The sequence below is a fragment of the Balaenoptera physalus genome (assembly GCF_965194825.1).
Source record: "Balaenoptera physalus genome assembly, chromosome: 16".
NCBI classification, from domain to species: Eukaryota; Metazoa; Chordata; class Mammalia; order Artiodactyla; family Balaenopteridae; genus Balaenoptera; species Balaenoptera physalus.
The window spans coordinates 1,278,425-1,346,230 of NC_138898.1; the positions used below are offsets into that span (position 1 = coordinate 1,278,425).

Sequence of the window (67,806 nt, forward strand, 5' to 3'; positions counted from 1 at the left end):
CTCTTGAGGGATGACGAGGCGGGGCGGGGCCAAGCATCCCTTCTCCCCTCCCCCCTGCAGGTGGGTGTGTCACGGGAATAAGTTCTGGCCAGCAGGTGTGCGGAGAGGGGGCGCCCCTCCTGTCAGGCCTGGGTCCTCCTCTGGCTTCCACTGCCTGGCCCAGTGCTCACGGTGGCGGGAACCCAAGACAGAAGCTACGGGAGAGATGCCAGCGCCACTGACTGGTGCTGGACTCCCGCCTCCCTGGGAACCCAGCCTCCCTCACACCATTTCTGGAGTGAAGTGGAGCCTGCAGCTCCCGAGGACGTGGTCTGAGGCCCCGGACCAGCCCCGGCTGTTCCTGCAGGCGTTCTGGAACAATGAGCCCTTTGTGCCCTCCAGCTGGTTAGACTTGGGTCTTGGCCACTTGCCCCCAAAGTGACCTGAGAGGGTCATCTGTGAACTCACCAGATGCCTCCATCATTTAGTCACCTATGGGATGAGGAGGCCTGGAGGTCTGGGGTGGGGGGGACAGGGCCCGGTCTCCTCTCAGGGGGATCTGATCCAGCAGCAGAGGCTGGGCAGGGGCAGCTGTGGTGAGGGCTCCTTGCAGGGACCACACACCATGGCCCCCGGCGGCTAGCTGTTCTGCCTCGGCTCTTGGGTCAGGAGTGCAGTGGGCTGGCCAAGGTGTCACCTGCTGGGCCCTTGATGGGGGCTCTGGGGAGAATCTCTTTGGCTCACCCTGGTCCTTGTGGCTGTCAGACGGAGGTCCCGTCCTGCTGGCTTTCAGCGGGGCTGCCCGGCCCCTGAGGCTTCCAGGCTAAGCCAGCGCAGCACTTTGCAAACCTCTTGTGCTTCCATCCCTCTGCGTCCGGGCAAGTTCTCAGCTCTCAGGGACCCAGGACGAGACAGGCCCACCCGTAATCCAGGATGAGCTCTCTTCCATAACCACATCTGCAAAGGCCCCTTTGCCAGGTCTCATTACAAACTCACGGTGCGGGGACCAGGGTCAGAACTTTAGAATTTCGGCTGAGACCTTCAAAGTTCTGTCCCTGGAGGTGCCCCAAGCCCAGAGCACCAGCCGGAAATGTCTCGGGTTCTCACTCCCCGGGGCAGATTTCATCCCATGACCCACTGGTGCCGTGGCCCTTCAGACAGGATACGCTCTGAGCTGTAAAAGACACTCCGGGCTCCCTGTGGGGTCGGGGTGCCCCGCTTACACGGGGTCTGCTTCTGGAACTGGAGCTTAGACAGCAGCCCTTCAGAGACTGCCAGGCAGCCTTGCTCAGGGCGGGCGAGGCGCACCCTGGACGTTGGGGTGACAGTAGGATGGTGAGGGTGATGCTGTTTTGTTGAAATGAATCAAACCTCTGAAGAGGTGGAAGACTTGAAGGGCCCCTGGGCTGAGATAGACTGAAATGCAGACACTTCCCAGATACACCCACCAGCGGAGGGGTGTGGTGGGCAGAGCTGGCCAGCACCCGGCCCAGGGGGCCCAGAGGGGCTTCCTCCGGACCTGCTGATCGTGGGTGGCTGAGGAGTCCCTCTTTGGGCCCCGTCAGGGTCCAGGGCTGCCGTAACCAAGAACCGCAGCCTAGGGGGCTGCAATCTCTCAGTGGGTGAACGCAGGGTGTGCACGGAACCCCCTTCTCCAGGGGCAGCAGTGATACACCGTCACTCTGCTCGCGGCCGTCCCTGTGGGCACTCGGAGCACGACCCAGCCAGCGAGGGCGAGGGCGGACCTCCTCTGGGGCCCAGTCCTGGGAGAGCCCTTTCCTGGGGCAGGGCTGAAGGCTCTGCAGACACACAGTCTGTCCCCCACGTGTGTAATTCTGGGGGAGCGCAATGCCCGCGCACGGAGGGCTGCTTGTTCTCCCCTCGGAAATCTCTTTCAGCGGGGCAGTACCACGCTGCAATCTGGTTTTTAAAAATATCATCATTGGGGGAAAAAAGAGCATTAACATGTTTGAGGGAAATGTGTTCTAGTGTAAATGAGCAATTAAAATATAATCAGATTATGCATGCAGAACCAACGCAACCTGCTGAAATCACACCCTCTGTCGGGTCCATAAATACATGCGTGCTCGCCTGTGCACATACGCTGCCTCGTGGCCGTCATCGGAGCTGGGATCTGCTGCCTGCATTTTTCTTTCCATGCACCGTCTCCTTGAATCTGCTCCCTCCCTCCCCTCCCCCTACACACACACACACACACACACACAGCCGTAGATCGTACATTAAACACACACCCGTATATCATGGTTTTGATGGCTAAGAGAGATGACATGTTATTCTATTTTTCCTTTAAAAAGGACCGAGGCTGCTGGAAGCCGCCGAGTGAATAATCTTGCAGTCGGCAACCATCCCAGACCTTGAATCTCAGAGTCTGGTTTCTATAATCTTTTTTTCAAATGCCATTTTGGTTGAAGAGGCTCGTCCTCTGGACGGGAAATCTGTTGCTCCTTTGTTAGTCTCCCAACAGGCCAAACAGCACTGCTTTGCTGGTGACAGCTGGCGCTGACTCAGGAGGGGACATCTGTTGGTTTTGCTTGTCCAGACCCACAGTGCCCCCCGCCCCAGGCCGGCCCCCCTGCTGGGCCCCAGGGGTCTCTGTTCCTGAGAGCCCACCCTGCATGGCCTTATGTGCGGGCTGGTCCTCTCCTCCCCACGCCTGGGAATCAGAGTCGCCATCCCCACTGCCCCAGGGACACTAGGTGGACGCCCAGAACCCTTCCCGCTTGTTGGGAAGGGCAGGCCCCTGTCACTGGTTGCTAGGCTGGTTCCAGCAGAGCTGGGGATGGAAAGAGGCCCAGAGCCCTGATGACATTGCTCTAACTCTTGATCCTGCCGTACCTGAAGCTTGCCCTGCCCACCCCCGCTTTTTCTCAAGCTGGTTTGACTTGCGTTTCCATCTCCTGCACTCGAGCGTCATGACTGTGGGTGCTTGAGCAAAAATGGACACGCCGAGCCCTCCACGGGCCCTTCAGACATCACTCGCTGGTTCCAGATCCACTTGACTGCCGAATCCTTCATGTGTGAGGAGGGAGAAAGGGCAGCAAAGCATTGAGAGAAAGCCCAAGCTCTCATTTTTCTGTAATCAGTTGGAGAATGATGACGGTGCCACGCATGAATAGATTCCCGTCTTCTCTGTAAATTTCAAGGCTGGGTAATGAAGACATTAGTTCCTGGGATGCTTCGGTCTGATGGGAGCTGAGTGAAGATAATTTGCTCCTTCCCGTGACAGCTAATGATTAGCTTTGTGACAGCATGTCGCTGTCTCAGACTGATTGGCCTACACAGTCAGCTACTTACAAAAAACAAGTTTTTGAGAAAACATAGTTCTAGGGCCCTAGCGATGCTTCTTTCAAAATATTCCAGAAGCTCCACCTGGCATCTTCCTAGTCTGAACATTCCTAAGCAGCTGGAGTCCGCTTCCTTCCCGCCTTGTCGGCAGTGGGTTCCCAGCTTTATCATCCAGGTTTAGGGGGGCCGCGAGGGGGCCGTCGGCTTCTCTGCAGATCTCCTTTGCCTTTTTAAAAAAATTTTTATTTATTTATTTATTTATATTTGGCTGCGTCGGGTCTTCGTTGCTGCATGCGGGCTTTCTCTAGTTGCGGCAGGCGGAGGCTACTCTTCATTGCGGTGGCTTCTTTCGTTGTGGAGCACGGGCTCTAGGCGCGCGGGCTTCAGTAGTTGTGGCGTGTAAGCTCAGTAGTTGTGGCACACGGGCTTAGTTGCTCTGCGGCATATGGGATCTTCCCGGACCAGGGCTTGAACCCGTGTCCCCTGCATTGGCAGGCAGATTCTTAACCACTGCCCCATCAGGGAAGTCCTTCCTTTGCCTTTAAAATAAGAGCCATCAGGGAAATTACCCTGATGCCAACATTTCACTCCATCCTTCACCCTCCGATGGATGGATGAGGGGGTCTTTGACTATGTCAAATCATGTTAAAATAATAATAATTTAGTGGAGACGCCAGGTTGACAGTGGATGAAACCGGATTGTCTGTGAGCCCGGATGGTGGAAGCGGGGGATGACCACACCATTCTCTCTCCATTTCTGTACGTTTGGCAGTTTCACAACAAAGTTAACAAAACCAAGTCTGGATTAAATAAAAATGTGTGTATTGAGTTGCAAGTCTCTGCTTGCAAAGTCTCTGAGCTGGAAATCTGTAGGCTGAGAATAAATCTCAGAGTTAGTCCACTGAGGTATCTTGCCGCCCTTCCCGTTCCTCTCGCTGGGAAACGAGTGGAAGCGTTTATATTACAGACGCGGAGCCAAGTGCGCTAAGGCACACTGTCCCGTGTGGCTGTCTGGCCTTTAGCCGTCTCTATAACCTCTGGAGCATCGTGAGGCTGAGCCACGCCCGGCCCAAATTAGGACGTGAAATGAAGACATTTTTCTTCAGAGGTCCCGAGGTCCTGTTTGGGGGACGTTTCTTGCAGGTGGCACCCTCTCCATCTGCCTTTTCTCTGGGGCTCTGTGTGCCCTGCCTCCCTCTCGCCTCCTCCTGCATCATCCAAATCTGCCCTTGGGGAAGTAGCTGATGCTAATTCAGACTAAAGGGCAAATGACTGCTAAGGCTTCATGTACCCTCTTTTCCTTTATATCATATCACAGTAGATTTTTTTTTTTTTTAAGAGAAAACGACAAAGATCTGACTGCGGTGTGACGGCAGCTGAGGGGGCATGTGCGGGGTCTGAGCTGCGGGGCTCAGGAGTGGGGCTTGGCTTTCAGGCTGCGCTCTGTCCCCTCCCTGAGGCTGGCGGATCAGGCGCCACGCCCCCACCTCCGCCCGCAGAGACGGCAGTTTTCTTCATTCTGCAGCTTCACGACGTTCAGTCACAACCTGGTTGTTAGACGAGCCCACGGTGGTCCTCGGTAACCAGAGGGCGGTGTCTGCTGCAGAGGGAGAAGGCTCGTTAAGCCAGTGCTTGGAGATGACGCGTCCTGGTGAAGAGCTGTTTGGATGTCACCTGTCACCTGAGCCTGGGAGGCTCCTCACGGGGCCAGATTCCTACTGAGACACTGAGGGCCTTTCCCAAGAAACAGCTAGGCGGGGAAGGCCGCTCCGGGGAACATGACCCCTGGGGGCAGCCCACCCCCACGCAGCTCTGGTCTGAATTCAGTAGCTCTCGCTCTGGGCAGGTTCTGTCATCAGAGATCAAAGGTGGCCGGAAAGAGAAGGCCCAGCTGCTGCATTGACTGGTCCCACCACCGCGGCGTGGAGGAGGGAGGGGGAAGAGGGGGAGGGGGCGGGGGGCGGGGCTTTCCTGGAGGAAGCTTGAGCTCTGTTACTTCCGTAGAACGCGGCAGGCTTATCCGCAAGTTCATTGTAAAGCCTTCAGCGTAAGCGATCGCACCTGGGGTTTCCCGGGACGAGAACCCCAGTTTCCTCCACGGAAGGAATTGTCTGCATCTTACTCCTCTGTCTCTGGGCATCAGAAACCAGTGCATTTCCTTCCCAAGGAGAAGGCAAGCAGGCAGTTCACCCTCCAGAGAAAAGCCGGGCGTCGGCGTGTGGATGGGACCTTCCCTGTGGCCTTGGTGAAGCCCCCGCTGGAGGCGAGCGATGCGTAAGGCCCACGATGGGTCTGGCAGCTTCCCGAGTTCACTCCTCCTCAAGACAAAGCAAGACTTCCTGCCCTGCCACGCAGACAGAGAGCAGAAAGGGCTGCGTACAAAGTGGCCCCCGTGGACCATCCCTGGGGAACCAGGCTGGGGAAGCCCCCACCCACCTGCACGGCACCCCTGTTCCCACCCCTCCCCCAGCCCCCACGCCCCCTTCCGCTCCCTCCTCATCCCCCAGCAGCTCCTCCCTCCTCCAACCATCCCATCCTTGCTAAGACTGGAGGGTGGTCACCCGAAACCTGACCTCGTGTCCCGTGCTCTGACCACCTGCTAGCCCTGTCCTGGCCGGACGTCGTGTCCCGTGCTCTGACCACCTGCTAGCCCTGTCCTGGCCGGACGTCGTGTCCCGTGCTCTGACCACCTGCTAGCCCTGTCCTGGCCGGACGTCGTGTCCCGTGCTCTGACCACCTGCTAGCCCTGTCCTGGCCGGACGTCGTGTCCCGTGCTCTGACCACCTGCTAGCCCTGTCCTGGCCGGACGTCGTGTCCCGTGCTCTGACCACCTGCTAGCCCTGTCCTGGCCGGTGCTGCAGGGCTGCAGGTGGCTTATGCATGCTGCGCTCAGAGCTTTCCTGGTGAAGGTGGGAGATAAATACTCGAGGAAATTGCCGTTCTTGTGGTGCCTGCCGTGAGGACGCGGTCATGAGGTGCAAACCAGACCCACGATGGGGCCTTTGGGGCGAGAAACGGAGGCGGTGGGACTAATGAGGCTCCTAAGCAGGGACTCCAGGCATGGTGATGGCCTGGGTAGCCGTGACGAATGGTGGAGGGCTCTGCACTGCTCTCCGGGAGGTGAGTGACTCCCGGGGGTGCCGACAATACGGCCTCCGGGCTTGCCTGCATGCTCGGGGGTTGTGTGGGCGGGGCTCGGGGGTGGACAGAGCAAACACCGGTGGCCTGAACTTGATGACGGCCCCGACCTGCCTGCGGTGCTCTTTAAATGCTGGGGGCAAAGACCCTCCCCAGCGATTCTAAACCAGCGCGTGTGCGGGCAGTGCTTTCTGCCTTTAAAAGCAGGTTCTCACACGGTTCTGGTGGAGGTGGGCTCCCAAAGCCCGAGAAAGGCCGGCACAGTGGACAGGTGTCCTGGGGATACCTGAGTTCCTGGAACAGGCAGCGAGTCCTGGCGGGTGTGTGTGTGATGATTTATGTCCTGTGTCAACCTGACTGGCCACGGGGCGCCCACGTCGTGTGACTGGGGCTCACACCGTCAGCTCCCCTGGTCCCCAGACCTTCGACTCAGACTGAACTCGACCACCGGCTCTGGCCTCCAGCCTGCAGATGGCGGACGTGGGACTTCGCGGCCTGTGGCCGAGAGCCAGCTCCTCGGAACGCCTTCGTATTCGTGCGTTTATACGCACCCTCTGGGCTCCGTTTCTCGGGGGAACCGGGGCTGGTCGGCTCTTCCTGCCTCAGTGTCCCTGCCTGAGCAGCAAGGACGATGATTATTGTGATTATTTAAAAAACACTTTTACTGCATTTACTATAATCTGGGAACTCGAGTCCTCGTGGGCCCCGGTGAAATTGATACCGTGGTCTCATCCCCGTTTCGGAAGTGGGGAAACCGAGGCACGGAAAGGTCAAGTCAAACTCCCAGGACCAACAGAACTGAACCCACAGGTCCGCCCAGGACCGTTAAACTCATGCTGAGCGGCCAGCCCCGCCTCGCGGGGGTGGAGGGCGGGGTGAGGTGTGCACACGTCACATGCAGCTACTCAGTTAAGTAGGAAATTGTTGACTTCATCATCACCACTCTCCGCCGGCCCCGTCCTGGCCCAGAGTCAAGCCACCCACTGGGAGCCTCCATGGGAACCAGGGGGACATTGGAGGCCTCGCCTGTTCCCTGCATGGCCAGGGTGGAGGCCGGGCTCCTCCAGCGGCACCTCCCTCGAGCCTATGGCCCAACCCAACGTGACTTGGAATAAATGACCGAGTTCTGAATTAAACACCGCAGAATGTAATTACCGTGGCAGCCGGCTGAGAATAAAATGGATTATACGTATAACAGTCATCAAACAGTTATTGCCTGTGCCCGGCTAATGTGCTGCCGACTAAAATAAATCTAAGTGCAAACTATCATTCAGAGCAATTGCTCTCCAGCTCATCTTTGTGCCCCCAGGAGCTGGCATGGGGAGGAAGTGCCTCAAAGTGCCCCCCGGCACGACTGGTCCTTCCGGGACCACCGGCCCCCAGCCTCAGTCCACAAGGGACACAAAGGGTCCTGGACCGACCAGGATGATGGCAGTCGAGCACACTGTGTCCAGGAACGTCCTCGGGGCTCTGCACAGAATTGATCCATCCTCACCTCGCCTTATGAGGTGGGTCCCCGTATGGGCCCCACTTACAGCTGAGAACACTGAGGCAGGGGTTCGCCATGACTCTCCCAAGGTCAAACCACTTGTACGTGCCAGAGCCCGGGTGCAAACCCAACTCCAGGACCAGGTTTGGAACTCACTTCATGGGACAGCACTTTAGAAGTGAGCGAGTGTCTGTGTGTACATGGTCACGCTTGCACACGCCCACGTGTGTGCCCGCACACTGGCATTCGATGGGGTGAGGCCCCAGATTTCAGCAGATGCCCCAGAGCCCTGCAAACCCACGTAGCATCCCACCAGCCCCCTGAGGGGGGATCCTCCCCAAATTGGAGGTGGGGAATTATGGGAAGGATGGGCTGGGACCTGGGTCTCAGAAGACCCCACCCCACCCCCAGGGGAGGTGTCCTGTGAAAGGTCTCCTTGCCTGGGGGCTCCGGCAACATGGCCACAACCTGTGAGAACATGGCCCCCCAGGCGCCCCCAGGCCTAACCTGGCTGCTCAGCTGGAGGAATCTCTGGGGGAGGGGGAGGGGGAGGGGCTGCTCCAGCCCCTGGATCCGGGTGTTTCTGGTTCTCCTGGGGCTCGACCCCAGGATGAGACCGCACCCCAACCTGCAATTTGCTCACTTGTATCTGGGCTAATTTCTGGGTCAGTTCACACCTGTACCTTGTAGGTTCAACTGTTGTAGCGATGACTCCCCCACGGTTCCCTGTGGAAGGACACTGGGTGATTTCCACCTTTTCAATGAGTCTGGCTTCTTCCTCTGGTGGCATTTCAGGAACTGGCATCTGATATCTGTGCCGTATCCCTCCTGGGGAGCTGCCACATCTACCTCCTGCACGGGCAGGGCTCAGGCCAGCTGGCCGGCCGGTGGGGTGTGCGGTGCCGCCGCCCCATTGGGAGAGCCACCAATGCCGGCCTGTCCCCCTGCAGCTGCTTCTCCAGAGTCCTGGCCATCGGGCAGCGATAGCCACTGCCTCCTGGGTCCCACTCATTGTCCTACGGACACTGCTGAGCACCGGCTGTATGCAGGCACTGCTGCAGGGGAGCAAAGGAGATCCCAGCCTTTAGGGCACTCACATCCTGGCAACAGATGGCACAGCTACTGATGACACCATGGTTGGAAGGTGTCGGGCAGCTTGGAAACTGTTATGGTCGGGGAGCAGGGGTGCCAGAGCGGGGTGTGGGCTGCCATTTCCCCGAGGCCATCAGGTTGGGCCTCATGGCGAAGGAGATGTTTGAGCCAAGACTGAGGGGGAGCCGTGGGGATGTCTGGGAAGGTGGAGCTGCCCGTGCAAAGGTGCTGGGGCAGCAATGGGCCTGGCGCGTGTGTGGAGCTGCAAGGAGCCGGTCTGATGAGGACCAGGAGTCGGGTGTGGCCGGAGGGTGGGGCCTGGACCTCAGCGCCCCCGTCTCGGAGGGAGTGTGTGACCTGTTTGTCGTAAAAGGATCCTCTGGCTACTGGTTTTCGCTCCAGATGGAGGCGCTGGAGACGTGGATCCTCCTTCCCCCCTGAAAATCCGCCTGTCCCTCCTCGGTGTTCACTTCCTCCTCCCGGCCCTGGCCCACAGGAGGAGGTGGGCTTGGAAAGCCTCCCAGCTGGGCTTCTGTCTTGGGCAGTGGTCTCCCCTTCAGAGAGGTCCCGAATCTTTGTTCCCAGAGGCTCTGCGGCTCCGAGGGCCTGGCTCCCTCTCTGCCTGTGCCCCTTCCCCCAGCCCCAGGCTGCATCTCCCCCCCTGCCCATCCCCCAGGCTGCATCTCCCTCCCCTGCCCATCCCCCAGGCTGCATCTCCCTCCCCTGCCCATCCCCCAGGCTGCATCTTCCCATCCCCCCCATCCCCCAGGCTGCATCTCCCCCCCCGCCCATCCCCCAGGCTGCATCTCCCCCCCCGCCCATCCCCCAGGCTGCATCTCCCTCCCCCGCCCATCCCCCAGGCTGCATCTCCCCCCTCATCCCTGCTCCCCAACCCACCAGCCTGACATGTGATGCTTAAGAGCCCAGAGCTCCCTGGGCGTGTTTGATGTTCTGATGCTTTAATATCTGATTCCGGTTCTTGGGGTTTCTCTGCCTTTCATTTCAAATTCTGCTTGTTTGTGTCACTTAAACATTGATGTGCGCTGTCAACAAGGAGGGGCTGTTTTGTATGCTCTTTGAAACATCCCAACCTGCCCACTAAGCTGTTCACCTCAAATGGGTGAATTACACGCATGTCATTTATATTTCACTAAAGCTGTTTTTTCTTAAATGTCATTTTTAATAAGTTCCCACCCAACTCGGTGTACACACCACAGACACACCCCTTCCAGGGCAAAGACAGGAGTAAAGGGATCCAGAAGCCTTGGCTCTGCCAGGTGTCCGGGGTCCCGCCCCCCGAGGGGGTGCACCCCAGGCCTGGCTGGTGGGGCTCTCGGGCCTGGTGCAGGGCAGGTGAGTGGGGCAGATGCTCAGTTAATGCTCGGGCGTCATCTGTAAGGCCGCGAGCCTGCTTCCTTGCAAATAGAGGGTCAGGATTTGAGGAAGGATTTGTGTCCAGCTCACGTCTCAGAAACATCTCCCAGGGGAGTGGAAGGGAGAGACCCCCATTTTGTTTCGGCCTGCATTTGCGGGGCAGGGGACGCTGGCTGGGGAAGGGACTGGGGTCCACGTGGGCAGGTGGGCCGGTGGGCCTGGATTCCTGTGCCCAGGACGCGTCTGTGCTGCCCCCGGTGCCTGTGGCCACAACTGCGGATCCTCTAGGCTCCCTGGTACCCATCTGGGCGGCGCGGGGCTGGGGGCCGGCTCGGAGCTCACAGCCAGAGCTGGTGCTGGGGGACCCCCACCCAGATCCAATTAAGCAGCCCATTCCGTCCACACTCCTGGACTCCGGGGACTTCACAGACCCTCCCAGAGTGGGAGGCAGAGGTGCCTGACGCGCCCTGTGCGATGAGGCCCCAGAAGGGGGGAGCCACCTTCTGATAGCAGCCACGAGCCAGATCCCTTCTCTTCTGCTTCTTCCAAGAACCGCAATCGCTATCCTCCGGCCCTCAGGAGATGAAGCAGACAGGGTCATGGCCCAGCCTGGTCACGGCTCTGTCACATTTGGACATTTAGGGAAAGAGTAACCCTGTGCCGGGTCTCACCTGCGTGCATACACGTGTTCACACACATGCATGCTGACCGCAGCGCCGGCCACCCTGACCGAATCCCAGCGCTCCATGACGGTGGCGGGAAGTGGGACACTGGCTGGGGACCCAGCCCCCCACCCCCACCAACCTGGGCGCTGGGCCCTGAAAGGAGGAGACTCTTGGGTCACAACTGCGGAGGGGTCATTTCGAGGGGTGGGGGGTCGCCCACCGGGGGAACCCAGCCAAGCGACTGCTCACCCCGGGCAGCCCACAGAGAAACAAACTCACAAAAGCCCACTCGGAGGACTTGCAAAACTGCCGAACTTTGCAGATTTGTAGAAATAAAACACACGGGGCAGGAACATATGCTTTAAATATTAAAATATGTTTACATACCCACAGTTTTAACTGAGGGCACCAACAATAAACGTTCCACGCCAGTCCCGACGCCCTCCGGGTAGAATTCACAAGTGCTTAGCACACCATCAGGTAAAAAACAAATTCCATAAATAAGTGTTTCCTTATGCAAGTTGCTGCCGTCCTGCTGCAGGGCTGTGCGGCCCCAAGGAAAGGAGGTGACAGCAGGTTTAGAACACACGCAGGAGAGGGGTCCACACGGATGTGCCCCGGGGACGGCAGCCCACCGGCCTCCTCTGCATCAGGAGAAACACAGGAAGTCAGGGCCAGGCCGCGCGCAGGATGGGGTGGACCCGCGCAGAAGCACCGCCAGCGCCAGCTCGCCCGCGGGGGCGGGTGCTTTGTCCCTTCTGTGGAGCAGCTCCAACAGCGCCAGCATCACCGGCCTTAACGTCTCCAGAGAGAAGAGAGTAAACCACCGGGCAACCACCGCTCCAAACATCCGCCGTTCAAAGGAGAGATGAAGGGATGCCGGAAGTGTCTCCCCGAAGTCCACAGGTGGTTTCGCACTTCTCATAACCACTGACGGAGTTACGTAGGAATCGCGCAGGTTGCTTTAGAAGCACCGCTGTTCGTGTTTCCGAGGTGTCCTGAGGCCCCAGGGGATGTTATTTGGCTAAGTCCGTGGGAGAGGGCCAGAGTGTGAGCGGACCAGAGGGAGGCAGCCCTGCATCTGGCCGGGAAATGGGCCACTCCTTCCGAGCCAAGAGCCGCTCACCCCACTCCCTCTGGCAAGGTCTGGGGGGCTGGGGCAGGGGCGTCCAGTCGGACGTCTTGCATTCTTTCTCCTTGGCGCCTTTGAGGCTCAGCCCCCCAGACCCAGTGGCAGACTCTTGCAGGGTCCTCAGTGCCGGGTATCAATCGGGGAGGGGTCACCCCTTCCGGGGAGAAATTAGATCGCGTTCCTGGGACGTGCCGTGGCAGGCCCGTGCCCCTGGGCAGGCAGGTGGGCTGTCAGATGTCGCTCTGGATCTGGAGGGCTGAGGGGGCTTCCTGAAGGTCCGTGGGGTTGTCGGAGGCTGAGGACTGGCTGGGCAGAGAAGCCTCCAGGCCGTCCGAAGACCCCGACAGGGGCTTGTACAGGAAGCAGGCAGTGGTGAAGAAGACGAAGCCCAGGACCTGGGGAGAAGGGAGCCGCTGGACCTCTCCTGAGCCACCCGCCCAGAGGCCCTGGGCGCTCCCACTCTGAGCCCCCTGCCCAGCCCCGGGTTTCTCACGAGGTCCTGGGGAGCCAACCCTGCTCTGGCCAGAGGGTCCATCCGTTCTGCATAGCCAGTCCCTAGCCTGGACCCCAATATTGTTAGGGGGGAATGAAAAGTATGATTTGACTTAAAAACAGAGGCACTGGATGAAGTGGAGGTGCTTGTCGTGGGCTGAACAGGGTCCCCCCAAAAGATGTGTCCAAGTCCTGACCCCCGGAACCTGTGAATGGGACCTTGATTTGGAAATAGGGTCTTTGTAGATGTAATTAAGTTAGGGATCTTGAGATCACTCTGGGTTAGGGTGGACTGCAGATCCAGTGACGGATGTCCAAACAGCGAAAGGGGAGGAAGGTTCAGCACGGTGACACGCAGGGGGCAGCCCCGTGATGACAGAGGCAGAGACGGGGTGAAGAGTCTACAAGCCCAGGGGCCCCAAGGATGGAGGAGCCGCCAGGAGCAGGGAGGGGCACGGGACAGAGTCCCCCTCAGAGCCCCAGGGGGGACGGGCACTGCAGACACCTTGATTTTGGACGTCTGGCTTCCAGACGAGAAAAGGTGAATTTGTTTGAGCCACGTGGTGTGGGGTCTTTTGTCATGGCCGCCCCAGAACCTAAGTCAGAGGCGGTCACTCCACCGCAGCCGCCACCTTGACCCCCTGGGAATCACGCGCAGCCTGGAAGATGACAGTGTGGGCACGCGTGCTGGCCTCTGTACACGGGTGTATGCGTTCAGCGTGTGAACCCTGGGTTTCCTGGAGCACCGCCCAGGCCAATGGGCCTGAAGCCACAGGAACGAGAGGCTGTTTCCACTCTGTGGCCCCATGAGCGAGCGGGGTAGCACTTAAGGGGGTGCACCCGGCTGCCCCCACCCCCTCTAACATTAGCACTGGCTCTGGGAGCCAATCCTACCCCTGTGCCGAGGCCGCGGGGGGACTATCTGGGCAGACAGCCGTCCCGGGGTCCAGCCTGGTGCTCTGGCCGAGGGACCCTATAACACAGGGAAAAAGAAAAGCAAGGGCCGGCTCTCTGCACGGGGCGCGTCTATTTGAACTGACCCGTTTGTCCAGAGCCGCGCAAATCCCTTCTCACACTTGGCTATTTTTAAGCTCATATTCGGGGAGATAAACGCAAGGGTCGCTGAGAATCCTCTGTCTCTGAGGCCCCTCCCGAAAAGTCTCTGCCAGTGGGACATTCCCGAGTCCACCCTCCACCCAAAGAACAAATCCAAGACATTCTTATATACCAGCCCTAGGATTTCATTTTATTTGGGAAGTTGTGTGCCTTTTCCTCCAATGGGGGGAAACTCAAAATATAAATACTATGCTTCTCCCCACATAGCATACGCCAAGAGATACAGCAGGAAGTTTCCATTAACAGCTTGAAAGCAGAGGGTCAGGCTAAGAAGCAGGACGTAACTCAAGACCCACTAAGGATGGAGAAGGAGAAGTGCTGCTTGTGGACCCAGCCAGGCGACCTGGCCCAGAGCAAGCAGGCCTGCCCGGGCTCTTGCAGGGGGAGCAGTTTTGATTTCTCCAAAGCCTTAGCTGACCAGAGCCCAGGGGCAAACCACCAAGCCGGGATGGTGAGGGCCCTGGAAGGCAGGGGGCCTGGAGAGTGAGCCCCTGTGACCTGGGCCTGCTGTCCCACTGTTCCCACCACTGGCATCACATCATCACGGTCCCCAACAACAACAGCTCGAAATGGGGAAGGATCCCACTTCTGGAAACCGGGCTGTAGGATGATGCCCAGTGGGGGTTTAAGCTGTTGGAAGATCCCAGTGGCACGCCCGGACGCCCGAGCTAGTTGGAAAAGACTCTTGGTCCTTTGGAGTAGACTCTGGGACTCCCTCCCCCCGCCAGCGCACCTGGGGGCGAGGCCACCCTGCTCACCTTGTACGCCAGCCCTGCGATAAGCAGGTACTGGCTCATGGCCGAGTTCTGGTACACGAAGCAGGAGCCCTGCTGGCCGCACTGGTTCTGCCAGAGCAGGCATGCCTTGTCGATCACCCAGCCGAAGGCGATGGGGCCCGGGATGCCCCCTGTGGAGAGAGGCACACTCAGTACCCGGACACCCCCGGGGGGGCGTCCAGAGACCCAGACCAGGCGGGCTCTAAGGAACGTGACTTCGGCCACTGGTGTTCACGGCGGGTGCAAAGGGGACTTAATGTTCCTTTCTCTGGGGGCTTGCCTCCATGCCGGGAGAGTCCCCACGGTCTTCGACTCTGGTGGAGCTTGTGTGTTAATGAGGAAATGGGGGCCTCTGGGCAAAAACATGGCCATGGGTCCCTCTAGCGGACTGTTAGGGAATGGAGCCCTTCCCCGAGGTGGGCACAGCCTCGTGCTGGGAGGCACACCAGCCTGGCGCGTGCCCTTGTGCGGTGAACGCACACCACAGCTTTGCATGGCTTCCTCACACAGCACAGTACCTAGAGTTCTAACCACGATCCACTGGATCCCTAGTGCGAAGGATCGCTGCCGGTCACAGACACACCTGCAACGGAAAACCGGCCCATCAACGCCCGGGAAGCGTGGCCAAGTCACACCCCACGCCAGCGGCCGAGTCCTGGCCGAGCCCCGGGCCGCATCCCCAGGTGGCAAGCACCTCACAGAGGCAGTTAGCTCTCTCCTGCCACAGCTTTCCGGGGGCCCGGCACGTACCCCGCAGGGGTCTGCAGAGCTCCGCCTTGGCTGCAAAGGGAAAGGTTCTGGGCCAGAGTGAACCCAGGCCGGGGCTTACCGTAAAGTTGCCGTTAGTGCAGGAATGCTGCTGAGGAAGGTAAAGATAATTACAACGAATATGAAAACCAGAAGGAGGGGCTTTCTCTGACAAGTTGAAGTGCATTTCCCTGCGGTAGCATGGCCAAAACCAGAGGAAAAATTCTGAGGGACACAGCTACAGTCTCGGTACACCTGGGGGGCGCAACAAGAGCGCTGATTACAGGAGGAAGGGCCAGGGGCCCCCCAGCGTGCGGGCGCCACCGACCGCCTGGGCAGCAGCCCCCCACACTCACCTTCTGGCCACCGGGGCCAGGCGAGGCCGCCTCCGGGCACCCCGCGTGGCAGGGCGAGTAGTACATGAGGCCGTCGGGGCCACACACGGGGCTGTAGTGCTCCGGCTGGCAGCCGCAGGCGGCGTTGCAGGCAGCTGTCAGCCCCAGGTGGCCTTCGGGCAGGAGGCTGCAGGGGGGAGAGAGCGACGGTGGGGTGCAGGCCAGCATGGGGTCTGGTCCCTGAGGGCCCACGTCTGCAGGTCTCCAAACTCGCTGGGTTTGCTGCACCGAGGACCGGGGCTTCCTGCGTCGCCTTGGCTCCTAGAATCGCTGGATGTGCTCAGAGCGAAGCAAAGCAACCCTGCACAGCGCACTGCCTGCCTGGCTTGGTTTTGGGTCGGCAGTGCGTCCACAGGGCTCGAAATGCAAAAACTGCTTGAGTGCCAGGTACGAGGCGCCCCACGGCACCGGTCCCTGCTCTGCAGCGCAGGCGGGCGGACGTTCCACAGATCATTTGTCCGCACCCGCACAGACACACACTCTCCCCCTCTGCGCTCAAGCGGAGCACGCTGTACACGCTGTTCTGCTCCCTCCTTTTCCCGCTCGACACTACCTTGGAGGCGCCCAAGGACTAGACTCCTCCCTCCTCCACGGTACTAAGCCCTCCGCTCGGCACCAACTCTTGGCTAGTTTGGTTGTTTCCGACCCGGCTGTCCCGACAGTGGTACGATGGCATCCTTGCCCTCGGCGCTCACACTGTCATCTCTGCGGGTAATTCCCGGCCAGCAGTCGCTAGCCTGCGTCTACTTCAGTTATTCCCAAATCACCCCCAGCGGGCTGTTCCCCTCACGTCCCCAATGCAGTGACGCACGGGAGCCGAGGCTGGGCCACTTGCCAAGACAACACGCAGAGAGGAGATGGGGCCGGGACTGTCCCGTTTTACAGACAGAGGACTGAGGCTCAGGTGCCACGTGTGAGTGACTGGCCATTGGTCCCCGCTGAGGACACCATCCTTACTGTTATGACCATCTCCAATGACCTCACCCCAAGCGCCCGACCCCCTCCTCCTCCCCAGGGACCACTGGTGCCCCCAACAGGTGTGCAGAGGTCTCCCCTCGCCCAGGTGCCACCTGGCCCTTACCTCCCGTTGTAGCTGGCGGTCACGCCCGCCATGGGCACGTTGGGGCAGTGCATGAAGAAGACGAAGAAGGCCAGCATGCTGACCAGGGTGCAGAGCAGGCAGAACTTGATGATGTCTGAGCCTCGGAGCTTGCACTTGTTCACAAAGAAGCCGCCCAGGAACGTGCCTCCGCCACCTGCCGGCACCACCAGGTACCCTGTGGAGAGGGAGGGGCTCGGTGCCGTCCCGGAGCCACGGGGGTGGGGCCAGCAACCCCCTGGGCCTCGTCTCCGCTTTAGAGATGGGAGCCAGAGGCCCACAGCCATCGGCCCCAATCTGCGTGGCAGCACCAGGCTCTGCACCCTGACCAGTGCTCACAGGGGGCCTCGGAGCCTGGGGAGGCCGCCCGCCAGCTGCTCAGAGGCCCAGGGGTGCAGGGGCGGAGCAGGAGAGGTCCCTGGGCACTGCCCCTCCCACTGGGGAGACCCAAGGACAATCGCGCTCCCCTGGCCCACACGGCCTCTGCGGAGTCTGACCACAAGGGGGTGTTTGGAGAAGCTGGTGGCCGCCGTTTGGTAGGAAGTTGGGCTTCATCGGCACGTGGCTTCCAGGCCCGCCCTGGGATGGGGTGCCAATGGGAGGGGGGCTCTCCAAGGGTGGAGGAGACCTCAAAGACCCTGGGTGCGGTGAGCCCGTCTCCCCAGATGGAGACCGGCTCTGGGGGCAGAGGGGGGGACCCAGAGGACACGGCTGTCCCAGGAGGGGTGTCGGCCGCTGTGGGGCAGGGAAGCAGCTGGCGGGGGTGGGGCTCTGGCAGGTGGGGTCACAGCCAAGAGGCCGGCAAGGAGGGGAGTCTGGGGCACTAGTCACTGGGGACCCCCAGTCTGACACCGTCCTCCCTCGGGGGAGGCGCCCGGCCAGGATCGACCCACACACACCTCCTGCCCGGCAGGTTCTCGGTGAGGCTGTGGCTGTCCCCCCAAGCCCAGCGCTACCCGTGGACAGGGCCAGAAGGAGGGGTCTGAGGAGGACCTTCACTCTGGCCACAGACGCCTCCGGTCGGGCAGGCCCAGGGCTCCAGCCTCAGGGAGACCCCAGGACACCCATCGCCTGGCTCACGGGGACTGCCAGGCCCGAGGGAGCGCGGTGGGATCTGCCACCCAAACCCTCTCCGCCACAAGCCAGGGACGACGCAAAGGCCCAGGCTCTGGGTGGCAAGGGGGGCGGCAGGGAGAACGGGTCAGCAGGCTGTGTTCAGCGCTTCCCAAACTGCCCTCAGGAAGGACCATCCTGCCCATCGCGGCGGCAGCCTGTGTAAGTGTGATCAGAGCTGTTGTGTAAAAGCCCAGACACCTGCTCCAGGGTCCCTGCCTGGGGGGACCACATGCCCAGGACGTGCGCCCCGTGTGGGGAGCACTTGCTGCCTGGGGTTTTCTAGAAGAGACTCTCAAAGGCCCCTCAGTCTCTGAGAACCAGTGAAAAAACGGAGGACCCCCACCACCACAAGATTCAGGGAGCATTCTCACCAAACAAGGTGGCAGCTTCCGAGGCACTGAGGCTGAACTGGGACTCGAGGAACTTGGGGCCAAACGTGGACATGCCAGCGATGAGCGTGGCCTCTGTGGCCCCGGCCAGGCAGAGCAGGATGAACGTGGGGTTCTTCAGGAGGAGCCAGATGGAGCTGGATGGGGGAGGGGAATGGAGACCAGAGAGAAGAGACAGAGGGTCAGAGTGGGCCAGAGCCCTGGCCCTTCCCAACCGAGCACAAAGAGCCTGGTTCTGAGAGGGGGGTGGAGTGGGGTGTGGGAGGGCCGGGGCACCCCAATTTACTCCAGAGAAACCGAGAGTGGGTGTGGGGCTGGGCTGGGGCAGGGGAAGAGCTGGCGCCAGGATCCGGAGCCTGTGGCTTATTGTGAAAGCCGCTGTCACAGAGGTCGGCTGCAGTGGGGAAAGAGACCCTGAGTGACCGTGACACTGTTGAATCTGCCCCAGGGGCAGCCGGGGGGACCAGCAGAGGGGCCTGAGCCAGGAGCGGGAGGCTAGGGGGGAGGCGGCTGTCACCAAGTCCAGGACTGGGTGGCCCCCAGGAGAGGGGAACGGGGCCTGAGGGGTGGGATCACTTCTCACTTTTCGCCAGCTGGTGAAAAGGAGGGACAGAAATCCCTGAGGGTTTGGACCAAGAGGCCCCTCCAAGGAGACCCTGCGTGGGCTTGGCTGGCTCTCCGACTTCTCTTGGTGTGCACCTGGGGGGCAGTGGCCGGTGTAGTGATGCCAGGGGCCTGAGAAATGGCCCTTGGACCTGGCCTGAGAGTTCCCCCTCGAACCCAGTGCACACGGCTCTACACCCCGCCTGCCTTTCCCGGCCCTGGCCCCTCTCAGCCACCGGATGGCAGGTCCAGGACTCGTGAGTGATGTGGGCTGGGGACAGTTTCCCCTGGAGCCCTGGGTCCATCTCGGGCACCCAAGAGCAGGCAAAGCTTGGTGACAAACGACTGTGGTCCGACCCCTATCACAGCGGCTCCGACAACGGCTGCCTTTGCTCACATTCTCTGTGTCTGCAGCTAAGGCCTCCCACCCAGAGAACCAGCTCCCACCGACCCTACAGGTCATCTTCCACCAGGAGGGAGACGCCCACCCGGCCCAGCCGTCAATGCCGGCGCCTCCCTGCGTGTGTCAAAGCAGCACAGACACCTTGACGCTCCAGTGTTCTTCGCTTTGAGGACACAGGCCAACAGTAAATTGGATTCTGCCAAGTAGGAGCATGCAGGGTGGCCCCAGTTAGCCTTTGCGCCCTGGGAGGGAACTGATGCTAATGGAGTCGCCCCCCGCCCCCCACCCCCCACCCCTGCGGCTTCTCAGGGTAACCGCAGAGCGGCCTCCTTCCCCATCCTGCTTCAGACAGGGACCCAATTCCTTCGAAACTGACTTTCAAACTCAAGGACTGAAAAGGTTTCTTTCTGGTCAACAGCCCAAGTCCCACATCCATGAAGGAAACAAGATGCGGAGGAAATGCCATCCTGGTGGGGCTCTCCGGGACCAGAGTGTGTGTGTGTGTGTGTGTGTGTGTGTGTGTGTGTGTGTGTGTGTGCGCGCGCGCGCGCGTGTGCGTGTGCGTGCGCGTGCGTGTGTTGGGGGGGAGCCCAGGGTATGGCCGGTCCCTTCCCGGTCCTGCCCAGACGTGCCAGGCTTCGGAGATACTCGCCTGGGCTCAGGGGCAGGTGACTCTCCCCAGAAGTATGTGAACTTCCTTATTTCTTAATCTCAGCCTGCAGATTTCTTGGCTGAAACTCCCATGTTGAATTTGCTCAGAGAGCCAATCATGACCTTGACAGAGGGCCCATGTTCCGGTATTTATTTTACTATCAGCAACCGGTTTGGGGAACCAAGCCTGGGCATAAACCTCCTTATCTCGGGCTTTGTCCCCGGGTCCACCGGGGACCAAGCTGTTGACGCCCTCGGTGCCAGTGCGGCTCAGAGGGCGCAGGTGGCCCTGCCCCGGCTGGACGGAGCGAGCCCGCCCTTGCCTGGGTGATCCCGCCTCCCCGGCCAGCGTGGCCCTGGGCCCGCTCTGCCGGCCTTGGTGGCAGCCTCCTGGGTGGGCGGCTCTTCTGGGGGGTCTAAGCAGGCAACAGGTAGCCGGGGGGGGGGTTCCCTGACCCCACGTCACCCTCCCCGTGTTGAAGACAGATGGCGGGGGCTCATTCCCGCCACTAACAGCCTCCACCTGCCACGTGGACATTCGTGGGCTCAGGAAGCTGCGGGGCAGGCGGGCGCTCAGTGAGGCCGAGGACTCGGGCGGGTGACCATCCGAGGGCCGCCTCCCCCCTGCCCAGGAGAGCCCCCCGTGGAATGCCCTGATGAGGGGCGCTGGCCGGCCAGGAGCCCCAGCCCCACGCCGTCCCTCTGAGGCCCCGGCAGCCCAGGCTCTGTTTGTCCCAACAGTGTGTGAAGACAGCAAAGTAAGACCAGGTCAAGTACGAGACAAACAAGCGGTCGCTGCCCGAGAGGAGCGGCGGCCGCAGGGCAGAGGACGGGGGCTGCACGGTCCCCTCCTTGGAGCCCTGTGGGCACGTGCAGGTGACTCCCCATGAAATGGTCAGAGAGCGGGGCGGAGGGGTGACTCCTGGGGAACGATCTTGTGCGAGGCGGTCAGTTGCTTCCCTGGGAACCGTGGACAAGCTCGCTGTGGGGCAACTCGCCGAGCGTCAGGGATTCACTCCGTGACCATGAGGCGTCAGGCACAGCCCCCAGAGCCTGCCGTGTGGAGCGCAGACGGGTCCCTGCGTGCATGTCCCTGGGTCCCCGCAGGCCCGGGAATTGGGGGGTGGGCACCATGAGGCTGAGGCCCCGGCCCTTCCGTCGGAACCGGCCCTTGGTGCCTCCAAGACAGCAGGCTCTGTCCGCTGCTCCTTAATCTCTTAGCCCAAGTTTTGGAGCTGAGCCCCGAAGATTGTTGGGTCAGAAGGAGGTTTAGGGGCTGTGGGCTCCCCATGTGGCCCTGGAGGGGTCACAGGACTCTCCTAGCTTAGGGTCAAGACCCAGCATGTGTAGGACCCTAAAGGGTCTTCAGGACACACAGACACAGACGAGAGGCCCCCCAAGGTCCTTACAGAGGCAGGTCTCTGATGGTTTTCCCGAAGTCAGGGTTGCTGGTCACCCTGTGGCTGCTGTCCTTTAACTGGTGTGTTTCAGATGCTCTCATGACCACGTAGCGCTGGGAGCCTGGAAGGATGTGAACATCTGTGAGGGGCAGAGACCAAAGGCCCCTATGCCCCTGCTCCTGGGTGTGGGACCAGCCGGTGGATGAGGGCGCCCAGACAGACATCTCGTACGGATGCACCATGGTGACGGGTGGCAGGGATGGGGAGGTGGGAGAGAGCCCACGGGCCCAACCTGGGACCAGAGGGAGACGGAAGGTATTGAAAGGAGTGCCCATCCCCCGTTGAAACAAGCCTCTTCCGTGGTCCCCCAGCGGGCAGAGACCGCAGGGGTGGAGGCAGCACACAGGCCGGGCCGCCCTGCCGGATGGCAGCACCCGCCCAGAGGATGACGACCCCGGCCCCACCGCTCCTGGCGGCGAGGAGGAGCAGGGCATGGGGCGTCCTTCTGCGGGAAGCACCCACCTGGCAGCTGCCGCGGGTAGCCGAGGATGGGCACGGCGATGAGGAAGGCGGCAGCTCCAGTGCCCAGGAAGCCCACCCACCAGGCGCCGACCCACAGCGGGCTCTCGGTGGTCAGCTCCGTCCTGCGGGAAGAGGCACGTGGGGTCAGCGCTGTGCTCACAGCGTCTAGGGCACACACGCTGGGCGACCTCCTGCTTGCTGGTCAGTGAGAGGCGGAGACCAAAGGCTCTGCTTGAGGCCCCCGCCCTGATGCCTCACCACCCCCGGTCTGGGACCAGCGGTGGACGGAGGGCATCGGGACGGACAGGAGGTGGGCATGCACCAGGGGACCCTGCCCAGGTCCACCCCTTCCTCTGGGGCCTGCGAGCCGGCCTCCCGACGAGGCCACAGGGGCTGGGGGCCCAGGAGGGGCAGGGCAGAGGGTGGGTGGCTGGTGCCCTGGCCTCGTGAAGCTCAGGGGGCTTGCCTGCGACCCCCATCTGCACACAAGTGCACCTTTAAATTCAAAGGTACATGGGAAAGAACCCTGGGCTGGGCAGCCAGGTGGACAGGAGACAAGGGGCTGGCAGAGGCCAGCCGGCTGCCCCCGCGTTGTATTCTGGGGAATAAACTGGTGACTGAGCCAGTGCTGTGCTTTCCTGAGTTCTGTGAGCCATTCTAGCAAATTACTAGAAGGAGGGGTCCTGGGACCCTCCGCTTTGCAGCCAAGTTGGACAGAAGCGTGGGTAACCGGGAGCCACCACCGCGGCTGGCGTCTGAAGGGTGGGTGCTCTCGCTCACCTGTGGGGTCTGAGCTGACTCCGGGAAGTCAGTGTCAGATTGAGGTGAACTGGGGACACCCAGCTGGTGTCCGGAGAGCACTGGAGAATTGTTTGGTGTAGACCACCCCCCCCCAAAAAAAGAACCTCCCGGTGGCGGCAGGAAATCCCCTCTTGGTTCCGCAAAGGGCATGGGAGCAGTTGCGGCCTGGTCCCTTCCAGCCTCGGGAGGCCGTCCATCCATGCTGTCCCCTCCCTCAGGCCACACTCTCCAAGCTGCCCAGACTCCCAGGTCCACCAGAGCAAGGTCGGCCTGGACCTCCCCCACCTGGGCCACCATCCTCCTGCACCAAGAGTGGGCGTCTTCTCTGTGGGCCCAGGTCACTCACCGGTGGCCTATTTCGGTGTAAATATTCAGCAGGGCACCTCCGACCAGGTAGCCGGCTGCGGGGCCGAGGATGGCCGCGGTGTAGAAGATGGCTGGAAGGGAAGCAGAGGCGTCGGGGACCTGCTGCGCCCTCTGTGCCACCCCTCCGGCCCACCTAAGACAAGCCCCCTTGCATTTCTGCACCTCCACCCCTACTCCCAGGCATGAACTCCTTTAAACTGGGGGTTCCGTTGCACAGTCTCCACTGTGTCTGGTATTGGCTGGTGTCAACCTTTCAAGGTGTTTTTAAAATATTTCCCTCAAAGCCCCTATAGACACCATTTGGACTCTTTCCCCCTCGAAAAAGCAAAGATCCTAAGACTCATTTTGCAGGATGACGGCGGCACCCATGCAGCGCTGCAGGCTCACCCGGGTCCCAAATGCCCCCCGTCCCCGGAATGGCAACTGCTACGTGACTCGGATGAGCAGAGCCCAAGGTGGACGTAATGAAGCAGAGCAGCGAGCAAATCTGGCTGGGCCGGGGCGTCGGCCGCGGGCTCTCCACTGACCCCGACCCCTTCCCTGGGAGAGCTGACCTCGCAGGAGGGACTCGGAGAGGCGGCTGGCCTGAGGCTGGGAACACGGAAATCTCACCCCAGATGAACGAGAGGGTCTCGGGGGCAGCTCGAGGCTCGGGCCCGGCCCCCGGGGGTGGCGTGGCAGCCCCCAGCTCTGCAGCCCAGCCACCATCCCAGCCCGGCTCGCGGGATCCGAGTTCCCCGACCAGGGATCAAACCTGGGCCCCCTGCAGCGGAAGCGCAGAGTCCTAACCACGGGACCACGAGGGTCCGCGCGCTCCAGACCCTGTGGGACGTGCCAGGGATCGGGCTGAGGCCGGCGAGCACCACCTCCATCACCTGCGGTGTCAGGTGAGACGCAGGCCCGTGCCGACCTGCCACCTCACCTAGGAGCACCTGGGGCCATTTGGAGCCACGTGTGGCCAACAGGGACATGAATGTAGGGGGCTTGGACGGGGCAGGGCTCTGAGCAGACGGCCGGCTGGCGTCACCACCATCACACCCGCCCCACTCACCGATGTAGACAGGCGAGTAGCTGGACTTGACATTCTCGTCCAGGTAGGTGACGCCCAGCGTGTAGAGCGGGGTGGCGCCCATGCCGTGCAGGAACTGGCCCAGCATGAAGACCAGCTGGTAGCTGGACAGGCCAGAGGTGCGGCCCCCGCAGGTCGCGCTGCGGTTGGCCCGGCATGTTCCGACGGCCTCGTCCACCTGCGCCTCGTAGGGGCCGGTTGTGAAGTGGGGCAGTGAGAAGACCAGCGAGCCGGCGCCCATGACCAGCACGCCCCAGCCCAGCCAGCGAGGCTTGTGGCCGTGGCCTCCGAAGTAGCTAACGAAGGTGAGGCAGAGGCAGGCGGCCACGTCGTAGGAGCTGGCGATGAGGCCGCTCTGGTAGCTGTGCAGGTCGTAGCGCCGCTCGATGGATGTGACGACAGTGTTGATGAAGCCGTTCACCGTCATGCCCTGCAGGAAGGAGGCCGCGCACAGGAACAGCAGGAAGCCCCGGGGCGTGTTGAAGGCCTGCAGGCACGTGGGCGCGAAGGCCCGCCAGCCGCAGGCCTGGTCCGGCCTCCCCGTGGCCACGTAGCGCACCTCCCGGGCCGCCCGGGGCCCGCGCTTCTCGGGCAGCGGCTGGCACAGCGGCTGGCTCAGGGGCGAGCCCAGGGACGCCCGCCTGCTGGGGGGCGTGCAGTCACACTCGCCGTTGTTGGCCAACGGGGGGCCGGGGAAGACCATCTGCGGCATCGAGACAAAGTGCTTGTCCCCCATCGAGTGCTGCGGCATCTCCGAGGGCGTGACAGCGACGGCAGCGGGAGTGGGTGCGGAATTCCAGCGGCGGTCCGATCTGCGGGAAGAATCCATCTCCAGGAGAACCCTCCCCCGGCCTGTCCCCGGGGGCACCCACGGCTCTGCCTGTTCACTACCCAGCCTGGTGAGGGCAGCCTTTCTGACCAGCCCCCTCCCCGAATCCAGACCCGCACCCTCAGGGCAGCCCCCGGCCTGAATGAGGCCACAGAGCTGAGAGTGGAGCTGAGACACAGCAGGACTGAGTCAGACGCCATGTGAGCCCCTGGACCACCCCGACCCGCACCTGCCCCACGGCCTTGGCTCGCCGGCCTGAGCTGTGCGCTCCGCCAGGGGCAGCTGACCGCTCCCGCCCTCAACTCCAAGCCCAGCCTCCATTCTTCCCTGAGCTCACACCCGGCCGGCCTTGTGCTCTTTAGCATGAAAGGGAAATCCAACTCAGCCCAGCGTGTGGAGAGTGTGGGAAATGAGGAAGGGGGTACAGGCAGGCCCACCCGGGCCCCCGGGATGGCACCGGGCGGGAGGGTCGGCTGGCGCTGGGCCTCGCCCGTGGCTGGTCTCTCGAGATGCTGAAACCGCTGCAGGTCGCAGCCCCGCAGACAGGTTCAACGGCCACTGTGCCAGCACTCCACCTTTCTGCAAACTCCCAGCCTGGCCTGTTCCCGTTGCCCTCTCTGGGCCCTCACTTTGACTCCCAGCCCACGGACCAAACGGAGCTCAGTTGGGCCTGAGAAATGGCTGCATCTCGAGGTTCCCGGGGCTCCCACACACCCCCGACACCCCGAAGCTTTGAGAAAAGGCGGGACCTATTGCCAGGTAAACAGATCCTTCTGGACCCCCCAGGCGGCGACAACCACTCTGCATCTTAAGAGGAAAAATGCTGATTTTTTCCCAACAGAAGTAAACCGGCCAGCACAGGTACAGTCGCTGTGATAGGAAACACCTGATCTTGGTAGTACCCACAGCCCCTGGGCCCCTGTGCGAGGGTCTTCTGCCGAACTCAACACACTTCCATCGGGTTACCTCTCGCTACGGGCTGAACCGTGTCCCCAAAAGAAGATACGCTGGAACCCTAAGCCCCAGCTCCCTGGAATGTGAGTGATTTGGAGGGGGGGCCTCTAAGGAGGTGACAGGTAAAATGAGATCACTGGGGGGGGGGATCTGGTCCACTACGACTACTGTCCTTTAAAGGAAGGACTCTGGACCCAGATAGGCACACAGGGAGAACCCGCTGTCGGCCACTCAGGGCCCCGAGGCGGCCTAAGACCCCCCGCTGCGCACGGTGTCAGTGATGTCGGGAGAGGCCGCTGCCCAGAGGGCTGACGCTTCCCCCAGACGTGTCTCAGATTAGACTTGGTGGACCGAGTCCTTCAGGCAGCTAGTCACAGAGCCCCACTCTGCTGGGCCCCGAGCTGGGGACGCGGAGGGGCAGGATGGTGGTTCCCCACCCCCGGCCCGAAAAGATACATCCTCCCGACCCTGAGCATGACCTTATTTGGAAAAAGTGTCTTTGCAGATATGATCGGTGATTTGAGATGAGGTCCTCCTGGCTTGGGGAGGCCCCAAATCCAGCGACAGTGTCCTTATTAGAGAAGCCACGCGATGGCGGAAGCAGAAACTACAGTGATGAGGCCACAAGCCAAGGACGCCTGGGGGACGCTGGAAGGGGTGGGAAGGACCCTCCCCCGGAGCCTCCAGAGGGAGGGCAGCCCTGCCCCCACCCTGACTTCAGACTCTTGGCCTCCAGAACTGGGCGGGGAATAGAGTTCTGTTCTTTTACGCCCCCGGTCTGTGGTCCTTCGTTACAGGACACTCACACAGCCCCCGAGGAGGCCCGGTTTTCAGGAGACCGCAGGCCTGGAGGGAGGTGGAGTCTCACAGACACTCAGAACAGGACGTGAGCCCAGCGGTGAGCGCAGAGGGCGGTACCACCGAGTCTCCTGGGCGGCGGGGCGGGGCGGGAACATCGGGAGTGCCTCTGGGGGAGCTGCGCCTGGCATGGGCCCTGCTGGCAGAGAGCAAAGAGGACTTTCCAGCCATCCTGGCCACAGACAGAGCCTTCAGCCCTTGCGACGGCAGGTTTTTGGCTTCTGAGGGCTGGTTTTCATTTGTTTGCTTGTTTTGTTTTGTCTCGTTTTTTGTTTTTTGGCCGCGCCACGTGGCATGCGGGATCTTAGTTCCTGACCAAGGATCGAACCTGTGCCCCCTGCAAGGGAGCTCAGAGTCCTAACCACTGGACCGCCAGGTTAGGACTGTTTTTAAACAAAAGATGGGCTTTATCTTGTGTTAACCTTGCAAACTGGGAAGCAGTCCAGGGTGAGGGGAGTGGGCCGTGGTGGGACCACACCTGGGTCTGGGAGGCAGTTTTGCGTTGGGGGGTCTGGGAGCACCACCTCTCCCGGTCCCCTCGCACTCTGTGCGTTGAGGCTGGGGCGCCAGGTCTTTCTGCCAGACCTCTGCCTGCTCCTCAGCCACGCCGTCTTACCTAATTGTAGCCTCACCCCGCCTCCTCTCCGGCCTTCCCTGGGGCCAGGCCGTGGGCGCAAATGCCGTAAGACACTGCAGCATCCCACTTCCCGGCGGAGTCTGAGCTCCACGCACAGCCCATCTTACAGGAAAGGGAAGTGGGCCCAGAGGAGTCAGCAGTTTCCCCAAGGCCACACAGCCATCCAGGGCCGGTTAGGACGAGACCACGTGGCCCGGCTTCAGAGCCCACGAGCGCGTTGGCTGTCCTCGCCAACGTCTTATTCAAAGAACCACGACCAACTGTGTGGCATTGACACACGGGGCCAGCTCTTTGCTCTGGAAACTGGCACTGCCAGGTGATCAGCAGCCAGATCTCGAGGCCGAGTGTGGGCAGGAGTCACTCCCCAGGGCCCGCGACCATGCCCAGGGCTGTACCTACAGAGCCACCGCCTCCTCCGTGCACCCTGGCACGCCAGGCTCGCTCACGCGGGCTAGGAGGGTGCCCACGGAAGGAGCAAAGTTCCCGCCGCGTGAAGGATCGCCACGCCTCCTGGAGGGACAGAAAGCCACGCACCTGCTCCCACAGCAGGTACTGTAGGCACTTGGGCCGCCGTGGAACAGCGTAGACGGTGACAAGCGTGAGCCCCGAGACGGCACAGCGCTGCTTCCCACCAGCCCCGCGGCTCAGACGGGCTCCCGAAACAGAAACGCGGAAAAAGCTCGGCCTTGCCCAGAGGCGGCTGCGTGTTTGTGCTGTGGGGGTGCATTCCTCCACAATGTGCGCACACACACACCCATCTGTGCACACACCTTCCACACGGAAACACATGAACGCACGCACATAACCAGCAGGGCCCTGGACCCCTTCCCAGCTGGGATGGACCCGAAGGGAAGGCGTCCAAGCGGGCCGAGGGGCAGCGGCTGCTCTGAGAGGTCGGTCCGGCGGCCTGTGGGGGTGGACGGTCAGCACTGGGCTGGGGAATTATTACTGGTGGGTGGGCCTTCCTAGGAGGGACCTGCAGAACCGCCTCCCCCCAGCTCTGAGCTTGTTCAACCGTCCCGCCGATCCCCCGCAAGGAGGAATGCAGGGGCCGGAACGGGAAGGATCGGGCCCCCAGCAGGGCTCAGGAGGCGGCCAGATCGCGGAGCTATCGAGACTAGGAACGGTCATGAAGAAACAGAGTCCTTTCTATTTGAAAATAAAGCCCTTAACAAGACTCGAATGCCAGCGGTGTGTGGCCCAGACAGCTCCACGTCAGCGTAAAGTCTCCCTGAGCTAAGAGCTCTGATCTCTGACATAAACACGTAAAGTCAACCTGCAATCATGCACATCGCTTGCTTGTTGAGTCACAGACTGAAAATCCCATTTTAGACATCAGCCAGGCGACCGGCGGTGGTCACCACCCGCACGGGATGGGAAGTAAACGGCGCCACTCGGGTGGGCAGCCCCGGGGTCTCCTCCCCGGGTCCGTCAAGAGCAGCTGAGTGCAGACCACGCGCCCCCACCCCCCTTCGAGGCAGCGCGATGACGGTGTCTACCCAATCTCTGACTAAGCCCAGACTCTGCTCCCCCTGAAGGCGTTCACCCTTATCAGCAGCGTCTTGATCAGAAAGGAGGCCGGGCCCTCCCATGACGCAGGCGCTGAGGTGTGAGGTGCGGGGGCGGGGAGGGCAGACAGAAACACCTGCGACGTGGAGCCAGCGCGTCTGGAATGTCCCCTCCGTCGGCAGGCAGCGCCGGATCCTGGGTCCGGGGCTGTGTGACACCTGGAATCTCACAGCCACGAGGACGGTCCCACGTTCTCGGGTCTTCAGGGGGAGATTCCTGAGTTCGTACCCAGATCTCACGCGGCTGTGTCCGGGCGACACATGCTGGGCGTGCACGGTGTCAGGAGACAGCTCCAGAAATGGACACAGACGGTCATGTTGAGGCCTGCCCCGGACTTAAAGGACACTTTGCTGTGTGTGCAGCTCGAGGACTGAATCTCACGGCAAAGGTCTGCTGCATAAACGGGCCTGCAGGAGCCGCCAGCTCCAGCACGAGGGCGTCTCAGCCAGCGTGGTTGAGCCCAGGACGCAGACTCAGCTGTGGGCTGTGTGGGCACGGCCAGCTGCTCCGTCTCGGTCTCCCGCTCATCAGCGCCCTCACGACAGCGCTGCTGGGGCCTGGGGGTGCGACCCAGGCCACTCAGGGTGATTTCTTTCCTGGACATGCTTGTGAGATGGCCAGAGTTGACCCCCCGCGGGGCTCAGCCAGGAGAAGGTGACTTCACGGCTGGTGACTCCCTGCAGGTGGCCAACCCCCATTAAGGCCAGGCTGGTGGCCCCGAGGCCGTTGCCTTTTGTTTCTCTGTCTCAGGTCCCTGTGGTCAAGCTGGTGGGAGGGTGACAGGGGCTGCAGAGTCCAGTGGCAGCACCACTTACAGGTCAGCTGGCTCCCCCAAGGAGTGGACACCACAGCTGGGCTTGGGGAGGAAGTCAGGCCTCCCCACCGATTCCTCTTCTGGGCACTGTGAGTGTGTGCACGTGGCCTACGGTTTCTCTCCGCTTGGATATCGTTTTAGCAAAAAAGTGTATCTGCTTCCCACCTGCTGCTGAGGCCTGATCCAAGGTGTGGCGCCTCTTCCGGGACCTGAATTCTCAGGCTTGGCTGATGGTTGAGCGGGGCCCTGGTGACTGCAGCCAAGCTGGGTGGAGACTGCACCACAGGAAGGACGGGCCAGCTCCCACCAGCATCCCAGGTCCAGTGCACAGGTATCCTCACCTGAGAGACCCCGACGCCACCTAAATGCCGGCCTCTCCTCCCTCCCCTCCGCGGAGCCCATGCCTCAGAGTCTGGAGCCCGGTCCATGATCTCAGAGCCAAGAACAGAATGATTGTAGAGTCTACGTGTCAGTTTGGTGGGTCCCAGGGTGCCCAGACATTAGGTAAACATTCCAGGTGCAGCTGTGAGGGCATTTCTGGAATCAATTAGCATTTTTTAAAAAAATTAATTTTATTTATTTTTGTCTGCGTTGCATCTTCGTTGCTGTGCGCGGGATTTTCTCTAGTTGTGAGCGGAGGCTACTCTTGGTTACGATGCGCAGGCTTCTCATTGCCGTGGCTTCTCTCTTTGCGGAGCACGGGCTCTAGGCGCACAGGCTTCAGTAGTTGTGGCACGTGGGCTCAGTAGTTGTGGCTCATGGGCTCTAGAGCGCAGGCTCAGTAGTTGTGGAGCACGGGCTTAGTTGCTCCGCGGCGTGTGGGATCTTCCCAGACCAGGGCTCAAACCAGTGTCCCCTGCATTGGCAGGCGGATTCTTAACCACTGCGCCACCAGGGAAGCCCTCAATTAGCATTTGAATCGGTATATTTAGAGCCCGTGGGCCTCATGCAATCAGCTGAAGGACTGAATAGAACGGAAAGGCTGATCCTTCCCTGAATTGCCCTGCAGGGCTGCCTTTGAACTGGGACACGGCTTTTCCCTGCCTTCACTCACACGGAAACATCATGGCTCTTTCTGGGTCTTGAGGCTGCTGACTTTCAGACGCCAAACACGACTTCATCTCTGCTGGGTCTGCAGCTTGCCGACCACGTATCTTACAAAGTCACGTGGGCTGAGTCCCTATAATTAGTCTCTTTTTATAGCGACCTATCTGCTATTGGCTGGGTTTCTCCGGAGACCCCTGACTCATGCAGCAGGTAGTCCTGTGCCGACACCTGCTTGTGCGAGGCCTGTGCTGGGCGGCGGGTTTGGGGACCGCGGGACACCGTCCTGTCCACAGGAGCTCACAGCCGCCACACCCAAGGCTGTCCCGAGCCAGCAGCAAACTGTCCCAGCTGCAAATCCGAACAGCACAAGCTGCCGAGAGCCGGTGGCAGCAAGACACACACAGCTTGGAGCCGACAAAGGCCCAGGAGCCGGGCTGCAGGGCAGGGCATCTGACAGGACGCTGCCACCATCACATCGACACCCGTCCCATGGGCCTGGCTCAGCTGAGCCCCCTCTTGCGCACGGCAGACCCGTGAAATCCCCCACCACGGGCGCACCCACGTTAGGGATGTAACTTTCAGCCCCGAGCCGGGCACCCTCCCCCCGGCCCTGTGCTGGACCGCTGCCCTAGGACAAAGTCTCCGGGGTGCTCCAGCCATGTGACCCCCAAACTGGGGCAGCAGGGGGCTGGCGGCCCTGGAGCACCCGCTCAACCCTCAGGCAGGCCCTCCCTGCTGTTCTGCTGCCTTCACTCTCATGGAAAGACGTCTGAGGCCGGGAGCAGCTCTGATGAAGCCTTTGACAGCTCTCCTGGCCTTGGAGAATCCCCTCCTTGTACAGGGAAGAGGCTGTCCTCCCCGGCTACGCAGGAGGCGCGCAGCTCCCCCCAGGGAGCCCCCTCTCAAGGGGGAATCTTGTCCCACCCTCCCGGCCTGTCCCTGGCCAGGCGGCAGCAGGTCAGCTGCAGGTGGAGGGGACCGTGGGAGTATGCCCCACTGCCAGAGGCCTTCCTTCCCTGTCCCCTGGGGCGAGTCAGAGGCTGCGGGATTAGGCAGGCTGATCAGCAGGGAGAATAATGTGTACCCGGGGGCCTCAGGCCAGCAGTTCTGCACCTGGGGCTTCAGCTGGGCGAGTGAGGGTGTGTACGCGTGTGCACACATATGAGCGTACTTTTGTGTGTGTGCACGGCGATCTTAGCAGGAAACCACAGGTTTCTTCCGACTCCCAAGCTGGCCTGGCCCATCAGCTGAGCCCAGAGGTGTCTGTGCCGAGGAACTCCAGGCCCCCTCCCCCACTTTGCCTCCCCCTCCTCCTCGCAGCCTCACGAGCCCCCCCGACAGCTGTACTGTAGGAGGTCAGTGGCCCCCACTTGGGTGGCTCGCCGTAGCTCCATCTGTGAGAACTGAGATCCTGGTGTCAGTCAAGGACTGAGATGGTTTTCATATTCACATGCTTGGCTCTGCCTGCTTCTTTCCTCGGGTCTGATGCAGCCATTTACTTCTCTCCTGGTTGAAGGCTGTCCACAAAGCGTAGCGGGTGGGAAGGGCGCAGGATTACCCAGAGTAACATGTTAAGCCTCAGGTGGCGGCCCCTGGGCCCCTGGGCCTCCTCGGCCTGGGTTCCCGTGGGAGTCTGGCTGCAGCTGGAGCAAATGCCCCAGGGGGGCCTGAGGCTGAGGGTGAGCCAGGTGGGGCCCGTCCCCACGCCAGGAGTGCTCCCGGGCTCTGTCCTGGCCACGCTGGGAGCTTGGCAGCCAGGGAAGAGCCACAGGCTTCATTTCTCCTCTGCCTCGCGCTCCAGCCAGCAGACGCCTCGACCTGACCGCCCTGAGGCCGCCAGCCACAGTCACACGGCCCCCTCGGCCGTGCTCCTGCCTCCCCGCCTCCCATCCCTGCACCTTCAGTACCCCACGACCCCTGGGACCCTGCAGGCAGCTCTCTCCCTCGCCTCCCAAACTCAACCTGCTCTCTCGTCCTCCGAGTGGGTGAGTGGAGGGGGTCTTCAATTCCTGAAGATGAGACTCAAAGCTATTTATGGAGCAAGCACCGGGTGGCAGGACCTGGGCGGCCACCGCAGGGCTGGCGCACCCTAATTTGCATACCTGATGGCCACACACAGGTGAGTGGGCAGGAAGCTGGCTGCTTTGCATGGAGGCCACAATGCAGGACTGTCTGAGGGAAACCAGGAAAGACCCGTCCCTCAGGGAGTGTCCTGCTGTCTCAGCGTGGGTGTCCCTACTTCCACCCTGCCTCCACGGCCCGAGCCCGGCGTGTGGGAGCGTGGGGTGAGCAGACCTGCAGAGACCCTCACGGGTTTGGGGGTGCCGGGGAAGGTTCCGTCCACGCGAGGGGCCTGCCCTGGCGCAGGCTGGACTCTGCCACTCCCAGGTGGCCTCTTAGGCCCTTGGGTCCAAGTACCAGGCCCACGGCATCTGCCGAGAGGCAGGGCCCCGAGCAAGCTGGGGTGGGAGGGGGCGTTGCCCTCAGCCCAGCGATCCTGAGCCTTCTGTGTTTTGGATGGAGGGGCAATGCCTCCGGTACTCCCAAGGCTTGCTGGATAAAAAAGCCACGGAGGAAAGGCGGCCCCCGTGGTGAGGGTGCTTGTGTGGTGCCCGGCAGCGTGGGCGGAGAGGGCCTGCTGCAAACCCCCAGCCTGGGAGCCCGCGACTCTGAACCCAGATAAGCGGACCCAGCCGGCCTGGTGCTTGGACCTCAGTGGCCGCACCGGCCGCACCGTGAGTGAGCAGCTCTCGTAAGGGACACGTGGTTTGTGAATGCACCTCCCCACCCCTGGAAATGTGGTCCAAGAGGCTAATTCTGGGTAATGCTGCGGGAAGGGGGCTGCGCCGTGGCCAAGGGCAACAGGGATGTCTGAGGACAGCGGGCTGAAGGCTGAGCCGGGGCAGCGGCAGGAAGAGTCCCCACGAGCAGCCGCAGGAGACACAGCCCGGGCCCCGCGGGCGGCACTCAGGCTGGTCCCCGTCCCCCGCGGCAGGGCCTGGCTAGCCCTGGTCACCTGAGGCCTGAGCTGGGGCCCCCCTCCCGCTGCTGGGGCAGGATCCCGGCAGGCCTGTCCGATTACCTACCGTGGTGAAGACGGGGGTCCTGCCCTCATGTGGACGCCCATGCCCACCACGACCACACCGAGGCCACACAGCAGCTGAATGTCCAGGAACAAAAGCGGCCAAGAGTCCTGAGGATTATTGCATATGTCCCCCCATAAGCGGGCAGTGGGCTCTTTGCCACGCCCGAGGACGGGAGGCTCGGGAGGGAATATCGGCGTGGTCTCTGTCCACTCCCCAGTTGGAGGAGACAACGGAGGAAGCGGGAGTGTGGCCAGGGTGAGTCCTCCGGGTCCCCTGCCGGGCCCTCTGCACCACCACAGCTCCATCCAGACCGAGAGTACCAGGCTCTGTCCCACTACCTGCTGGCTCTCCAAGTCGAGGTGCTCGGAATCGGGCACTCAAACAGGACCAGATGCCAGCCCCAAGACCTCATTCACGCGGCCCTCATCCTCGTTCACACAGCCCTCATCCTCGTTGACACGGCCCTCATCCTGACCTCCAGGCTCCCAGCCACCTCACCACGGCTGCTGCGGGGAAGGGCGTGGTTGGGATCTGCCCAGCACCTGCTGCAGGGACTACACCCAAGGAACCAGGATTAGGTCATAGCCACCCGGGAGGGAAGCAGCCCCGCGAAGAATTTCCAGGCAATATCTGCCAGCCCTGCCCAGCAGCACGGGTCCTGATTCAGGGCAGTCAGGGGTGCAGGGGTCCAGCCAAGAGGCCTCTCCCTCCCCTCCCTCCAGCAGCACGTGGGAAAGCTGGGCTGTGGAGGCCCAGAGGCATCCTTCCTGCATCCCACAGGCCTGGACTATCCTGGCCAAATGCTCTTGTCCCCTTAGGTGCCGTCCATCTTTTGGTGGGCAGCAAAAGACACCCTGCTCTGTGTCAGGACCGGCCCTCCTGGGCTTCCTCCTCCCCCAGGAACAGAGCTGTAAAACGTCTGGAATCACACAAATGTGATTCAAACCTCTCCACCACGTTCTGCCTGTGTGACTTTGGACAAGTGCCTCAGTTTACTCATCTGTGGAATGGGAACGATAGTAGCTCCCTCGTGGGTGGTGGTAAGGATTCAATGAGCTGATGCTCAAAGCACGCAGCACAGGGCCTGCACATTCTAAGTGACCAACAAAGACGCCTGAGGTCATTGTGATTACTGCCGGTGTTAGATTCACCCTCCAACCCGGCTAAAACCAAGTGCTTTCTCTCCTCTGAAGTCCATCTGCCCCAGGCTGCACAGAGAAAACCTCACAGCACCACCATGCTCACGGTTCACCGCCCCACCAGCTCCCTGGAGCCAGTTTCTGATTAGACAGAGGAAACCCAAGTTCCCCAAAGCACCGCGAAAAGCGGCCACTAGGAAGCTGGTTCCTTCACTGTGGAAAACTACTGCAGCTCCTAGCGGCTCCAGACAGAAACAGGCCCCATCACCAAGTCTGACCTTGGCAGCAGGAGCCTCCAGGCACCCACATGGGGGATGGGGCCTGGACCCCACTGCCTGATGGGCTTCTCCCCACCGGATTCCACACCGCCCAGGCTTGCTCCTCCGGTTTGGAAATCTCAGCATCTGCCTAGGTTTTCCCGTCCGGAGCCAAGCGTGCCCACTGGGTGCGGAGGGTGGGCCCCTCGTTTCCATCCTCCCTCAGCCTCGGCCTGCACCCAGGGGCGCCCGGTCTTCCAGTGCCGGCTCTGCGCCGGACGCGGGGACCTCGCGTAGCGGGGCGGGGACAGGGGCGTGGCCCGTATCGCCCAGGCTGGGACCAGTCCCTCGCGCCCACCCAGTAGCTCGGCCCGCGGGGCCGGCTCCGCCCGCGCTCCCCTCCCCGAGGTGTCTGGAGCGCGGCTGGCGCGAACAAAGCCCTGCCGCCCGCGAGAAACTTCTGTTCAAGACGATTTCCTCCTTGACTCAGCGGCAGCGGCACCCGCCGCAGGTGGGGGCCCCGCCGCAAGCCTGCAGCTCCGGGAAGCTCATCTGTCCCTGGCGCGACTCTCGTGGCCTGCGCCCGCGTGCGCGCCCGGCCACCTGCCCCGGCCACTAGCCCTGGCCGCTCCCTCCATCCCCGCCTGACCCCAACCACCATCCATCCCCTCCCCCTCGGCCCGCCTCCTCGGAAGCTCCCCGCCTGGGGAGCCGGCAGCTAGAGGGGGCGCATTGTGCAGCCGATTCCCTGGAGGCAGGCGGGCTGTGGGGTGCGGGTCCGCGCTCGGTCCCGCCCTCCCGGCCGCGGAGGGGCTTGGGGCGCACTGCCGGCGCCCCGGGTCCCGCCCCGCGCGGCCTCCCCGATCCCCTGGTCCCCGCCCAACGTCTGAGGGCACCTGCCGCGCTCCTGACATCAGCAGGTCTGGGCCCGGCGCACCTGGGCGGCGCGCCCACGAAGGCGCCCTGACCCTCCGCGGCCCACGCTGCCGCAAGCACTCACCGTCCAGAGGGCCCAGCCGCCGCGCTGCGAACCAAGCTCTGGCTGCCGCTCAGCGCCCACTCCGGCTTCATTCATCCCCTCCCGGGCCCGCCCCGCCTCGGGGAGGAGGCTGCCCGGCCTCACCTACTCCGGCCAATGGCTGTGCCGAGCGGGCTGGGGCCGCCCCCACCCCCCCACCGCGCCCCCGGGCCCGCCCACCGAGAGGTGTCAGAGGCCTGAGTGCGCGGCTGGGGAGGGAGCTGGCGAGGGGCGGGGCCCGGCCCGGGGCTGGAGCAGGGAGGAGGGGGCGCGAGACCCGACGGGGCGAAGGGAGGAGGGGCGGGGGCCGGGACGCCCCTCCATCCCCCAGGTCGCCGGCGCGCGCCTTCGCTGACTAATCCCTCCCAACCCCAAGAGGCCCCGATCTCCGAGCTACAGGCTGGGAAACCGAGAGCCGAGCGGTGAAGTGTGCTTCCCGGGCCGCGCGACTACTCAGTTTCGAGCTGACTCGGAATTGAAGCAGGGCGTGTAGGGCCGAGACCTTGGGAGAGGAAGTGGGAGGGAGAGAGTTTCCCGCACTACCCCTTCGGCAAGGCCACCTGTGGCCAGGTGGGGGCCGGGGCAGAGGCGCAGGAGTGGTCTGGACCCAGGTCCGGGCTGGGACGCCCACCTGGGAGCAGCCCCTCTGGTGGGCCCCGGCGCCCGTGGGGGTTGGGAATGCGGGTTTGGGGACGTGCCCTGGGCGCATGGTGAGGCCAGCACCTTTCCCTGGGGAATCCACTGTTTTCCGTCTGTTGCCTTTTCAGTAAAACGATCCTCTTTTGACGTCAGCGCTGATGTCAGGAGAGGGGGAGGCACCAGACACACTGCCCTCAACAGGGGGGCCTGTTTGAATCTGCCCAATAGTCCTGCTGTGTGACCTTGAACACAGTGTTTAATCCCTCTGAGCCTCAGTTTCCTCATCTGTGAAAGAGGAGTGATGATGGAGCTTCCTTAAAGGGCTGTTGAAAACATTGAATGAAATAAAACAGGGCCAGAGGTTGGCCCATGTAAGGGCTCATAAGAGCTGCCAAGAAGTGAAATATTAATAGCTGACCACAATAACACTCCACAATTTTTCCTTTTTATTTTCCTTAAAATCAATTTATTTTAAAAAGCCTACAAAAGTCAACCGTGTGTGTGTGTGTGTGTGTGTGTGTGTGTTTGTGTATTTGAATCCTGAGATAAGTTGGGTAAGGGAGTAATGACCAGTGTGACCTTAGCCTGGTAAAGCCCATGGAACCACAAAGGAGATGCAAGAGGCTGGCCTCTTCCTGTGCGGGGGTGGGGAGCCAGAGCCAGAGAAGGAGGTGCTGGGGCTTATGGGAGAATGTCCCGTTCACACAGTTATTTGTGAAATGCTCTTCCTTCGGTGCTGGGCTTTTGCCCACTCACATCTGGTCCTGGGAGTCCCTGGTGATGTCTGCAGGGCTCCCGGCCGCCTCCATGCCTCCACTCCTGGAAGCTGGGGCGAGGTCCAGTTACTCCTAGAAGACTGGTCTCCGCTCCTGGCACTACCCTTTAAGAGTAGAAAACCAGCAACTGTTGTTCCTGGTTGGAGAAGTTCCCTCCAAGAGGATGAGGAACTGCTGGGGAGTCGGCCGTTCTGCCTGGCAGAGGAGGCTGCTGGGAGTGGACGGGTGCCCGCTCCATGAAGATTTCCCCATGAGGACAGGGAATTGAGCTGCCCTGCAGACCTGGGCTCAGTGTGGAAACTGCTGGGAGCAGCATTTCCCAGGAGAGCCAAATGGAGATGCCTTTTGTAGGTAGTGAGCTCCCCGTCACGGGAGGTGTGTGAGCAGAACTAGCCGATCTTCTCATGGTGATGCTGTGAAAGCATTTCAAATGTCAGAAGCAGGATCAGACTTGGTGTTTCCAAACTTCATTTTGGATTTCATTCCTTGAAATCATTATTTACACATTTTGTTCCTCTGAACAATTTATGTATTTTACTAAAAGAGTGAGTTTAGTTTTTAAAAGGTAAATCTGTGTCATTACCATAGAGAGGTTACCATAAAAAATAGGTAAAAGAGAAAGTGGTATTTGATTTTAGCCAAATACTGCTGCCTGCGAAGGGCCCCTGAGCCTTAGACCTGCTCTTTCCTTGTTTGTAAACGGACACTGGCGAGTGTCAGACAGGTGCTGGAGATGGGCTGTCACTAAGAAGACGTTTTCTTGGATGTGACCGGCACAGAGGAACGAGAGGGTGGAAGGAGCCAGCTCCCTTTGGGGCATTGCCTCCATTGCCCACAGGCCACAGAGGCCCTCATCCGCCGTGGGGGGAAACACCGGCCCCGAGGCCCCCAAGGAATCTTGTCTTGTTGGACCGTGTCTGCACCAGGGATCCTCCCACAGGACTCTGCTACAGGCACAATCTGAAAGGTAGATCGGGAACAAACATTTCAGGTGTATTAATGCAAAATGCAGATCTCTGGTGCTCAAGGCTAACCCTGAGCTCAGGCACCTTGAGGGGCGCCGGGAACACCTGTGCGCCCTGGGACCACGTGCTGTGCAGCCTGCCACGGGGGCAGCCCCGGATGTCAAGGGGTCCAAGATCTAGCTCAGACCCTGGCCACCAGCACTGTGGGGTCGGGAGACTCTCTCCTCGCCTTGGAGGAGCTAGGAGGCGTGGGAGGAGGCCCAAGAGGTCACCCGCAGAGCGCAGCAGCCTTTGAGAACCAGGGCAGCCTGATAAAGTGTCCTGGAACATTCTGAACTCGGTAAGTTCTATCCCGGTGGGGTTTTGTCTGCAGAGGAAGTCATTAAAAGGGAAGGAAAGCACGAACCCAGGTCCCTCTGGCTCCCCTCTGCTGCCTGTCCCGGCAGCTCGAGGGGGCTCAGAACAGGTGCTTCACGTTTTTATGGTCAATCGTTGTCGCCTGGCATAGTGTTTGGCGCCCCTCCCGCCAAGAACTGAAATGGAGGAGCTGGTGCGGACACACCCCCGCTCTCCATGGACTTCAGCAGGCTCTGTGGACATCTCACTTTGGGGAAAGTGTGTCTCCTCCTGAGATCAGAAGAGAAGTGAAGAGAGAGAGACAGAATCTTTCTCCATGTCGTTGGAAACAGGAAGCTCCCCCGCTGCCACACGAGACTTGACACCCCAGTCTGGTGGTCTGGCCTGGAAAAGGGACCATCAGACATGGTATCTGAAAACAACATAGCTTAGCTAGCGTGCTGTATTTGAAGAACACTTAAAATCCTATGTTCACTTCCATTTTGGTGAATTTTGCATATGTATCAGTTGTATCATTTGAAACTGCCAATGTTCTTCCTTTTTTGACTTCCCAAGATGTCCATTTCCACCTAATGACAATAGACACCACATCTCAGAAATGATGAAAACATGTTGCAACAAAGTAGGCTGATTTCACTGTTTCGCATGAGAAAGAGGACTTTGCTGAAGGTTAAGGAGGTCGGGCTTGGTTCCAGACAGTGGCTGTGTGAGCTGTTGTGACCTGTTAGACGCTATGGCCAGGTGAGGATGATTATTCAGTGCGGTCCAGGTGTGGGCTGACAGCTGGCTTACCAAAGAAGAGAATCCTGAGGTCAGAGTGGTCCCAGGAAGAGACTCAGCCCAGAGACGTCCAAACTTCCTGGAAGGCAGGGCTTCATGGGGGATTAAGCTTGTCAAGTGAGAGGAGGGCATGGGCCACTGGGAGGGTCTTTGGTAGCAAGAATCTACGGAGGGTCAAACCGTTTTGTGTCCTCAAGGTTGTAATTCCACCCTAGGCGGGGAGAGACCCTTCGGGGCAGAGCTGATGGCTCTGGACTCTGCATGGCTGCCTGCTGACCTTTCCCTGGGTCACTTTGTCAGCCTCCCGCCCCTCTCACAGTGCTCAGTGCCGCGTTGGGGGCGCGCAGGCCCTCCACTCAAGCTGCCACCGTCATGGCAGGATCTCCGTGTTCCAACCGCACTGCTTTGCTAACCTCTGATGTGAACTGAGATGTCGGCCTCGCTGGGCCGGGACACCGTCCAGCTGGGTGCAAACGCCTGCTGGCTGGTCCAGGCAAACGGTGAAGGGCTGACTCAGGGCCATGAACCTCCCCACTGTTCCTCACTCTTTGTGTCTCCCCAGCAAGGTGACTCTCGGGAGTTTCAATTCCAACTTTGTCTTTTTTAGAGTGTCTGCGGCCTTTGAAGGCAGCTGCTGGGGAATCTGATTCCCCTGCACAGGTCCCGGGCATTCTCCCAAAACGCTGGCGGACGGGGGAGGCTCTCCCTGGGGTTACAGATTCACAGATAAATCACATGGGGTAACACGCGTTTACCGTCCCAGCCCAGGCTGCCCTTCTGGCGGAGGTGATGGGAGCTTTGGGCCCAGGAGAACAGAGACCCTTGTTCACAAGCACTTACTTGGATGGGGCTTATTCCGCCGGTGATAACTCAGCGTCTGGGCAGGCAGATGCGGGCGGTGTCATGTTCTCTTTAGAAGCCACCAGCTGGAAATTGCTCAGAGAGCCTGGAGTTAGACATTAGGTTTTGAGTAGAAAAAGATGGAGTCTGGATTTCCCTGCCCTCCCTGAGAGCCCTGAGCCCTAAGGACACCATCTGAGGACACCCGGGGCACCCTAAGTTCCAGGAAAGGCAGACAGCAGAGTGGGGAGAAGCCCCCCTCCGTGCTGGGGGCACCACGGCACACGCGTTGCCGAAACTGCGGGAAGGGATGTGCCAGGCCCCCCGGCGCCCGCAGAGCCCAACACTGTCCAGACCCAGGGCCTTGGCTGCCTAGCATTTCCCTATAAAAATCATTTGAATTTCACTGTGGACCCACTTGTGCGGTCTTTCTGCATCCGCTTCCATAAAGAGGCAAGTGTCTTTGCCAGGCGGAGGGCATGGGAACTGCCCAGGCCTTCCCAGCGCCCGCCCTGCCAGTATGAGGGTGGAGGTGGGGTCAGAAGGTCCACCTGGTGGAGACTTCACATTCCGGAAGGACCCCACTTCAGGTGAGTTGCTACATTAGCTTCAAACACAGCTATATATGCAACGCGGGGTCCATCATGGCAGAGAGACGCCCACCAAGCCTCCCACCTGTAATGCACAAAGTTATTCATCAATCCTATAATTGCCTTGTGACTAGGAAGATTATATTGCATCGAGGGTGTTTTTGTGTTAAAGACAATAAACGCAGACCTTCAAATTATCAACAACTATTTGCAGCGCTGCTTGGGCCTTTCTTCATGTTTTATGTGGGTGGGAATCTCAGCAAACCGTGCTACTGAGACCCCGCCCTTGGCATCTTCACCCCCAAGCTGCTACCTCCCCAGGAGCAAATGCCCTGCTACTCATGACAACCAGCAGAAAAGAACGTCAGACCGTGGAAGGGAGGGACAGACCCAGGCCGCCGAGAGGCAGGGGCCTCTGCTTCTCCAGTGGAGCCGGGGTGGACCGTCCTGCTCTCGGCCTCCGGATTCCCCTGCGCCCCTCCTGCCACGTCCTTCCCTCGTTCAGTGGCCTTATCCCATGTCCCCCACTGGCCTGGTGCTGGAGCTCACACACCCCTGCCTGGCTACTGGCTCCCTGCCCGGCCTGCCCCACCGCCCCCCCAACCCTGACCCTAACCCTAACCCTAACCCTGACCCTAACGCTGACCCTAACCTTAACCCTGACCCTAACCCTCACCCTCCCAGTGCTCCGCTTGCCGTGTCCACTCCAGCTAGGACCTTCCTCTCGCCACGGCACCCTGCAGGTCGTCCCCCACCCCCGTGCCTTGGCACTTACAGTGTTCTTGAAAGCTTCCTCCTTTGTTGACTATGCAAATCTCTACCCCGCCTCCTTCAGGAAGTCCTCCAGAACCACTTGTCCTCTCCCCTCTTCTTCGCTCCTGGAAGCCAATGTATTGCTGGGCTCTGTAGTTCTGTAAAGAGGCCCCCAGTGTCCCCTCTGCTCAGGATGGCTTTATCAGGGTCCCAGAACTGTGACCTGGGATGGCCCCTTCCTGCCGACCACACTCACTGAGTCACCAGGACTGGCCGAGCCAGGGCGGAGTGGCCTGAGCCCTTGACCCGCCTTCCTCCCCAACCCAGGACCTTTCTGACCTCCAGAGGGGCAGCCACGGCCAGATATCCTGGTCGGCCCTGCCCCATCCGGCTGACAGGTGCCCAGGCCTGAGAGCCCCTCCCTGGAAAATGAGAGACAAATTCCCATCTGAGAAGCCGAGCTCCAGGGGCTGCAACGATGAGGCTGTAGCTGCTGCTGCCCTGGGGCAGTTCCCAGGGTGAGGTGGGGGGCTGGGAGTTTGCTGGGAGGGAGATGCCACCTCTGGGGGCGCTGCCACCCAGGTCCTGACAAGTGCGTGTGTTGTGGCCTTGATGCTGGTGTTGACATGGCTCTGGGGCAGCTGGAAAGGAGGGCCAAGTGTGGCTCCAGGCCGGCAGGGGTGGCAAGGCCGCAGGCGGAGCCAGGAGGGCCAGGCGGGCGCTGTGGACGCAGGCAGGGGCGCTGCCAGCCCCGGGCGGGCGGGGTCTGACTCCTCAGAGGGCCCGGTGTGTGCGAGGAGACAGAGCCGCTGCGTCTGGACGAGAGATAGGGCTGGTCAGGCCTGCGGCCGGGAGAAGATCCTCTGGCCGGGCTGACCCTCCTGGGGCCCAGCTGAGGCTCTGGGGCTTTGCCTGAGGGTGTGTGGGTCCCCGACTGGCCCTCTCCAAGCCCCTGGGGCCTGGCCAAGGCCACTGGAGGGGCTACCGGGGGCGTCAGGAGAGAGCGCCCAGGGGCATAAAAGACGGGTGGCTCCTGGTCCCCGAGATTCCTTCCGGGGAGGTGTCTGCTGTCTTTGGGGTCCCGGAAGCCTGGCGGCCACCCGGACCCCATCCAGCTTGTACCAGCTTGCTCTGACCTGAACAGGCCAGTCAGTGGGCGAGGCGGGTTCAAGTGAGTTCTCAGCGAGGGTGAACGACATCTAAACCCACTTAGTGGTGAGGAAATCTTTCCAAAACTCTCCATGATTGTGTGGCCCGTGGCCAGCGCCCTGCAGAGGAACTGGGCCCTTTCCCACTTGGGAGAATTCTCATTTTCTCATTCCAGGGTAGAAATGCGATTTTCTGGCTCACTGAGAGGCCTGAATGTTCTATTAAACCCCAGGAACACGCAGACCCAGAGGGGATTTGAAGAGCCGGCTCAATTTCCGGATCCCAGATGACTTGATCACCGCAGGAAGTGGGGTGGCTCGTGGCTCTGCAGGGCCCGAGGGTGCCCGTGTGTGCAGGCCCCGCCAGGCGCCTCTGGGGCTCTGCGAGGCCTGCACAGGCACCCCTGCCTCCCGCCCGTCTTCCCCGCCCTGTGGCTCCTCCCTCGCCCGGGCTGGGGCCGGGCCTGTCGGATGCCCTCTGCAGCCACACCTCTCATTCCCCCTGAAATGCTTCCCACAGACCCTTCCAGACGCCCCTGGCTGGGCCAGCAGCCCCCCTGAGGTCACCTCTGAACCTGGGCACCTTGGTGACCGTGGCCGGGTCCCCACGTCCTCCTCCTGTGCAGACCCCACCCCCATGCTGCCCCTGCTGCCCTCGGCTCCATCCAGCCCCGAAGCCCCCGACAGGCCCCGCCCATCAGCCGCCATCCCCCAAACCACTCAGGTAGTTTCCCCTGGAGGCCCCCCTCCAGCGGCACCTCCTGGGAACTCATCCCCCCGCCCTCCAAGGCCTCACAAGCCTGGTGTCCTTTGTCACTGCCTCTCTGTGCCCTTGGCCTCAGAGCTGGCGCTGCTGTGGCTCAGGCCAGCGTTTTTCCTCTGTCCATGTGCCCCAAACCCGTGTCCCCACCAGGTGTCCTCCCACTTCTCCTTGCGGAGGCCTGTGGTCCTGGGAGGTGTCCACATGGGTCTCTTCAGTGGTCCCCCAGACGTGGTCATGGCCCAGGACACCCCTCCTCGGACCCCGACTGGCTCAGTGAAATCTGCTCAAGAGAGAGCCCGAGTCCCCTCTGCCCACATCCAGGCTTCGTTCGCTTTTCTTGTTCCCCATTCTGCACCTGGCCCATCACCTCTGCCGCTGTCCCCATGGGTCCCCTGGCCAGATCTGTGTGCCTTTGTGCAGCGCTTGCATCCGGGATTCCAGCTCAGGGGCTGTGCTGGCCACCAGTGCAGACAGGCCCCTGCATTTCATCAAGAATATCGACCAGCCTCTCTTCTGCCCGCTGTCTGCACCCCGTGCATTGTCCCAGCCCTGCCCTCCCCAGTGTCCAACTGCCAAGACTCCCCAGAGACCCCAGACCCCTGGGCCAGGACGTCCCACACCCCTCATCAGGCCAGTTCCGTTTGCTCCCTCCCCGCCCCGGCCCTGCTGATCTTCCGCCCCCACCAGGCTTTATTCTCCCCTTGGCTCTCTGTGTGTCTCTCTGTCTCTATCCCTCTTATTTGTCTCGCTCTCTGCCTCCTGTTTGTCCCAGGCATCTTATTTATTGCAAGATCGACATTGTAACAACGTTAAGGGATATTTTTAAAGGAGAACAATTCGCTCACGGTTCCGCACGCACACAGCAGCTGCGTTCCTGTGTCCACGTTCTCTCCAGTCCTGTCTGGTGACGGCCACTTTTGCATCACACAGCTTGAGAGACACCCTCTCCTAACACTGTGTCCACATTTCCCCACTGCTCCATCCCTGTCACCAGTGTGGTCCCGTCCTCGTGCCGATGGCCACGCCCTGGCGTGGACACGGGGCTGGGGCCCTTCTCCCTGCTTGGCCGCCATGGGGGCCACTTGTGCTCTGTGTTTTGCTTTGTTCCTCATCTCGGGGACGTCTCTGAGGTCCCCGAGGAGCTGGCACAGGTGACTCCAGAGAGGACTGGTGGTTGTGGTTACCTGACTCCACTTTGGGGGGAATGACCGGGCAGAGCTGCTAAAACACAGACTGCACGTAACCCCGCCAAGCTCGTGCAGACAGCCCGGTGCCCGTCGGCAGGGGAGCACAGGGTGCGTGATGGGAGAACAAGGTCCTTGCTACTGCAGGACATCCGTGCTGCGCTGATGCCTCAGAGCGAGGTACCCGGGAGCTGCACCCCTGCGGCCTGGCACCTGTTTTAGCAAAAGGTGGGGGAGGGCAGCCACTCTCCACCCTGGGGGTGTGGGCGGGGGTGCTGACTTCCTAGACACCCCTAACCTGGTCCACTGGGGGTGCAGGGCTGGGTCCTCAGTGGGCTCCAGGCACCCCCAGCCCAGCGCACGGGAAGCAGCGAGAGAAGGGACCTTGGTGGACAGCCGGGCCCAGGACACCACATTCTCGAGGCCAGGGCTATTTCCCCACCACAGCACCGGCTTCCTGGGTGGCCTCCTGCACCCAGCAGTTACCACTCAGCACCTCCCACTCACGCACCTCCCACTGAGCCGGTCCAGCAGCAGGCGGCTGGGCATCTCCCAGCGGGTCCCCCGTCCACACACCACCCACCGAGGGAGGGGGCTGGGCTCCCACCTTCGAGCCCTTGGTCCTCAAACCTGCAGCTCCTCTCCCCCTCCTTCCTCCTCCCTCCCTTGCCCAGCGGTGTCACCGTCCAGCACATCACTAGGCTCTGCCCAGGTGTGATCTTGCCCCTTTGCTTCCCCCTTTCCCACCCCTACCTTGTTCCTGTTCCGGCCGCTGCATCTCCTACAGCCAGTACGCATTCTGCCGTCTCTCCGGCTGCGATCCAGGCTCCACTGGTGCCCCTTTAAATCCCCTTCCAGAATCCCAGGCCTGGAATCTGCAGAGAAGTTGCCCCCAGCCCACTCTACCCCCTGTGGGGGACCCTTACTGCTTTTGGGTGGGTGGCGGTGCAACTCCCAGGAGAGGGGGCTGTCCCGGCAGCCTGGCAGCCCAGACCAAGTAACCCAGAGCATGGTTTTGGGGAGAAGATCAAGCTGATGGGCTGGGAGCTGCAGCTTTCAGGGTCAAAGACCAGAAAGGCTGGCCGCCTGCCCCCAGGTGTGCTGGGCCCGGGCTGGACACCCTCCTGGGCTCAGCCGTTCATGGGGAAGGTCCCTCCTCCTGGCTGCTCCCCATGTGCTGGGCTGGGGGTGCCTGGCCCCACTGAGGACCCAGCCCTGAGGAGGACCCGCCCCTCCCTGGCCAAGCCATTCTCTTCCCCTGGAAGCCCCCTCTGCCGCCTGCACCAGCCTTGCACCTCCTCAGAGTTGTAGCTGCTCTGATTCAGTCTTTGTTTCCTGCTCTCGTCCCTTCCGTGTTTGCAAGTGACACGGGAGCCCGGCTCCTGCGTGGGCTGGGGCCACTGGGGGAGGCCAGGGGTAGCTAGGACCTCAATTTCCAGGGAATTTATGTCAGCATTTCTCAAGAGCACACCCACCCCATCCTCTACCCACTGGGGGCTTTTCAAAAAGCCCGCCTGCATGCATTGCTGGTGGGAATGTAAAATGGTGCAGCCGCTGTGGAAAACAGTCTGGCAATTCTGCAAAAAAACCCCCTAAAAACAGAATTACCGTATGATCCTGCAATTCTACGTCTGGGTATATTATCCCCAAGAGAACTGAAAGCAGGGACTTGAAAAGATGTTTGCACACCCATGTTCAAAGCAGCATTATTCACAACTGCCAAGAGATGGAAGCGAACTAAGTGCCCATTGATGGGTGAAGGATAAACAAAATGTGCCTATCCGCACAATGGAATAGAATTCAGGCTTCAGGAGCCCGTGTGGGGCAGTGGTGCTGGGTGGGGTTCCAGATGGCACGCTCCACACTTGGCTGAGCGAGGTGGGGGCTGCCCAGCCTGCTTAACTCAGCTGCGAGTGACAAGTGACTCATAGCCGGTTGCCTCAGGTCAGGGAAGTGGAAAAACCCCGAGTGTTTAATAAATATTTTCCTCATCACCTTCATTAATTATGTCTCTACATGGCCTGGGAGGTGTTAATTTCCTTCTGTCCAGGCCTCGCTCACAGTGACAGAAGCACTGTCTGGGGGTGTCCTTGCCTCCTGGGTTCCACTTCTAGGGAGATTCTCCCTTGCTTTGTAGGCAAACTATGGTGATGACATGGTGGTGATGATGATGATGGTGATGATGAAGATGGTGATGATGGTGATGGTGATGGTGATGATAGTGGTGATGGTGATGATGATGGTGATGATGGTGATGGTGATGATGATGATGGTGATGGTGATGATGGTGATGGTGATGGTGATGATAGTGGTGATGGTGATGATGATGGTGATAGCGGTGATGGTGATGATGGTGATGATGGTGATGATGGTGATGATGAAGATGGTGATGATGGTGATGGTGATAGTGGTGATGGTGATGATGATGGTGATGGTGATGATGGTGATGGTGATGATGAAGATGGTGATGATGGTGATGGTGATGGTGATGATAGTGGTGATGGTGATGATGATGGTGATGGTGATGATGGTGATGATGGTGATGATGGTGATGATGGTGGTGATGGTGATGATAGTGGTGATGGTGATGGTGATGGTGATGATGGTGGTGATGATGGTGATGATGAAGATGGTGATGATGGTGGTGATGGTGGTGGTGAGGACAGTGATGTACGGAGGTCCTCCTATGCCAGCCCTCCCCCCAGCACATGGTAAGGAGCTTGGACTTTATCTGGAGAATGATGGTGAGCCATTGAGATGTTTTCACTGCTTTGTGACATGATTCTAAGTGTGTTCTTGGGGGATGTCACGGTATGGAGTCAGACTAGTGGGTGCAGGGGACCAGAAGGAACACAAGGAGGTCAGGCAAGAGGTGAGGGGGCAGGAGGGGCGACGAGAAGGCAGCAGACTCGAGAGATGTATTGGAGGTAGAGCCCAGGACTAGCTCTTGGAGCAGATGTGACGGGTAAGGGAGAGAGTCAACCATGAGATGTGGAGGTGGGGAGAGCAGATCTGGACCAAAGTTTCTGAATTCAGCCGCTCAGAGATGCCTTTTGGACACCCAGGGTCAGCAGCTGGACACACTGCTCTGGGTTTCAGGGACAGTCAGGCCTGGATGCAAGAAATGGGACTCCATCTGCGGAAGTTAGGTGGTACTTCTGAGGGGCTTGGGGCCCCCGGGGTGGAGGTTGGCAGGGAGGAGCCTGGGAAGGAGCCGCCAACAGAGGAGAGGGGCCTGGGGGGGGGGGCATCAGCGCCTCGCCCGTGACCCTGACAGCTGCCAGCAGCGCCCAAGAAGCCCACGTGAAGGCTGCTGACCTCTCCCCAGCTGTCCTTCTACCCGGAGATCCCTGCTCCCCGGCCTGAGGTCTCGGTGAGCCCCAGTTATCTGGAGCAAGGAGGGGAGGGCACACAGCAAAGGCCAGGCTGCAGGGAAGAGGGCGGCCTCCTGCTCACAGAGTCACCTGTCTCCCCATCCTCCCCTGGGCTCCTCTCCCTGGGCCCCTTGCCCTGGACTCAGGTCTGAGCAGCCCCCCCCCCCACCCCGGCACATCCCAAACTGGGCTCAGCTGTTTCATTGTGCAAAGCCCTGGGGGCATGGGGCATGGGGACCGGGCCTGGGGGCAGCAAGGGTCCTGTCCGCAAAGCTCCGCCCACCTCCCGCAGGTGAGTTCGTGCTGGGGCCTGTGGTCGCTCCCATTTCATGGAGACCCACCTGTCTGCCTTCTGATTTCTGGGGTCTCCTGCCTGGATCGCCCACGGCTGCGCCCTTCCCGTCCTTGGCACTGCTTTCCCGGGCCGACCACACCCTTGGCAGGATAGGCCCAACAAGGAAATTGATCCTGGCAGCTGTCGTCCTGGCGCCGCGGGGGCAGGAAGGCGGCCACAGGGAGGGCTTTTCCGTGTGCTGCTTTGTTCTGTCTTATTCGGAGCAACATTAAGTTACAAACCAAAGGGTGGAAAATAGTGGGAATTTCACTGTGCTTGGCAGCGGAGCGGACTCCTTATGAGGGTGACGGTCAAGGAAAGTGCTCTCGGGGCCCAGTTGCTGCCACAGACGAGGCTCTCAGTGGCCACCCTGATGATGCCCCACTCTGCCTGCTGCATGGGGCTGCGGGTTCCAACCCTTACAACGCTTTCTCGGCTTCTGTTCTACTTCACAGGCAGTTGCCTGGAAGTGGGGAGACGGTTTATAATGAAAACCAAACTCATAAAACGGGGATTTGCATTTAAGTTTTCTTTGCCCTCATTTCTGGGGAGCAAAGCAAAGGCGGGGGTTCTCCACACAGGTGATTCCGGAAGCACGTGCCAGGGCTCCAGCAACCTGTGTGGACTCCATGGGATTCTATTCAGACCAACCTGTAACTTTCAGTGGCCAACAGGGACTCGGGGACGTGGGGACGTGGGGACACAGTCTGTGCCATCCCCACTTGTCCCTGGCAGACACTCGAGGGTGGAGACAGTGTGGCCCCTCTGGAAGCAAGAGGATGTGATGCCCGCTTCCTCTGTCTGGATGAAGGCCTCGCTCTGTCCCTTCACGCAAGTTTTCCGGCTTTATCTGGTCTTTCTGGTGAAACTGGCAGAAGTGCGGTTTGGACAGGCATGTCCCTTTGTTTTTTCTCCCCCCCCTTTTTTGATAGTGACATATTTAGAGAATAATAAATAACTTCCCTTAAAGATATCCAAGTACAGAATTGCAGAAGTTGCTTAGTAGAGGGGGCTCTGTTAGCGGCACTCCTGGGGCTGAGCCCGGTTCAGAGGTGCATCAGTCAACAGACCCTGTTCTGCCGCCGTAACGAGCAGGCCCAAGGTCCAGGGGCTCCGTCCCAGGTGGCCCCAGAGGGGCCAGTGCAGGGACCCAGGTTGTCAGGGGAGGAGGGGCAGGTGAGCCTCACACCTGCTGAGTCCTGAGGGCTCCCACCTGAACCTCACTTTCCACGGGGGCCTCCACCCCCGGTGCGGGGAGGTGACCTCCTGCCACGTGCCCTGAGGCCAGAGAAGGACTTCTGGACAGAGGCGTGGCCTGACACTTGACTTCTTTTCTGTTTGGGTCTGATCCAGGGGTCATCTCGGGGGAGCTGGCAGAGGTCAGGCACACGGGCCCACCATCTGCACGGTGAGGGGGAGGAACCTGAGTCCGCGGACCCTCCCTTCTCCCCCAGGTGCTCCCACCAAACGGGAACAGGAGCCAGGTACTTCTGTGGCCTCTCTCCCACCTTCGGCCCAGTCCTGAAGCTCCTCCCCCAGACCGATCTGTACCCGTCAAGGCTGCTCACGTGAGGCCAGAGATGCACGTGATTTGAAAAGCGGAGGGTGGCCAGACCATCCCGCCCGCTCCCCACACGGCAGTCCCCAGGCTGCCTCCGCCACCCACCCTGCCCCGCCCCTTTCCCTGCTGAGTCACGTCCCGCTCCCGCTCAGGGCGGTTGTGACTTCTGGTCGGTCAGAAATGTTTCTGGTTGAGCTGTCAGTGGCTGAATGTCCTTCCTGCCCCTCGAGAGGAAAGTTTCAGCTCTGGAAAATTACCAGGCCAGGAAGCTAGGGAGGTTTCTGCCCTGGGGCAGTTTGAGAGAGAAATTTCCCGACTGGTCTCAGACTGCGAGAAGAGACACTGGCTCCTGGCAACCTTTATTAGAACCACTTTCCTGATCCTCTGGCAGCAGGAAAGCTGTGTCCCAGACTGTCCTCGTGGACACAAGCCAGTTTGTGTCAGAGAAGCGGCTCAGCCGTTTGGAACAGGTGCAAACCCTAAGTTGTGAGTTCAGACACATGGACTCCTTCTGGAAAGCATGGCAAACCCCAGCGACTGCCTGAAATGATTCCTATGTGCACAGGAGTCCGGGCCCTCCCCCACCCTCCCTGGGCAAACTCCTTTTCAAAGCACCTAGAGGTCAGGTAAATATGGAAAGTGGGTTAAGTACCAGCTAAATCATTAGAGCAGAAAACATAATTGCCAACCAGCCTACTTAAGGCTGGAAGTCCTGGGGTGGGGGGCAGGTCTAGAGCCCACAGAGCTCCCCAACCTGCACAGGTGATGCCGTTCAGGTCTGTAGATGCCACTGATCTGAATATTTGTGTCACCCCTCTCCCTCCTCTCTGATCGAGGAGGGAACGTGACCCCCTCTGATCTCCCTCTGTCCCTGGTTGGGGCACCTGTCCCCCCTGTGTGGGTGTCACACCAGCACACACAGGTAAACCCCGTCAGTCCCAGGGAAGGTTCCTAAACGCTCCAGGGGAGAAGCCACTGGGAAGTTACACACAGCTCCGCTCGGGTCCATCCGGGGCCACATAAAACTTGACGGATGGAAACAAGGGCAAACCTGAGCAGCCGACCCTAACCCTAGGCACATGATATGCCCGCAAGACGACATCAACCCTTCCGGGTTCCTCCGCGATCCTGTGCCCACGAGGCCGGCGCACAGGCGGCATCGCGGGCCTCAGTCTGTCCGTCTGTGCAGTGGGGGAGCCAGCAGGGCTGTAGGAGCTCCGGAGACAAGGCCACAAGCTGCCCAGAGCGGTGTGAGCATCGATCGGGCTGGCCCTGGGGTGGCCATCCCATCACGAGCCCATATTTCAGAAGCACAGATTAGACTGTCCCTTTCCTGCCTAAAGCGTCCACGGCTCCCGGCACCCAGCTCCTCCCCGGGAGGTGGTGAGTCTCGGCTGCTGTGACAGATCACCGAGCCGGACTGGAGCAGCACGCAGACAGCACCTTGCAGCGCTGGGGCCAGAGTCCCGGGTCCCTCGGGTGCGGTGTCCGCGGGATGGAGCTCCTGGAGGCTTTCTCTCCCATTCCAGCCCTCAGAGGCGCCACGCCCCGTGGCTCGTGGCCCTTTCCTCGCATCACCCCAACCTCTGCTTCTGTCGCTGCGTCTCCTCTGGCTCTGACCCCCCGGCCTCCCTCCTCTTGGGACGCTGGAGGCCAGCGGGCCACCCGGACCACCAGGCTCATCTTCTATCTCACGGTTCGTACCCCGTTGCCGGGTAAGGTGACATATTCGCAGATTCGGGGGTTAGGACGTGGGTGCTGTTGGGGCCAAGAGGCACCCTCCCTCCACTGGTCACCTTGCTGTCCTTCCTCCCTCTTTGTGCCTGCTCCCAGGGGCTTTCAAGCCCTCAGCCTGGCCGTCCTTCTCACTCCGGGGTCTCGGCTGGTGTCCCTTCTGCCAGGGTGGGGCTGGCCCCCCAGGGTCACCCTGCTAGTGCCTGGTCCCTGTGGTTTTTCTGCTGTCGGTGCTGTGCTGGCAGGGGACGCGTCTGCTACCATGCCACCTTGTTCGTCCCTCAGAACACTGATAACATCATCTCACGGCTGCTAACCCAGGTGGGCTGCCTGAAGGCGGGGGCTGGAGACACGGTCTCTGAAACCCACGCAGCAGCCACGGAGCACTTTATTCTGATTTTAAGTTAAATTTAAAAATTTAAACTGATACCCATGCAGTTTCTGAAAACTTTTATGTTTGAAACAACTTAAGTAAATGAGTGTCCTTTTCTGACCATAAATTTTATGAAATTTAAGTATAAGCAACGATTTCTGATAAAGATTTAGGTTCTGAATTTAGATGTACTGTAAACATAAAGCATACACGGGATTTTGAAGACTCACCAGAAAAAAGGGAAAGTAAAATATCTCATTAATAATTCCTTATGTTGATTATATGTTGAAATGATAATTTGGGGGCTATTTAGGGTTACATTAAAAGATATTATTAAAATTAATTTTACCTGTTTCCTGGAAAATTACATATATGGCTCTATTATATTTTTATTGAACTGTGATGGTCTAGATGCACAAAAGTTTAAAAAACAAAACCTGAAAGTTTAATGCACCACCTAGTGGCAACTTTGAAAGGGCAGCTGGGGGCTGTGAGCATCTCTGCAGGGTGGCGGGAACGTGTGTTTGTGTGTGTGTGTGCCTCCGTGTGTGCCTGTGTCTCTGTGTGTCTGTGTCTGTGTCTCTGTGTGTCTGTGTGGTGCAGGGCACAGTGCCTGCCACACAGGGATGTGAAGCCTGTGGTCTCTGCCTCCAGAGGGCCAGTCTGGGCCACAGTCCCCAGCACAGTGGGCAGAGTGGACGCCCCACTGACCCCTCCTTTGCGGAGCGTGGCCCAGCTCACCGGCTGGGGCCCAGGGGAGCGGTTGGTCTCCCTCCAGAAACAGGGCTCAGCACTGGACTCCCGGGAGGGTGGTCCAGGCTGGAAGCGTCCTCTTCTGAGAGCCGCACAGCTGGATCACACAGAGGCCCCTGGGCCCGAGGGGCGTCCCAGCCCCCAGCCCCTGCGTGTCAGGGGAGGCAGGTCCCGGGGGGGGGTTGTCAGGAAGGCAAATCTGGGTGACAGGTGGTTCCCCTGCAAGGTGGCAGACCTCGCATGGGGCGTTTCCAGGGAGGGGCTGGGCTTTGCTGGTTGCTAGCTGCTCCAGGGCTGCGGTCTTGTCACCCTCCCATCAAGGCCACTTCCTGGGGCTCTGCGGTCCCAGAATTGCTCAGCGCCTGCTCCCCTGCACCCCCACCCCCATGCTCAGGAAGTGGAGGTCACTTGCAATCGGCAGCCGCAGTGGAGACGTTGACAAGTCGGAACTCTTTCTGTGGGAAACTCTCCAGTCTCCCGCAGGACCACGAGTTCCCCGGGCGGGCCTGGGGGAGGTGTCAGCGGGGAGCTGACCTGAGCCCGGACCGGGAAGGGAGCCACCAACCCCTCGGGCTCCAGGGTGGCTCCAGGCTGGACCCCAGGTCGGGGGAGGGGCCTGGCAGCCCTGGCCGTGAAGGGGGTGGGGGTCGGATGGGGAGGGGGGCGCGGTGGCCTGACCCATCGGGCTCCAGCAGGGAGTCTGCCTAGCCCAGGCCCTGTTTTCTCAGTGTCCCCGCCAGGGCTGGTGGCAAAGCCAGGCTGAGGCAAGAAGCAGAGGAGCTCGGTGGCGAGCGGGCTGGGGCCGTGGGACCCCCCCTAGAGCCGGGCCGTGGTGAGGGCGGGGCCACACCCACTGCGGGACGTCCATCCTCCTGGCCTGGGTCTGCCGGGGTGTCCGTGGCCTTTTCCCTGGGATGCTCAGCCCGCTGTCCTGTGTCCCCCTCGAGGTCACCTGCCTTGCAAAAGCCGGGAGGTGCCTGTCGGCCTTTCCCATGGCCACTGAGGGTGAGTGGCGGTGCCAGGAGGCAGATAAGAAGGAAGGCTCTCTGACACCCGCTTCTCCTGGTGCCTCCCTGGGGTGGCAGGCACGATGAAAGCCCGGTGGGCCTGGACGGTAGCTGCTTACGAGCCCGCAGAGAGCTGGACGCCGCCCAGCTGGCCCCCCGCACCTGTGTTTCCTACCTGTGTCCTTCCTTCGTGTTTCGATCTTGTCCCTCAGGCAGCGCCTCCCTGGGACGCGGGTCTGAGAAGGCCGATGGTGCAGGAAGGTGATAAGTCAGCCGGCTGCCGTCGGGGGACCCTGGAGCCACCGAGAACACAGGCAGGCCAGCCGGGCATGTCTTGTCACCACCGCCTCCTCCCCTCCTTCCTGGCCCTGAGAGGGGTACAGCCACGAGGAAGCCTGCCCTTGGAGGAGGGGGCTCTGTGAGGAAGGAACAGGTGAACGTGAGGGATGGCAGCCGGCTTCTCCGCACTCACGGCTCAGAGCACACCGGCCGCCCCGGGCCTCGGAGCCAGGTGAGAAAGACCGCCCAGGCCCCCCGGTCCCGCCCCGGCCTCCCCGGCTGCGGCAGCCACAGGACAGGGGGTGTCTTTGCTGGTGTCTGTGGGCTGGAGGGGAGGGGCGGCCGCTGGTCCTGCTGAGTGAGAACCTGGGGCTGCCGTCCCAGGAGGGGAGCGAATCGGCATCACCTGGGAAGGTGACCTTGCTGGGTGACCTTGGGAGCATCGGCGCCTGAGCCGGATTCCCGCCCGTGGCCGTGTGTCCAGCAGGCATGGCTCTTCCGTGCCCAACGGTCCCTGCCTTTGCTGCAGCAGGAAAGGAAGCTACAAAATCCCCCAGGAGGCTTCGTTCTCCCGTTCCCACGTCTGCCCGGCACCCGCAGGGCCTCCGGTGTCCACTCGGATCCCCTCAGGAGGGGGCATCCTTGACCAAGTCCTCTGGACTCAGATACTGAGTGAACTGATCTGAGCCTCGTCTTGAATCATCAAGGCCACGGCTCCTCCAGGGCAGGCCTGGGCTCGACGTTCCCCCAAACAGGAGAAGCAGGGTGACAGGAAGGTGGGTGTGGGGGGCCTAGGGGACTCCACCTCTTCCAGAGCCCTCCCTGGTGCTCACACCTGGCTGCCATCCGACGCGCAGGGGGCTGTCTGGAGGTGGGGTCTGTCGAGGAAGGCCCTGTGCACGGGTGAGGGGAGGGCGCACCGTGCACAGGTGGGGATTCACCTGCAGGAAGTGCTTGTGTCTGGTCCTCAGCTGGGCGATGGGGGGCAGGGCGTCTGCTGGTCCTTCGGCCTCTGCCTCTTTGTTCTGTCTGCCCAGGTGATGAGAGCCCAGCGGGCTCCGCCTGAATGGAGTCCACTTTCAACTCTTCTTTTGCGAGCGGCTTCTCCTTGGCATTTTCCCTGAGGTTTGAATCCACAGAGAGTAGATTCAGGAAAACAAAACCTCCACACTCTTACCAGCTGGCCAGGAGGGAGGCCACCCCACCCAGAGCCCTGCCTGTCTAGGCGTTGGGCAGGACCATGGAAAATAACAGTAACAGCCATACGTGGGAGCCACGGGCCAGGCACTGAGCATGGCCTTTCACATCAAGCCTATGGAACACAGACTGTCTTATCCCCACTTTATAGATGGGATAACTGAGTCTCCCAGGTAAGAAATTTGGCCCAGAGCCCACCACCAGCTAGTGGCAGAGAGAGCTGGCTTTGAACCAGGCCCTGTAGGCTCCAGGGCTCAGGTCCTGAGCCCCTTCCAGCCTGGGGGAAGGCATCCTCAGGATACGCTCTGCCCTTGGGTCCACGACCAGGGGCTGGACTATCCTCACCTCCAGCTCCGTGTGTCCTGCAGGTCCCTCTAACCCTTGGGCCCAGCTCTGGGGTTCTGCTTCTCGACCTTGACCTGTGGCTGTGGTGTCCTTCACATCCCCAGATTGGTCTCCCCTTTGTCTGTAACCCGTGCAATCGCATTTTCTGATTCTTCCAGAAGGGGCAGCCCTGGTAGGAGCCTCCCTTTTCCCTCCAGCGGGCTTCCCTGCTGTCTGGGTCTGCATCACAAAGCATCCCACTGAGGGACCTGTCCAGCCAGCACGGGAGCTGCATGCCTTGGTGTCAGCCCTGGGCCTGGCATCCCTGGGGGCTCTGCCCTCCCTCCCCCAGCTCCGCCCTCCCTCCCTCCTCTCCGCCTCTCCACGGCTGCTTCCCAGAGTTTTCTTCACCTTTGGTTTTTGGCAGTTTGATTATGTGTCTGGGCTTGGTGTTGTTTGAATTGATCCTGGTTGAGGTCCACTGAACTTCTTGAATCTGCAAAGTTATGTCTTTCACCAAATTGGGGGAGTTTTCAGCCACTACTTCTTTAAATGTTTTTTCCTCTCGACACTCTTTCTCCTCTCCTCTGGGGTCTCCAAGGATGCGACTGTCAGGACTGTTCCTCCCTCCCCCCACTTCTCTGCCTCCCTCCCTGAAGGATTCCTGAATGTTCTCTCCTCTGCGCTGGTCTCCCGGCCACACAGCAGAGATGGAGGCGGAGCTTGGCTTTCTGCACTTGGGGGCTGCTCTTTGGGGAGGGCAGAGGCCGGTCTCCCAAATCCTTGTGCTGGATCAGACGTCAGGGTGCTGGGTGCAAAGCAGAGATTCCTTTCCTTCCTTCCGGTCTGGAGAAAAGGAGAAATGCCCTCTGGTGCTGTGGAGCCAGCCAGCCCGGCCTCTGCGTTGCTGGGACGGAGACTGACTACATGCTAAACACTAACCCCTCCCTCCCCCCTGCCCCAGCCCCTGGCACCCATCATTGTACTTTCTGTCTATGGATTCGACTCCTCTGGGGACCTCCTATAAGTGGCTTATTTCACTTAGCATCATGCCCTCAAGGTTCATCCGTGTTGAAGCTGGTGTCAGAATTCCCTTCCTTTTTAAGGCTGAATAATATTCCATTGCATGGACCACATTTTGTTTGTCCATTCATCCATCAATGGACATCCAGGTTGTTTCTGTCTTTTGGTGATTGTGAATAATGCTGTTACGAAGATGGGTGTGCAAATATCTTTTCAAGACCCTGCTTTCATTCCTTCAGGTAAATACCCAGAAGCAGAGTTGCTGGATAAGATGGTAATTCTTTTTTGTTTATTTGTTTGTTCGGTTGGTTGGTTGGTTGCGCCAGCTCCTTAGTTGCAGCTCGCCGGCTCCCCAGTTGTGGAATGTGAACTCTTAGTTGCGGCATGTGAACTCTTAGTTGCGGCATGCATGTGGGATCTAGTTCCCTGACCAGGGATTGAACCCGGGCCCCCTGCACTGGGAGCTCGGAGTCCTAACCACTGCACCACCAGGGAAGTCCCATCAGACAGTAATTCTATGCTTACTTTTTTGAGGAACTGCCGTCCTGTTTTCCAGCTTTCCTGTCTTTTACCTTAAGTGGAATCATTCAGTACATGTGTGTGTATAGCTTCTTTCATGTGACATTATATTCATAAGATTCATCCTGGTTGTCACATACAGTGTCAGACTGTTTCTTTGCACTGCTTTATTGTGTGCCATTGTACAAACACACAACAATTTATCCATTAAATGGCTCATGGGCACTAGGCTGTCTCCAGTTGGCTGTTATGAATGGCCCCGCCTGCACACCATAGCCCGTGCCTGGGGAGACCTGTGCAGAGCTGATGGGTCCAGGGTATGCATGTGCCTTAACTGGATTTTTTTAAAATAAATTTATTTATTTTATTTATTTATTTTTGGCTGCGTTGGGTCTTTGTTGCTGCGCACGGGCTTTTCTCTAGTTGCGGCGAGCGGGGGCTACTCTTCGTTGCGGTGCGTGGGCTTCTCACTGCGGTGGCTTCCCTTGTTGGGGAGCACGGGCTCTAAGCATGTGGGCTTCAGTAGTTGCAGCACGTGGGCTCGGTAGTTGCAGTACTTGGGCCCTAAAGCGTGCGGGCTTCTGTAGTTGCAGTGTGTGGGCCCAATAGTTGCAGCGCACGGGCTTCAATAGTTGTGGCACGGGGGCTCAGCAGTTGTGGCGCACGGGCTCAGCTGCTCCGCGGCACGTGGGATCTTCCCGGGCCGGGGCTCGAACCCGTGTCCCCTGCATTGGCAGGCGGATTCTCAACCCCTGAGCCACCAGGGAAGCCCTTAACTGGCTTTTCACAAGCCTTATCCATGCAAAATTCCCTGGAAAGGAGTTGTGTCGTGCTTAAATACAGTAACATACCAAGGTTGACAGTCGCCACACGTAATTCTCAAATACTTCCGAAGAGGATTCTAATCCTGTGACAGCCCCTCTGTGGGGCAGACGCGATGGTTCCCCAGCGTCTCGGGTCAGGATAAACCCTGAGGTGAGGTGGCTTGTCCAGATCCCCCTGCGGGTGAGCGGGCAGCTGGAGCGCAGATCCGGCGGCCCCGGTCCCCACGGCTCACACGGCCTTTGTTCACCTCAGAAAGGCAGGCGCTCCTTTTCCTCTCCACCACTCACGTTACCTTTTAGAAATTCAGTTTTAATTGCAAGGGAAATATTATGACAGTAGGCCTGCCCCGGCCGCCTGCTGCTTCCCCCTCTGTTATTACAGTAATTGACTTGCTGGATCCGGCTGACCGGAAGGTGCCCGTCTTCCTTGTCTGTGTTTGCCGGTCTCAGGCAAGTGCGTGCCTCTTGGCATTATGATTCCAAATAACTCAATTGGAAGTGATTTCTAGAACAAAATCACTGGGAACAGAAAGATGATTAGTCAGCAGGGTAGCTAGGAAACTAATCCACTTGTCTTGTAATTTCTTCTGATTTGTAGCAAGAAAGTTTATGAAGGTCCCGTGGTCACGTGAGAGCAATGACCAGTATCCACATGCCCTTGACCATCTATTTATTTACTCACTCCTTTCTTATAAAATAGCACACACGTGATGCCTGCCGTTTTTTGTAACCCTCTTTACTCCACTTAGCAGTATATAATGGATAACATTCTGTGCCCATAAATATTCTTCTACAGCTTTCTCGGGGGCTACATCCTGTTCTACCGTAATTTATCTAACTTATGTAGATTGTTTCCAGCTTTGGGGATTATGTGTAATGACTATTCTTGCCTGCGAATCTTCAGGCAGGAACTTATTTCCTTAGGACATAGTTCCACGAATTTTACTGGGATTTTAGTCCATCTCTGCACCCTCCAAAAACGACATGCCAGTTTATACTTCTACTGGCAGGGCATGAGGATGTCCTTCCTCTGTTCTCTGGCCAGTGTCAGCTTTAAAATTTAAACCATTATTTGCCAGTTTGACAGAAGACAAATAGACTATCATCGATGCTTTCATTGCATTTCTTTGATTCAGGCGAAGTCAAGTATTCGCCATGAGGTGATCAGAGCAGTTTGTGAGATGCCTGTTCAGGTCTTTTGCCCATTTTCTGTGCATGTGCTTGTCCTTCAGAAACGTACTGCTTTTTCAGAACATTATTAACCATTTGTCTGTAACATGGATTGAAACGCTTACTCCTGGTTTGCCATTTGCTTTTAATTTTGGTTTATGGTATCTTTAACCATACAGACATTTAAAATTTTCACGTAGTCAAATATATCACTCTTTTCCTTTGTGATGCTTGGGAGGGCCTCACCATCCCAGAATAATAAAATGGTTCATCTATATGCCCACTCTTTTATCTGTCTGGTGGGCTGGGGTATGTGGTGACGTAAAGCTTCTAAACTATGCTTCAGATGCTTTACTTAAAAATTAGCTGAGGATCTTGCATTAGTGACCGGAGATTGCAGATGGAATATGATTATATAGTTTTTAAATGGGTAGAAGCTGATATTGCCTATAGATCTTCATCAACCCCTCTGAATACAAAGTTTTCCCAGGTCAGTGGACTTGGAGAGAATTGTTTTCCCTTAATCGGTCATCTTCCGTCTTCCATCTACGGGACCCTGAAGTCAGGGTCAGTTTCAGAGCCACTGCTGACCCCAGCAAGCACACACAAGGTCTCAGAGAGGAGAGCCCATGAGCGCCACAAAAGCACAGAAACAGGGTCCCCCAGATACGGCCAGCGCGGGTGTGGCCGGGTTCCCGCGGGAGACGTGAACGCTTGGGTTGCTTCCGCTGTGTTTGCAGTCAGCGTGCAAGGCACTGGGCCCGGTGGGAGCCCGGGAGGGCCATGGATGTGCCTGTCTGAGGCCCCCCCCCCAACCCCTGCGCCCGATGGGGCTGCCTGGGAGGGCGTCCCTGCTTCTAACGCCGGGCGATGCAGAAAAGAACCGACTTGTGGAACTTCATAAATCAGGACTAGTTTTGTTCCAAGGATTGAAAATTGATTACGGGTCGTGCGGATCCGGGAGGCCTGACGGCCTCAAGCTCTCTCTTTGCCAGAGTCCTGCGCGTCAGCAGTTTTCCCGGAAAGCAATCCTTTTATGTTTAGCATCCTTGCGACCGATGACTGTACCGCTGCTGCCTGGCCAGACGGGGGATGCAGAAGGCGGGCGCGCTGCTCCCAAAACTCCTGGTCCTTTGCTGACCCCTCGGGGGGAGAGCTGAGGCCTCTGGGCTGGACGCCGCTCAGCCTTCCTGCTCCTCCACGTGAACAGCCTGGGAGGGTGGCCCCCCCCCCTCCGCATTTCTTTGTTCATTTGACCCAGGTTTGCATCGGACATACCCCGGGGGAGTGGCCTTTCAAAACAGTTTACGCACCTAGTGAACATTGCCCCGTAAAATGACTTGATGCCAGTACCTCCCCCTTTGTGAAGCTTTTCCTCTGACCTGCGATGAAGGTTGCTGGTCACTGCCCCTTGAGTCCTCTGAGATGACCAGGGACGGGAGCACTGTCCGGGCCAGAGGCCCTTGTTCCCAGGGGCAGTCCTGGGACCCCACACCCCGTAGGGACCCTGTGTACGACCAGCAAAGGCTTGCTCTGCGCGTCGGTGGGTGGGCTGTGCTCTGCTTCGGTGTCTCCATGGGAAGGACTGGCCCTGGCAGCCTGCTGCTTCCAGAAGAACAAGAAACAGAGTGGGTAGAGCTTGTGGTTCCACAGCCGCGACCCAGCTGGGTCAGGCCACCCCCAACCAACCCACAGACCCGGGAGTGAGGGGGACATGCCTGGCGCACCTGCCAAGGGATGCTGGTTACACGGTGACAGCTGACCGATGTGGGAAGGGCCTTGGCTGAGCGTGGCTGGGACTCATCCCTCTGACTTCGCCCCGAGTGTCCTTGGTGTCTGTGGGCGTCTCTCCTCCCCCCGCCCCCCGCCCCGTACAAACCGTCATCTTCTGTCACCTGACACATAGCACATCCCCCCGCCACCCCGTCATCCCTCACCCTGCCCCCTCCAATCCAGTCACAAGAGCAGTGATCTTTGAAAGACACAAGCTGCTGAATCATATCACGCCCCCCTCCCCGTCGCCCCAGTTTAAAAGCCCATTAGTGGTTCTCTATTGCGTTAGAAACAGACCAAACCCCTCCCAGTGGCCTGGCCCAGCTTCCCTTCAGCCTCTGACCACACCGACTCCCTGGACTGGGCCGTGCTCCTCCCTCCCAGTTAATCACCACCCATCCTGCCATTCGCAACTAAAATGCTCCCAGGCCCACCGGCACGGGCCCCTCGCCCACGTGGACCTGTCCTTGGGGGCTCGGGGACACGCCCACCTGGGGTGTGCACGCTGGCCCAGCTCCCGCATGCCTGCAGGGGGCTCCCAGTGTCACCTGGCCCAGGCGGTGGGGGGCAGGGCCCTCCCCCCGGTGTTCCAGGGGCCCCCTGGGCGTTTCCAGTGACCTCTTCCCTCTCCTCCCCACTCCACACGCTCCTCTGGGTCCCCTGACAGGGCGGCCACCAGCCGGGACATGGCTTTGGGGGGTGGGGGTCACCCGCCACTGCGGGGAGCCCCTCGGCCCTCGGTGTCTTCTCCCACCCTCCCTGTCCCTGCCGCCCCAGTCTGGCCAACGGTGGGGGGACCCTGACTTCACCCTTTTCCTCCCAGGCTGTTCTCTGCACAGCACCTGATTCATTTAAACATTTCACCTTTATCATGGCCAACAGGGCCTTAAATCAGTGATTCTCGGGCCCCACTGCACATTCATGAACACGAGATCCACCGTACCCACACTGCTCTGCCCTTGCAGGCCCATCTTGCCAAAATGGAAGCAGCCCCCAGAAAAGACAGAGGCTGCTCCCCTCATCACTCCTCGTAGAACTGAGTCTCCTTGACATCACCAAGGTCACGGGCCAGCCCTGGACCATGGCCAGCCAGCCAGACCTGGGACACGTGGGCTGGGATGGGGCAGGGATGGATCCCCCAGGAGAAACCAGGTCCCCCCACCTCAAGAACGGGGTCCTCCTGCAAATGTCCTCTGCAGCGGGAAAGGAAGTCCCAACTGACCCCATCTCCCTGTGGCCTCGGAGCTGCAGAACTCCGCTGTAAGTGGCCACAGAGCAGGGGGTCAGGGGAGCGTTGTTTTTAGGTTTACGAGACATTTTATTGGCCCATCTCAGATCACCACAGAGTGTGAGATGCAGTGTTTGCACCCCTGCAATAATTTGCAGGCAACAGACAATAAAGCAGAGTGGATTTTAAAATGTGGGCATTGTCGCCTTGGTTTGAAGGTAGGCCCTATATATACATATAAAATTATATATATATATATATATAAAATTATATATATATATAAAATTATATATATATAATATTTTTAATTGAAGTGTAGTTGATTTACAATGTTGTATTAATTACTGCTGTACAGCAAAATGATTCAATTATACATATATATAGCTTCTCATTTATTTAAATACTCTTTTCCATTATGGTTTATCACAGGATATTGAATACAGTTCCCTGTGCTCTACAGTAGGACCTTGTTGTTTATCCACTCTCTATATAAAAGCTCACAGCTGCTGGCGCCAACCTTCCACTCCATCCCTCCCCCACTCCCCCTCCCCCTGGCAACCACCAGTCTGTTCTCTATGTCCATGATTCTGTCTCTGTTTCATAGATATGTTCATTTGTGCCGTATTTTAGATTCCACATATGAGTGATATCATATGGTGTTTGTCTTTCTCCTTCTGACGTACTTCACTTAGTATGATCATCTCTAGTCACATCCACGTTGCTGCAAACGGCATTATGTCGTTCCTTTTTAGGCCTGAGTCGTGCTGAGCACAGGAAGGGTTTAGCTGCAGTCCGGGCGAGCACCGTTTGGGAGCATGCCGCATACGAGGCCCTTTAATCCGTCGGGAACTTGGTTGGGGGGTGAGTTTGCTAGTCCCCTTGAATGCTATTTAAAGAGGAAACCAAATTACCTAAAATGAGCGCGCCCACAGCGGACACACAGCGGGCCCTCGTACTCCTCAGCAGGTGAATATTGAGCTGAAATGAGCTGGAATTCTGGCTGGGCCACAGCTCGGAGAATCCGCTCGTGACAGGCATGCAGTCGAGGGGTTCCCCAGGCCAGGGCCTCAGTCACCCACAGAAAGTGAGAGCTGGCAGCCAGCTTCCTTGGGCAGGGCCTGGGGACGGGTGGTGAGCTCTGGGGGTACAGATCTTCCGGGACACACCCCCAGAGCGTCGGGAGGAGGGTGCTGTGGTTGGGGGGTGCACTCTGCCTGGCCCCGGGGGATGTTCACCCGGAGTCCCGCATCCCTCCAGCTGTGGAGGCAGCTGGGGCCATGCTGGGGCCCTGCCAGCCAGCTGAGTAAAACAGCTAATGAATAACACCAGTTAAAACTGGGCCGCTCTCAGCGCTGAGTGCTTCACTGGCCCCCAGCCCAGCACTTCCCAGCTCAGGGTCAACCTGCGGGTCCTCGGAGAGCTGGGGGCCGGAAGAGCCAGCATCGCTCGCCAGGAGTGTGGTCCATTTAGCTGGGCTGCTATTTTTACCCTTTGTTCTCCAGCAAGGGATTTTTCTTGACGGCAGGGACTTCATCAGCCCCTGGCCCTCCCCGCTTTCCCCCCTCTCTGACCAGCAGTGTCTTTCTCTCCTTTTGGAATTTCGGATGATGCCACCCACTTGTATGAAAGCCAAGTAGGTTAGTCATTGCATTTAGAGGAAGGTGTCGTCCATAAGTGCTCTATTCGTTATTAATGAGATGGTGGCCAAAAGGCAGGAGTGGCAATTTGGATTTTATAAAGTTGCCCGGACAGGTGTGAGGGAGAACATTCTGGAGATGCGTGCTCCCCTGCAATTCCCGAGTAGGAAAAAGTTTAAACGTTCTGGGGCCGCCCAACTCAACTATTCATCAGGTCATAGAGTGACATCAGAGAAGAGTTAATGACAGGACTTCCCTGGTGGCGCAGTGGTTAAGAACCTGCCTGCCAATGCAGGGGACACGGGTTCGAGCCCTGGTCTGGGAAGATCCCACATGCTGTGGAGCAATTAAGCCCATGCGCCACAACTACTGAGGCTGCGAGCCACAACTACTGAGCCCATGTGCCTAGAGCCCGTGCTCTGCAACAAGAGAAGCCACCGCAATGAGAAGCCCATGCACCGCAAGGAAGAGTAGCTCCCGCTCTCCGCAACTAGGGAAAGCCCGCACTCAGCAAGGAAGACCCAATACAGCCAAAAAAAAAAAAAAAAACTATAAAAAAAAAAGAGTTAATGACAAATAACAGTTCACATGATTCCCAACAGCCAGACTGTCTCCACCAGTGGCTCATTCACCTGGAAGAATGAGGGGGGGCCACCAACGAGGGGCCACCTGCAGGCCTGCTGGGTCCTGAAGCTCCTGTGAGCTGTCCCTCGGCCCCACGAGGATGGGCCTGCAGGGCACCCCTCCTCCCACCGTCCCTGCACGTGGGCCGGCCCTGGCAGAGAACGGCCGGCCATTGCTGAGGGCCACAGGAGTGCTGCAGGGTCAGGGGAAGGTGACATCGGGCCCCAAAGGGGCCCCAGGTGGGGCTCGACCGTAGCTGCCAGAGGTCTGGGGCTTAGGGCTGGTCCAGGTGGCCCCATCTTCCCACTCGGGGCCCCTCCCGCTCAGCCTCTCCCCGTCCCACCCGGCCGCTCCCCTGCTGCCCCGCACAGCTCGAGGGGAGTGGGCACAGTCTTCTTGGAGGGGGTGTAGGGACCACGTCCTCAGACCCCAGCCAGGCTGAGACCCCCACCTGTCATCACACCCCCCACCCCCTGTCACTGATGCAACAGAAAAGCAGACATCCCAAGGGAGGCCAGTGGATCACCGGGCCGGGCTGGGACGAGACGTCTGTGACTGGTGGAGCCCAGCTGGGTGGTGAAGGGCAGGGGAGGGGCCCCACGCTCACAGAGGGTTGAGCACAGCAGGCTGGTGGGCGCCAGGGCACCAGTGTGGTTCCAGTGGCTCCAGACAGGCAAGGAGGCTGGGGCTGGGCCTCTCACCTGGGAGCACGGCTGGGAGGGCAGCCGGGAGTGGGTGTGCTTTCTCCCCCAGGTTCTGAGCAGGGAGGCCCTGACCTGAGTCCTGTCCTGGGCGAGCCCTGGGAGTGTTTAGGTGTGTGGGGGGTGCACCCCTCCCCCCAGGGGTCACAGTAATCAGAGAAGCAACTCCCGCTGTACCCAGGGCTCCAAGGAAGGAAGGCTGCCTGGTGGAGCAGGACAGTCCGCGGGGTCTGGCGGCAGGGCCTGTGGGTGGCTGCATGTAGCTCTGGGCCTTGCCGGCAACCACTCAAGAGGCGGAAGGACTTTTCCAAAGACAGGTCTCTCCCAGCCCCAGGCTCTCCTCCAGCGTTACTCTGACACCCTTCCGTGGAGGGGTGGGGGTCTCTGTCCCCTCTTCTGGAGTCCGGTGGCCTTGTAACCATGGTGGAAATGGCGCCATTCCACTCCAGAGTCTTGGCCATAGAAGGTGACCCAGCCGGCGCCATGTTCAGGGCCCCGGGAGGCGTCCCAGCCAAGGTTCCTGCTGACAGAGGCCACGACTGCAGGAGACGCCCCCAGGTGACTGGACCCCCAGGCTCAAGTCTTCCCAGACCTTGAGGAACAAAATCAGGCCATCCCACGGGGCCTGTCCGAATCCTGCCACACAGACTCCGAAAGCAATCGACGGGGTCATCTTACAGCCCAAGTCTGGGCGCCCGTGATGCAGCAGTGACAGGAACCCATGTAGTCAGGCCCTCACTACCCCGGCCTCCCAGCCTCTGCTGGCGGGTCCCGGGAGGGCCCCCAGGGGAGGCAGGCGTCACGGTGAACAGGCAGGGTGGGCCCGGGTCCGGCCCAGATGCGTCCCCATCTAGGTGTGGCCGGGTGGTGCGGGTCCCCAAGATGCAGCCTCTTCCCCACCCTCCCGCCGCCCCCCGAGTTCAGCAGGAGGTGCCACCACCCCCTCCCAGCCCAGCCAATGGAGTGGTCTCAGCTCGGAGCCTCCCCAAGCTAGCACATTCAGGGGCTGCTCTAGCCAAAGGCCATTAAGCTGTCACGGCCCATATGTCTCACGTCCCCCTTCCTGCCCGTTACCGCTGGGCCGGTGTGTGTGAGATGCATCTCTTCCCGTCTCCTCCTTGTTACTGAGTCACCGCAGTCCAGCCAGACCACCCCCCACACACACACACCAGCTCTGAGCTCATCGGCTCTGCCTTCAATTATTCACCCCCAGAGCTGGGGTGTGGGGCGAGAAACTTGGGTCTGACAAGGGCTTTGGGTCCCAGGCAGCTTGAGTGGCTCGGAGAACGGTGGGCAGGGGTCAGTGTGGGCTCCAGCCCCTCTGCTCCTAACCCCACGTGTGGCTGGGTGGCTCCCAGGTCCCAGCTCAGACTCAGAGTCCGGCCCTGCCCCCCCTTTCCCCACGGCCGAGGCGGGAGGAGGGGCAGCTGCTGCCCAAGTCCAAGGATGTTGGTCGACTTTGACGCAGGAGAAGAAGATGTTGCATCAACGTGCTGACACCACACCCCACCCGACCGGCTGCTGGCCACTCAGCCTCCCCTGCCAGATGCAGGACAGCTGGGCTGGCTGCCCGTGAAGTCCTCACTACCTCCCTGAGCTAATGGCACCGCCCAGGTGTTGTGACTGGAATATCGAGTGTTGAGCCAGCCGTGCATTCAGAGATGACTCCGCTTAGTTACGACAGACTCGTTATTTTTGCTGGATTCCATTTCCTAGTATCTGTTGAGGATTTTTGCACATTATGGACTGAACCTTTGGGTGCCCCTAAAATTCCCCTGAAACCCATGTGTTGAAGCCTTATCTCCAATGTGATGGTATTTGGAGAGGGGGCTCTGGGAGGTAATTAGGGTTAGGTTAGGTCATGAGGATGTGGCCCTCATGGTAGGATTAGTGGCCCCATGAGCAGAGCCACTCTATCTGCGTGCACACCGAGGATAGGCCCCGTGAGGACGTAGCAAGAAGGCTGCTGACTGCTGGCACAAAGGAGAGCCCTCACCAAAACCAGATTTTGCCGGCACACTGATCTCAGACTTGCAGCCTCCAGACCTGTGAGAAAATGAGTTTCTAGTGTTCAAACCACCCAGGCTGTGGTATTTTGTTGAGGCAGCCTAGCTGGCTAAGGCAGTACTGATGTTCATGTGGCCCGGCCTGCCCTCAGGCTGTCCAGGTGAGGCCAAGCATACACTCCAGCACCCAGGCCTGACCTGCCCCCAGGCCTGACCAGCACCCAGGCCTGACCAGCACATGG

The 67,806-nt window shown here is 59.9% G+C and overlaps 3 protein-coding genes and 1 long non-coding RNA gene across 8 annotated transcripts; 1 reads left to right on the forward strand and 3 right to left on the reverse strand.

Moving 5' to 3' along the window:
- Positions 1-11,398: 11,398 nt before the first annotated feature.
- Positions 11,399-36,446, reverse strand: SLCO4A1 (solute carrier organic anion transporter family member 4A1). 5 transcript variants are annotated; one of them, XM_082430769.1, is made up of 13 exons: positions 36,311-36,446; positions 24,103-24,932; positions 23,032-23,122; positions 21,885-22,006; positions 21,372-21,483; positions 18,288-18,442; positions 16,783-16,978; positions 15,663-15,828; positions 15,389-15,561; positions 15,078-15,142; positions 14,542-14,690; positions 13,562-13,640; positions 11,399-12,570 (listed from the first exon to the last, which is right to left on the reverse strand). In XM_082430769.1, the coding sequence occupies exons 1-13, from the start codon at positions 36,379-36,381 to the stop codon at positions 12,344-12,346; spliced, it is 2,436 nt and encodes an 811-aa protein (XP_082286895.1). In that variant the 5' UTR covers positions 36,382-36,446; the 3' UTR covers positions 11,399-12,343. The 5 variants fall into 5 exon arrangements, 4 of the variants coding, with proteins under 4 accessions (XP_082286895.1, XP_082286896.1, XP_082286897.1 ...); XM_082430770.1 differs by lacking the exon at positions 36,311-36,446 and adding an exon at positions 35,332-35,934; XR_014254950.1 differs by having other exon boundaries at positions 12,509-12,570; positions 13,562-14,451.
- A 1,754-nt stretch (positions 36,447-38,200) lies between these two features.
- On the reverse strand, positions 38,201-49,041 carry LOC309645543 (uncharacterized protein). The gene is made up of 8 exons (XM_082430774.1): positions 48,839-49,041; positions 48,442-48,511; positions 45,877-45,998; positions 42,589-42,843; positions 42,368-42,450; positions 42,051-42,186; positions 40,686-40,791; positions 38,201-40,551 (listed from the first exon to the last, which is right to left on the reverse strand). Exons 3-6 carry the CDS (start codon positions 45,919-45,921, stop codon positions 42,093-42,095), a joined length of 477 nt encoding a protein of 158 aa, XP_082286900.1. The 5' UTR covers positions 45,922-45,998; positions 48,442-48,511; positions 48,839-49,041; the 3' UTR covers positions 38,201-40,551; positions 40,686-40,791; positions 42,051-42,092.
- Positions 46,421-50,277, forward strand: LOC309645542 (uncharacterized protein). The gene is made up of 2 exons (XM_082430773.1): positions 46,421-47,867; positions 49,413-50,277. The coding sequence occupies exons 1-2, from the start codon at positions 47,279-47,281 to the stop codon at positions 49,787-49,789; spliced, it is 966 nt and encodes a 321-aa protein (XP_082286899.1). The 5' UTR covers positions 46,421-47,278; the 3' UTR covers positions 49,790-50,277.
- A 2,221-nt stretch (positions 50,278-52,498) lies between these two features.
- On the reverse strand, positions 52,499-57,453 carry LOC309645545. Its single transcript, XR_014254953.1, has 2 exons — positions 54,435-57,453; positions 52,499-53,758 (listed from the first exon to the last, which is right to left on the reverse strand). It is a non-coding gene; the product is annotated as an uncharacterized lncRNA (long non-coding RNA).
- Positions 57,454-67,806: the final 10,353 nt, after the last annotated feature.

Excerpts from the sequence above, each read along its gene's own strand:
- LOC309645542 (XM_082430773.1), top strand. The coding sequence starts at position 47,279 with ATGGTGGTGATGATGATGATGGTGATGATGAAGATGGTGATGATGGTG. Across the intron at positions 47,868-49,412 it reads ACTTTATCTGGAGAATGATG|GTGATTCCGGAAGCACGTGC; the intron begins GTGAGCCATTGA and ends TTCTCCACACAG.
- LOC309645543 (XM_082430774.1), bottom strand. The coding sequence starts at position 45,921 with ATGCGTACTGGCTGTAGGAGATGCAGCGGCCGGAACAGGAACAAG. Across the intron at positions 42,844-45,876 it reads GCGGCCGGAACAGGAACAAG|ACGCAGCGGCTCTGTCTCCT; the intron begins GTAGGGGTGGGA and ends TCTCTCGTCCAG. Across the intron at positions 42,187-42,367 it reads CCGTGGCTGCCCCTCTGGAG|AACTACAGAGCCCAGCAATA; the intron begins GTCAGAAAGGTC and ends GCCTCTTTACAG.
- SLCO4A1 (XM_082430769.1), bottom strand. The coding sequence starts at position 36,381 with ATGAAGCCGGAGTGGGCGCTGAGCGGCAGCCAGAGCTTGGTTCGCAGC. Across the intron at positions 15,143-15,388 it reads GCACTAACGGCAACTTTACG|GTGTGTCTGTGACCGGCAGC; the intron begins GTAAGCCCCGGC and ends TTTCCGTTGCAG. Across the intron at positions 12,571-13,561 it reads CCCGCGGCCTCGGCACAGGG|GTCCTGGGCTTCGTCTTCTT; the intron begins GTAGGATTGGCT and ends CCTTCTCCCCAG.